We start from the raw sequence: 72,089 nt of genomic DNA on the forward strand, positions 1-72,089 counted from the left end.
TATTGACTATATTCTCTACATTGTAATTACATCTCTGTGACTATTCTGTAACTACCAATTTGTATTTCTTAATCATCTTCATTTTTGAGCACATTTAATATTAATCCAGTCCCCCCAATCTCCCTCCCCTGTCAATGTTCAGTCTACCTCACACTTCACCCTACATTTTATATGCTTTCTCTACATCATCTGCTTTCTCTACATCATCAATGCAAAAGGAAGAAAGAAAGGAAGAAAGAAAAAGAAAGAAAGAAAGAGAAAAGACAGATTACATTATCTCTTCTTTCTGCTTCTTTATGTGCTTCCACTGTATCAGAGAAGAAGGCTCCACTCCCCATGGAGCAGAGGCAAGTCGGTCATGTTCTCAGAGAATGAACATCTTACAGAAAAATTCTTGAGACTTATCCTTGAGTTGCTGAACACTTGATTTGGAGTTTTTTTGTAAAATCTTGATGTAGCTCGTGGGACAATTTGAGGCTAGGCATTGTACATCTGCCTGTACCGCTGCTTGATTTTGGTTAACTGGTAGGTCTGGAATGGCTGAACTGACATCCCTAAAGAATCACGATACTAAATAAATGCTGGCTTTAAGATGCTAAACTGAGGTATGCCTGCCTCTGCTAGCTAAGGGTATGTCTTAATTTTGGGGGGGGGGTATCTTTTGTTTTAGAACAAATGCAGCAAAGCCAGTCTGTTTTTCCCTGGCTAAGGCTGGAATGTCTAGGGGAGATCTCTTAGAAGGGTCAGATGCAATACCTAATGGCTCACATTTGGTGAGAGTCATGAACCCACTTTCTGCATCCCCCCTTTAAGGTGAAGGGATAGTAGAGCAGAAATGGAGTTCCTTTCATAGGTTTAAAAAAAAAGGAAAAGAAGGAGGTTTCTGCCATTGAAAGGATGAAAGCCAAGGCTCTGCAAAGACAGAGGGCCGAGGAACATCGGGGTCAGTCGGAGTCAGGGATGGTACAGCTGGATGATGACAGCCTGGTGCAAGCCTTTCCACAAACAGGCCTCAAGATGCAGATCACGGTTTAGAATAGGTAAAATTTCAGTGACTCCTTTATTTGGTCAAATTAGTGGTTAGAAAATTTCCAGTAGTTTTTTGTGATAAATCCATAGGCATTAAGCTAGTCACAGGTATGCAAAGGTGTCAGTAGGATGAGGGCCCCGGTACCAAACATGTATATGTCTTTAGCACCTCTGTCAATAAAGTTTGAATTCAGAAACCTCTCTATCAGGTAGTGGATGAAGTTTGGGTGTAGTGGCTTGAATTTCCCTGCAGGGGCATCTGGTCCAAAATAGGTCTGTGGCACGTTCCCTCAGCGATAGGCACACCCAAAATAGCAGATTGCAGCATCAGATAGTCACGGGCGCTGGAAGGGATGAAGATATAGCGCACATCTGGTACTTGTGGCCCAGACAGGAAACCCTGGTCCCTGTACCTGGTGAGGAAGTTCCTCATAGAGTTCACCGTGAAGCCATAGAAGGAGGTCTTGGTGCCCACATCCTCCTCAAAGCCTTTGATCACAGCCCCGTTGAGCCATGAAAACATATAGTCGTGGGCGTCGATGCAGCAGCCTTGGCCCGAACCCTTCAAGATGCCCCTGTTGACCACCACGGCGCACCGAGTGCAAGGCGGCCAACAGCTTCCCGAGCGGTTCAGGAGGTTCAGGGTGGAGGCGATGACTTCCCCGGGGACGCTGTGCCAGCTGTAGGGCTCTGAGAGCTGGCTCAGGCCATCCCAGAGCTCCGGGGTGAGGAGGCCTCCCCCTAAGGGAACTGGGACCGAGAAGTTGAAGAGCAGCTGGAAGCGTGGGCGCCGCTGTAGGGCCAGAACCAGGAGGCGCGGGCAGGCCGGGTGTATCGCAGGCCCCAAGCTCCCAGTTCTGCCGTCTGGCCCAGCTCCCTCCCGAGAGCCAGCGCCAAAGAAGCCCTGTGCATATGGCATAGAGCAGGAGCAGCAGCCAGAGTCCCTGCGGCACTGTGCAGAGGCCGGTCCGCCGCTGCCTGGCAGTCCTCTGCCCTGCCGCACCTGCATCACAATGTCGTTTGTGTTTACCTTAGTCCTCAAGAGGAATACAGTAGGGAAGATTTTCCTGGTTTGACAACACAGAAAATAGAACCTCAGAGAGGTTACTGCTAATCCAATGTGCCAAGAGTTAGTTCTTCCATCGCCCCATGTCTCTCTCTGGTATCCATATTCATTCCCCTTCTTATGTACTTATGTACTCAGGGTGCAGAATAGCCCATTTACTGGGAAAGAGATGCCCAAGATTATTCTATTATAAAAATCAAAATTGTTCCTTTAGCCTTACCTAAATGTTAAAATCTATGTGAAAACCTTTGCAAATTTTGCTTATTCTCTCTCTGTGTGTACTGACTTTGCTAGTCCCTATTGTTTACAAAATGCAGATTTTTAAAAGATAAATGGAAATGTTTGGACCCCGTTGTATTTCTGATTAAATCTATTTTGTATAAAATAAGCAATTGATTTGTACCTTATTTAGAAAAAGTACATATATGGAAAGAGGTAACATGCGGCAGTCTCACATTTTAATAAATTATCCAGATTAACAATCCAAACTAATTTTTCATATCTGCCTTCAATAATACTCTAGATAATTTCTGTGAGGCTTTAAGAGACTTAAACATGAGGAATAATTTTAATTTACTTTATCTGTTGTTTAGTATATTGTTCACCTCTACTGTTGAGAAAACAAAAGAACAGTAGATGAATATCTCCATCTAGAGCCTGCTTAGGAAAAATGGAATTGCTAAAAAGAAGTCATTCTGTATTCTGATGGTGGACTGCAATGCAACAGCTCGTCAATGTATCAGGACAAAACATCAAGGATGTGACTAACCTGTTTGCAATAGACACTGTGTGACCAGGTTTCTACCCCCCAGGATGCTGGTTTAGTTTTTATTCATGTATCCTAAGATTGGTGGGCACAAAGCAATTCAGAGCTTTATGTTTCAAATGAACCAAATGGAACCCCAATGTCTCTACCTGATGCCATCCACATACACAGTAAATGAATAATTTGGAGTCTCTGTGGTCAACTTCATTATAAAATAAGCAAAAGATACATTCAAAAGAAAAGAAGTAGCGCTTAAGCCAGACTTGGCAGTTCAAGGAGAGTCACCTGAATATACTGTTATAGGAATTAAAACATAAAAAGGTATTTTTATTTTTAACAATAATTTTATTTGTCTTTCCGTGCATTTTTAATTCTTAGTTATAAATATTCACACACTCATTCCATGTCTTCCTACCTCTTTATCAATTATTCATTCCCTATCTCCTCTTTATGATATCTACTTTTTTTTCCATTTCTATTAGCATCCTCCACTTTGTTTATGATTCATTCTGAATTCTTCTTTGACTTATTTGATTTGTTCATCTTTTATGACATTGTTCATTACTCCCGCCTCCCAGAAACTCTTCCCATGACCTCCATGGCACTAAACTATAAAAGGTGCCATTAATGTTCCATCCACAACTCTTAAACACTTAACATTTCCATGCATGACAGCCCAGACTTATTACTACCAGCACCAGATTCTCTTTTGCCTAAGGGTTCTCTGACTACTGGAACCCACTCAATTAACATGTGACAGGCCAATAGTATCAGGGAATTAACAACCTTTAAGAATCACCCCTAATCAATGACTTCACAGTAATTGCTGTACAGATACTTCAGCCACTTCACCCCAAAGGCAAGACAATTTTACAACACGTATCTATCCTGGGTCTCAGAGTTCCACAGTAAAGTTAAACTTCAGTCACTCACAACTGTAATCTACTCCATAAATCAGCCTTTACTGGTCTTATCCTCTTCCCTGTCTCACTTCTTCTCTCATCTACTGATACTTCCTAGGATCATTCCAGATAAATTCCTTGCACTCAAATTTTGTCTTGGAGTTTTAACAAAGACAAAATTATGGAATTCAAACAAAGACAAAATTTTAATTCTATAATTACTTCTTTGAATTTTTCTTTTCAGTAGTTTTTTCTATCACTGTGACTCTTTAAATATTGGGGAGCTCTAGCCGTCTGGCTCAGTTAGTAGAGCATCTTCCCAATACACAGAAGTTGCCAGTCTGATCCCTGGTCAGGGCACATACAGGAACAAAATTATGCTTCTGTCTCTTCCTCTCTCTTCTTTCCTCTCTCTAAAATCGTTAAACTTTTAAAAATTAAGTATTAGAGATTCTCAGGTTTCATTCTTTGGTGGAGCTCATCTGCATTCCTGATTTTATTTACCATCTTTAGGTTGACTCATATCAATTTCTCTAGCTCTTGTGTAACTTTCAGAGACCTAACTTCACTAGGATGTTTCTCATACAAAATTGTAAATTCTTTGAAGACTTGCCTATAATTTTTTATACCTTTATTTTCAAACTTTGAAATAGTATCTGACATGCCAGATATATTGAGTAAATGATATTTGAATTAATTAGAAGATGAAAGTACAGAAGAAATGTCAATTTATTTCATACAGGCCAGTAGTAGAACCATTCTGTGCCTACACAGTAATAAAAGAAAATCTACTTGCTTAGTTCATAGAAAAATATATTCAAATCAATATAGAAGCAAAAAATGTCTACCTTTTTGGAGCATATTAGCCTAAATAACCAGCTGCCTGACTGAACTTTTCATGTTCTAACAGAATCTATTGACAAATTCAGTAATTTGAGTATTAAGGGCTGAAAATCAGTATTTAATGTCTGTAGCTTTTATCACCCTTTCACTTAGTCAGCTATTCAAAAACTACCTTGTCCAACTGAGTCCAGTTTGTCTAATTTTCAGGAGATCTGTTAACCATCAGGAACCACAGGAACTATATTTCTTATGTTTAAAATAAATGGGAGCACCAGAAAGACCTCCCCTTTCCATTTAGAAAATGGAAAACGGCCAGATAGGGTACCCAGATCCCTGCTGACAACAAGTTATTTGCTAATGCCAATAAAGTATTTCATGTATAAGAACTAAGGTTAGGTGTAAAAACTAGGCACATTTTTGCTCTGAATCCTTTCAAGAATCGTCCTCTAGAATAACAGAATATTCATGTAAAATTGCAATTTATTCCACAGGTGAAGGAGGTGATATCCATAGATAGGAAACAACTTTTTCTACACCACAGCAGAACTGATAAGCTGAGGCCCAGATATCACCCTCATGGTGTATATAAAATTTGCCACCACCTTCTTTGTATATTGCTTCAAAGCTGTAAAATCAAAGAACTATTTAATGGCTTTGCAACTGCTTGAATATATGTGGCAAAATTTGTTACAATTATAAAAATAATCAGACTTGGGAAAGAATCCAATGATTATTAAGTTCTCTTTTTCCTAATAAATATATCCACTCTGTAATATCTAAAAAGTAGGCTTTAATGACTTAGTTTCCAGTCTAACATACAAAAAGTTTGGGATCATGTTTGTTTGTTTGTTTGTTTTCCAAGAAAAAAAACTAAACAAACTGAAAATTTGTTAGAGAACTAAGATTGCAGGTCAAACCACTAACGTGAAAAGTGGAGAGACAGTGAATATGGATAATCACAGTTTACCAGGAGCAGAAACTGCTGCTGGAGCCTATTAGGAACACCTAAATGGTGATTAAATAATTGCTGGAGATGAAATATTGACTAGCTTGAGAGATCAAAGCTCCTCAGGGCCCAATCATAGGTTTTACCTTCAAAAGCTCCGTTGAGCTCTAACTCTAAGTATCACAGAAAACTCTATTCATGTTTCCGGCAGAGGAAGTGTTAAAGTAATCATTTTTAAGTAAGCTCAGAGTAATTTGTTCTTTTTAACAACTGCCTGGTCAGAATTCCAAGATGGTGATAGAGGAGGCAGACATTCCAACTATCACCTCCCAGGACCAAATTGGTTTACAAATTAATTTAAGAACAGTTATCTTGAAAAACAAACTTTGGACTAAACAAAGAGGAGTCTGTAACCAAGGATCATAGAAGAAGCCACACTGAGACTGGTAGGAAGGGTGGAGATGCAGAGACGGCTCCCTAACTCCAGGAGCAATCAGCGGCTAAGAATCCAGAGGGACTCTCACTGAGATGAAGGTGGCTCTCAGAGGTGTGGGTCCTCATCCCCAGGCCCAGAAACCCAATCTGGAACCCTGGAGCCTAGAAGAGACAACCACATAGCATTTGGCAGTGAAAAGAACAGGGTTTTTTTTCTGCAAGAAAGAGACTGGAGCTCTCGGAGACACAGGCTCCATCTTAAAGGGCCAGTGCAAAAAATCTTGTTCACAGCCACTTTCCCGGGGCTCCTTTGGAGGAAGAGCTGAGAGGACTAGAGTTGCGTGAAGATAGTATAAAGTTGGTGGCCCAGGGAGAGACATGCTGGGGGACAACCAACAGAAACCCTATACTGAGTCATTCTCCAATATGGCAGTCATCATCTTTCTTGGATGGAGCAGTCCCCTCTGAGTGGCATCAGCTTGGGGAAAAGCAACTGCCCCACCTTCAGAAGTCTCTCTTGACTCACCCATGCACACAAGGTTGTTCTGAGAAGCCAAGAAGCAGGGAGTGCATCAGTGACTCAGTTTTCTGGTTTTGAGGCTGGGGCTTTCCCCAGCACGCACCCCAGTTGGTGCTTCTGCCTCATAGGAAACTCAGTAAAAACTGTCATGACTGTGGGAAGACCACACCTCTGGGTCTCAGAGGCCACTCCCACTAGAATCCTGGAGCCATACCCAACTGAGATGTATGAAAAAGTCTAGACAGACTGACACCTGAGGAAGAGCCACACCTACTACCCTTCCTAATCCCTGAATTGCCTCAGGCTTTAGACTCTACCAGAAGTTTTTTTAGTGACTCATCCCAATAAGCACCCAGCAAACAGAGACCACAGAAGGCGAGACTCAGGAAACCTTGGTCTTTTGTGAACCTTCCCTCAGGCCCAGTGTGGGTACAAGCCAGCCTAAGCATATGGCTTGGTATTTCCATGTGCACCTGGGCCCAGCCGATGTAACCCCAAACACTGGATTGCTTGTAGATCTAAGAAGGTTGCTGAGGGCCAGTCACAGGCAGTGTCTCCTACTGGTCTGTGCCAAATCCCTTCCAGGGAGGCCCAGGGCTTACACATCCAGAGGTCAGCTACAAAGAGCATCATTTCAGGGCCTAACAAACCTTGCAAGTGTGGTATCCTAAGGAAGGTTTCCACATATTTGGCCCTGCTGAGGCAAGTTTGCTCTATGTGTTCAGCACCAGCAGAGTGGCTCGTGTGCATTGCACAGTGTAGAACTTCACAGCTAGCCAGCCTGGGTGCTGTATCTCCTGATCTGCTGGGCTGGATTTCACAGGGGGAAGGGAGAGAGTCTTGGAGCATGGACATATAAAATATAGGTCCCTGTGAGCTGATAATTGGGTCAAGTCAAGGGGCTTAACTAGTTCATGGAGGGGGGACACAGTCCACCTCAGGAGAAGACTTGCTAAGTCTTCACACCTGAAACCAGGGTTTCACCAGCTGTAAGAACTTCTGCAGAGGGGACTGTTGGCCTCAATCAATCTGAACCTGCTGCTCACCTTGCTGGGGAGAAATAAAATTTTTGTATCCAGTAGTTGCTAAGAGATTAGGCTCTGGATTAGACTAACTGCATTCAATACTCACATACAACAGGAGGAAAAATACTACCCTCAAGAACCATTCCTAGAACAAGGAAAATAGGTGGTCTGGAGGTCAGTACCACCAAGACATTCTTCCTCATAAAGATAGTACAAAACTTTCAAAGTCAGACAGTGCTACCTAATGCACAGAAAAAACAGGCAGACAAAGAAATGTGACCCAAATGAATCAACAAGAGAAATCCCAAGAAAAAGAACTAAATGAAATACAGTGTGTCCATAAAGTCATGGTGCACTTTTGACCTGTCACAGGAAAGCAACAAAAGATGATAAAAATGTGAAATCTGCACCAAATAAAAAGAAAACTCACCCAGTTTCGTGCCTATTCAGTGCAGTTTGATGTGGGCTCACACACAGATTTTTTAGGGCTCGTTAGGTAGCTATCTCGTATAGCCTCTACAGACTCATCACTGACTGATGTCCTACCAGTACGGGGTTTCTCCACCAAACTGCTGGTTTCCTTTAACTGCTTATCTCACCGAATAATGTTATTCCTATGTGGTGGTGCTTTGTTATAAACATGCCAATATTCACGTTGCACTTTGGTCACGGATTCAAATTTAGCGAGCCACAGAACACACTGAACTTTCCTCTGTACCATCCACATCTTGACTGGCATGGCCGTGGGCTGCTCTGCTGTATACATGGTGTTACATCATCATCTGCACATGCACATATGCTGCCACATCATCCTACAGAAACTGGGAAGGTTTTTCTTTCTTTGATGTAGATTTCACATTTCTATCATCTTTTGTTGCTTTCCTGTGACCAGTCAAAAGTGCACTCTGACTTTATGAACACATTGTAAAGTAACCACACTACCATATACTGAATTTAAAATAATTATTTTTAGAGTGCTCAAGAACCTTAGAGCTACAATGGATGGTCATAATAAGTACCAAAATAGGGAGATAGCAAGCATCAAAAAGGACATTGAAATCATAAAATAGAACCAGTCAGAAATGACAAATCTAATGGTACCTTGTGATATGAACAGACCAACATACAAATTTTTTAAGATATGAGCTGCAACTCGGTTCGTATTTTTGTTCGAGATTCGAGCAAAATTCTGAGATATGAGTTGTGATTCAGGAAGCTGCCACTAGGCACATTGGTGCACAGTTTCAGTATCGGCAGTTTGGTATATGAGTTGACTGACTTACGAGCTTGGTTACAGAATGAATTAAATTTGTATCTCAAGGTACCACTGTACAAATGCAGAAACCAAGATTGAACTAGAAGGAATCAACAGCAAGGTGGATGAAGCAGAGGATTGAATCAACTATTTAGAGATAAACAATAACATAGAAGCAGAGCAGCAAAATGAAGAGACTTAAAAAGTCTGAGGAAACTCTAAAAGAGCTCTGTAACAACATGAAGAGAAACAACATCCACATCATAAGGGTTCCTGAAAGAGAAGTAAATGAACAAGGGATAGATTTCATGTTTAAAGATGTCATAGCTAAAAATTTTCTTAAATTGATAAAGGATAAAGTCACACGAGTTCAAGAAGCACAGAGAGTCTCATTAAAGAGAAACCTAAGGAGGCCTACACAAAGACACATCATAATTAAAATGTTAAAGTTAAGAAACAAAGAATACTAAAAGCTGCAAGAGAAAAGCAGTTAATTACCTAGAGAGGATCCCCATAAGAAAGACATCTGACTTCTCAACAGAAACATTTGAGTACAGAAGAGATTGGCAATAAATAGTCAAAGTGATGCAAAAAACAAACAAAAAACTCTACAACAAAGACTACATTATTTATCATGGTTATTATTTCAAATTGAAGGAGAAATAAAAAGCATCCCAGATAAAGAAAGACTCGAGGAATTCATTACAACCAAACCAATACTGCAAAAAATGTTAAGGGGCCTGCTATAAAAAGGGCAAAGGGAAAATTTTTGAGAGAAAGAAGATTATAGATATAAAGAATAAAATGGCAATACACAAGTACATATCAATAACAACCTTAAATATAAATGGGTTAAGTTCTCCAATCAAAGGCATAGGACAATAGCATGGATAAAAAGACAAGACCTGTATATGCTGTCTACAAGAGACCCATCTCAGAACAAAAGATACACATAGACTGAAAGTGAAGGGCAGTATTTCATGCAATGGAAATGAAAAAAAACGTTGAGGTAACAATACTTATGTCTGAGAAAATAGCCTTTAAAACAAAGGCTGTCATAAGGAATAAAAAAAGTCACTACATAATGATAAAGGGAGCAATTCTACAGGAGGATATAACCATTGTAAATATTTATTTATCTAATATAGCAGTACTTAATCTATAAAACAGATTTCGATGGACATAAAGGGCAAGATCAACAGAAATAGTGTAATAGTAAGAATTTTAATAGCTCACTAACATCAATGGATAGATTCTCCAGACAGAAAAATTAACAAAGAAACAATATACTTAAATGACACACTAGATCAACTGAGCTTAATTGATATCTTCAGAATCTTTTACCCCAAAACAGCAAAATATATATTCTTTTCAAGTGCTTATGGTACATTCTCCTGAGCAGTCTTGAGAGGGAAGTTCATAGCACTACAGACATACCTTAAGAAGCCAGAAAGAGCTCACATAAATGACTTAATGTTGCACCTAAAATAACTAGAATAAAAAAAAAATAAAGCCCAGAGGAAGTAGAAGGAAGGAAATAATAAAGATCGGAGAGGAAATAAATGATATAGAGGCTAAATAAAACAGTAAAAATGATCAATGAAACCAATAACTGGTTCTTTGAAAAGGTAAACATATTGATGAACCTTTAACCAGACTCATCAAGAAAAAACTAGAGACGACTCAAATAAATAAATTAGAAATAAAAGTGGAGAAGTAACAATTGACACTGCCAAAATACAAATAATTGTAAAGAAAATACTATGAAGTTCTATATGTAAAAAATTTGGACAAACTAGGTGAAATGGATAAATTCCTAAAAACATAAAATCTTCCAAAACTCAATAAGAAAGAATCAAAAAAACCTAAATAGGCTGATTACAACAAATGAAATTAAAACAGTTATCAAAAAACTTCCAGCAAACAAAAGGCTTAGACCAGATGGCTTCATAGGCTAATTTTACCAAACACTTTAAAAAGAACTAACATCTATTCTTCTCAAGCTATTTCAAAAAATTTAGTGGAGAAAAATCTTCCAAGCTCCATTTATGAGGCAAGTTTGTCCTCATTCCAAAACTATGTAAAGACACTACAAAGAAAGAAAACTATAGAACAATATACCTCATGAATAGATGCTAAAATTCTCAAGAGAATATTAGCAAACCACATCCAGCAATACATCAAAAAGATCATACATCATGATCAAGTGAGATTTGTTCTGGAGAGACAGGCTGATACAATATTTGCAAATCAATAAATGTGATTCATCACATAAAAGGAAAGATAAAAATCACATGATTATATCAATAGATGCAAAAAATTATTTGATAAAAGCTAGCACTCATTTATGATCAAAACTCTCAGCAAAGTGGGAATACAGGGAACATACCTCAACATGATATAGTCCATCTAGGACAAACCCACACCCAACATCATACTCAATAAGCAAACATTAAAAGCAATCCCCTTAAGATCAGGAAAAAGGCAGGGGAACTCCTTTTCATCAGTCTTATTCAACATAGTTCTGGAAATCCTGGCCACAACAATCAGACAAGAAGACAAATTAAAGGCATCCAAATTGGAAAAGAAGAAGTAAAACCATTAACATTTGCTGATGATATGATACTGTACATAGAAAACCCAAAAGTATCAGTCAAAACATTACTAGACCTGATAAATAAATTAAGTAAAATGGCAGGATGTAAAACTAATGTTCAGAAATCAGTGGTGAAACTAAGAGGACACTTCAACCAAGGAACACTGAAGAAGCCACACCGAGACTGGTAGGAAAAGCAGAAACGTGGAGAGGGCTGCCCAGCTCCCCAGAGCAAATGGCAACCGGGAGACACTCGCGTGGCGGAAAGTGAGTTTAGCAGAGAGGGGGAGGTCCTGAGCCCCAGGAACAAAACCCCAGCCTGCAGCCCCAGAGCCTAGAAGAGGCATAAGGACAGTATTTAGCTGGAAACAAGTCAGGATACTGTTTGTGAGAAAGAGTCTGATTTCTCAGACCCAGGATTCTTCTTAAAGGGACCGTGCAGAACACTTCTCTCACAACCACTCACCCGGGGCTCCGGGGGACGGAGAGAGAAGAGAATACCAGAGTAGCAGGAAGAGAGTGTAATCTAGGAGGCACAGGGAGAAACATTTTGGGAGACAGCCATCCTAACCCATGGGTCGAGTCACTCCCCATATCTGAAGTGAATATTTTCCCCGGAAACAGCAATACCAGCAAAGGGAAACAGGAGAGCAGCCAAACAAGCTCTCCCATGGCAATGAGAGCAGAGTCGTTAAGAAGGAAGGAGCTTTTGGGGCTACAGTAGTGAGTCTTAGGGTTTGAGCTGCAGCACCTGCACCCCAAATGGCTGAGGGTGCGCTGGATCAGGTGGCTGCAGGACACAGAGAGGTGGTTCTGTTGGCAGGGGCAGAAGCCTGCTGGCCGCCACTGGGCTCACGTGTGAGCTCAGTCTTGCGTGGCTGGGGAGCAGTAGGCTGCAAAAGTGGTCAAGCCTAGCTGCCGGCAAACTGTAATCCATCCCGAGGGAGAAGGGTGGGAACCATAGAAGGGGTGGAGACCAGCCCTTGAGCAAGGGCACAGGAGCACAGCCTTGACCCACCCGTGGAACCAAGGCTTGTGGCCTGACTTGGGAACCAGCTCCTCCTGCGAGGGTGGAGCCAAAAGCCCAGATCAGGCGGAGTTCTGCTACTGAGCTGAGTGTGGGCATGCAGTCCTGCCCAGCCAGTAGAGCCAAGGCTATCAGCCATTCCATGAGCGGGCTCCTCCTGCAAGGGCGGGGTGAAAACCCGGAAACAGGTGGAGACCCGCAGCTGAGCAAAGGTGCTCGCCAGTGCCCTCAGGACTGAGCATAATGCCACCCATGGGGGCGGGGCAAAGGCCAAGGCCACCAAGGCTTGTGAGCCCGAGCACATGATCACAGCCACTCTATTGAAGGAGAGGTGGAAACCACAGCAACAGCCCCAGTGGGCAGGCACCGGCAATGCCCAAACCAAAAGCCCTAGGCAGCAACAGAAGAGGGGGTGGCGGGCCTGCAGACAGACCATACCTAGGGAACAGAGGCCATACCCAGTGGATGCCAGGGGCCAAAACCTTCATTTACACAGAGAAAATGCAGAGGCAGAGAAATGCAACACAAATGAACCAAGAGAAATCCCCAGAAAAGGACCTAAATAAATAGATATAACCAAATTACCAGATGCAGAGTTTAAAATAACAATTGTTAGGATGCTCAAAGATATTAGAACAACAATAGATGGTAATTACAAAAACTTAAATAAAAAGATAGCAAATATAAAAAAAGACATTGAAATAATAAAAAAGAATCAGTCAGAAATGACAAATACAATATCTGAAATAAAGAACACAATGGAAGGAATTAAAAGCAGGATGGATGAAGCAATGAATCGAATCAGCAAGTTAGAGGACATGATAAATAAAGGCATGGAAGCAGAGCAGAAAAAAAAAAGAGACTCAAAAAGTCTGAAGAAACTCTTAGAGAGCTCTGTGACAACATGAAGAGAAATAACATCTGCATCATAGGGGTTCCTGAAGAAGAAGAGAAAGAACAAGGGATAGAGACTTTGTTCAAGCATATCATAGCTGAAAACTTCCACATGTTTTTTTAAGGCAGGAAAACATCTCACATGTTCAGAAAGCACAGAGAACTCCATTAAGGAGAAACCCAAAGAAATAAAAACCAAGACACATCATAATTAAAATACCAAAGCTAAATGATAAAGAGAAAATATTAAAAGCTGCTAGAGAAAAAAGACTATCACCTACAAAGGAGCCCCCATAAGGATGACTTCTGACTTCTCAACAGAAACACTTGAGGCCAGAAGGGAATGGCAAGAAATATTCAAAGTAATGCAGAACAAGAACCTACAACCAAGATTACTTTAACCAGCAATGCTATCATTTAAAATTGAAGGAGAAATAAAAAACTTTACAGAACCCCCCCCCCCCCAACTCAAGGAATTCACTACAACCAAACCAATGCTGAAAGAAATGCTAAGGGACCTGTTGTAAACAGATGAAAGGAGAAAAAGAATATAGCAAAAGGAAGATTAAAGACTTGTACTCCCAAAATTATAAAACATTGATAAAATAAATCAGGGAAGATACAAACAAGTGGAGGCATATTTCTTGCTCATGGTTAGGAAGAATAAATATCATTAAAATGTCTATATTACCTAAAGAAATTTATAAATTCAATGCAATACCAATTAAAATACCAATGACATACTTCAAAGATATAGAACACATATTTCAAAAATTTATATGGAACCAAAAGAGAACATGAATAGCCTCAGCAATCTTGAAGAGGAAGAATAAAGTGGGAGATATCACACTTCCGGATATCAAGTTTTATTATAAGGCCATTGTACTCAAAACAGCCTGGTACTGGCATAAGAACAGGCATATAGATCAATGGAACAGAACTGAGAACCCAGAAATAAAACCACACTTTTATGGACAACTGATATTTGACAAAGGAGGTAAGAGCATACATTGGAGTAAAGACAGCCTCTTCAACAAATGGTGTTGAGAAAATTGGACATCTACCTGCAAAAAAATGAAACTAGACTACCAACTTACACCATTCACAAAAATAAACTCAAAATTGATAAAAGACTTAAATGTAAGCCGTGAAACCATAAGCATCTTAGAAGAAAACATAGGCAATAAGCTCTCTAACATCTCTTGCAGCAATATATTTGCTGATTTGTCTCCACAGGCAAGTGAAATAAAAGACAGGATAAACAAATGTGACTTTATCAAACTAAAAAGCTTCTGCAGAGCTAAAGACAATAAGAACAGAATAAAAAGACAAACTACACAATGGGAGAATATATTTGACAATATAGTATAAGGATGCTAATTCTGCTTTTCAGGCCACATCCTGAAAAAGGGGCCCCAAGCAAATTGGTGATTTGGCTCCTCTGATTTTTCCAATTGGATTTAAAAAAATAGGTCAGGAACGCCCTGAAATGTAACTAACAATATATGAGCATAAATTTAAAGGACTTTTAAATACTGGAGCTGATGTATCTGTTATTGCTAAGCTACATTGGCCTCCTTCCTGGCCCACTCATGCAGCAGCCACAGAATTACAAGGTATAGGTCAGAGTAAATCCCCTCAACAAAGTTCTAGTTTTCTACATTGGGAAGATTAAGAAGGTCATTCTGGATTTTTTTAAGCCTTATGTGCTCCCAGGATGGCCAGTTAATTTGTGGGGCAGAGATGTTTTGAAAAATGTGGAAACGTTGCTTGTCAGTCCTAATGGTTTAGTCAGTACTCAGATGCTTGATCGGGGATTTTTGCCCACCAAGGGACTAGGAAGAGAACAGCTAGGAATTCTCACCCCCATAGGAATGGCACCCAATACCAGAAGGTGTGGATTAGGATATCAAAATTTAGCATAGGGGCCTTGGTAGCTCCTGCTACCTCAATAATGCATTGTTCAGACACAATTATTTGGAAATCAGATAATCCTGTGTGGGTAGACCAATGGCCCCTTTCTCAGGAGAAATTTAGGGCAGCTGCTCAATTGGTACAAGAGCATCTACAGCTTGGGCACATTGAACCATCTAATAGCCCATGGAATACACTTCCATATTTTGATTTTGTTGCCTCCTGGATTATCAAGGGGCATAGGCAACCCTTACAGCTTATAGGTTTTGAGCCTCAAAATTATTGTTGTTCCTTTTTTCAAAGGATCAACAACAATGGCTCTGGGAAACTTCCACTAAATAGCAAATCACTCTTGCAAATCAATGGACAACTTTATACTGAAACTGTCAACTTAAAATCAGCTCAAAGTCTAGAATTATATGTCATGATCATGGCTTTTCAGCATTTGCTATATTCCCTCTTTAATCTATAAACAGACAGCAAATATTTACTTATGGTTGTTTCCACTATAAAGACTGCTGTCTTTGGGACAAATGCTGATGAACTATTTCAGCAGTTCCTCCTCCTTCAAAGACTTGCATGTCAACATAGAGCTCCATGTTTTATAGGACATACTCGAGCTCACTTCATACTCCCTGGAACTTTAGCACAAGGGAATGCCTTTTTTTTTTTATACCTTTCTAAAGTTGGAAATGGGGAGGCAGTCAGACAGATTCCCTGCATGCGCCCGACTGGGATCCACCCGGTACGCCTACCAGAGGGGGATGCTCTGCCCATCAAGGGTGTTGCTCTGTTGCAACCAGAGCCATTCTAGCACCTGAGGCAGAGGCCGCAGAGCCATCCTCAGCACTCGGACCACCTTTGCTCCAATGGAGCCTTGGCTGTGGGAGGGGAGGAGAGAGACAAAGGGGAGGAAGAGGGGGAGGGATGGAGAAGCAGATGGGTGCTTCTCCTGTGTGCCCTGGCCGGGAATCGAACCGGGACTCCTGCACACCAGGCCGATGCTCTACCACTGAGCAAACCGGCCAGGGCCTAGGAATGCCCTTATTGATCAAGCTACCCAAAAGAAAATTATTTGGAGCAACCATGACAGATTGAGCAATTCAGTCTCATACTATGCATCACCAGAACGCTGCAGCCCTATGTAAACAGTTTCAACTTTCTCAGGAAGCAGCATGGCAGATTGAGAAATCCTGTCCAAGGGGTTCTATACTACAAACTGCCCCTTCATTTGGAGTTAACCCTCAAGGACCCATACCAGGACAACTTTGGCAAATGGATGTTACTCATATACCTTCATTTGGCAAACAGTCCTATGTCCACGTTACAGTGGATACATATTCTGGATTTATAGTAACCTCTGTCAGAATAAGAGAGACTGCTAAGCATGTTATAGCTCATTATCTGTATGCACTGTTCTATTATTGAATTTTCTAAACTGGTTAAACTGACAACGCTCCTGCATATGGAGTAAAAGCATTTACTGTATTTTGTCATTCTTACAATCTTTAAAGTCAAGGTATTATTAAAGTATACCCAGAAAATATTTTAAGGTCAATTTAAAAAAAAATTAAAAGGGGGGAGTCATATCCTGGAACTCCTATGGGTCTACCATATCATGCTTTTTACTTAAAAAAATTTTAAATTTCTTTTGAATGCTGGTGAACAGGAGATGCCAAATCTTTTTCTCCTGCAAACTACTACCTTCTTTATTTGATCCAGCTAATAACACTGTTTTGTCTTTTTCCAAATAGCTCCAGATATATGGAAAAGATTTATATAGGCGGATGGGGATCCTCAAACCCTTCAGCAAGATCTTCTGAGCATGGCCTTTTAGATACCAAGAGGCAGAAAAAGTCCAATAGAGATCAGGGGAACTACCAGATTTTAGAATACACCCTTAAAGGTTCCAACACCCCAAAGGGGTCTCATAGGATGCCATCTGGGTCCTGCTTCAATAGTGGAAAGGAAGGTCATTGAGCTAAAGCCTGCCAGACTTACATGCCTCTGCTGTGAGGAAACAGGGACACTGGAAGGTAGGCTTCTCCCCTCGCTCCTCTAAGGGAGGGTTCAGTCTCTTCCAGCCCTGCTCCATCCACCTATGACCTAACCTTGCCCAGAATGCTGGTGTTTGCCACTGAAGGCTGAAGGTGCCCAGAGCCGTCGGCCCAATCTATGACACTGTGGACGAGCCTAGGGTATTTTTTCCAAGAAGCAGGTAAACTGATCTCATTTGCACAAGGGCCACTTAACTATGTCTAGCCTGAATAGTCAGGTTTTTTATTGTTTCCTCGAAGATATCTATTGTGGGTATTGATAGTCCTATTTTCTGCTGCTTTGTTTAATATATAGTGTTTCCTTTATTCCTCCTACATCAATGCCCCACTCATATTTCAGGCTGGGACCTACTTCTAATTTAGAGCTCTCTTTCCCTCTTTTGCCAACTTCTATTATGAATCTACCTTTCCTACCCAGCTTAGTGTATCCCAAGGTTCTCTTTACCAAGCCACAGTCGCAGAGCTCCAGGGAAAAGCACTCTGGTCTCATCTCTCCAGGCAGAGGACAGAGGCTCCATCTCCACACATGCTGCAGATGGCTTTTCCAGTCTACCTGAATCATTACCAGCTAGAAACAGCGGTCATTGGGACTTGGACGTGAGCTGCAAAGTATAGAATTGTGACAACAATTCCAGTGCCATGCAAACTTTTTCTGAATGTGGACTTTTCCTGGATTCCTGCTCCTTGTGGCAGCTTCTAACAGACTGAACTGGGGTTGGGTTGCATTTTTCAGGGATTTTGCATGGCGTTGGGGCCAACTTGGACTTGGTGAACATATTAAGGACACTACTCTTTTATGGATTCTTGCTGTATTAGCCAAGCGTTTGCTTAAAGGCTTTAATCACTGTAAAAAAATTAGAGAACTGGATAAAGAAGATGTGGCACATATACACCATGGTATACTATTCAGCCATAAGAAATGATGACATCGGATCACTTACAACAAAATGGTGGGATCTTGATAACATTATACGGAGTGAAATAAGTAAATCAGGAAAAAACAAGAACTGCAGGATTGCATACATTGGTGGGACATAAAAAACAAGACTAAGAGACAAGCACAAGAGTGTGGTGGTTACGGGGGGGTAAGGAGGGAGAGGAGGAGGGGTTAGGGGAGGGTCACAAAGAAAACTAGATAGAAGGTGATGGAGGACAATCTGACTTTGGGTGATGGGTATACAACGGAATTGAATGACAAGATAACCTCGATATGTTTTCTTTGAATATATGTACGCTGATTTATTTATGTCACCCCAGAAAAAAAATCTAAAAAAAAAAAAAAGAAAGAAATCAGTGGCATTTATATACAACAATAAGCTGCCTTGTAAAAAGAATTAGGGAAATAATCCCCTTTACTATTGCAACAACAACAAAGAAATAACATATGTAGAAATAAATTTAACCAAGGAGGTAAAAGATTTGTACTTGGAAAATTATAAGACATTGAAAAAAGAAATCAAGGAAGATACAAACAAGTAGAAGCACATACCATGTTCATAAATAGAAAGAATAAACATCATTAAAATGTCTATACTACCAAAGCAATCTATAAATTCAATGCAACTCTTATTAAAATACCAATGTCATACTTCAAAGATATAGAACACATATCCCCAAAATTTATATGGAACCAAAAAAGAACTTGAATAGCTTCAGCAATCTTGAAAATGGAAAAATAAAGTGGTAAGTATAACACTTCCTGATATCAAGATATACTACAAGGCCATTGCAATGAAAACAGCTTGATATTAGCATAAAAATGGGCATAAGGATCAATGGAACAGAACAGAGAACACAGAAATAAACCCACACCTTTATGGTCAATTAATATTTGACAAAGGAGGTAAGAGCATACAATAGAGTAAAGATAGTCTCTTTAGTAAATGGTATTGGGAAAATTGGATAGGCACAAGTAAAAAAATGGAACTAGATCACCAACTTACACCATTCACAAAAACAAACTCAAAATTAATAAAAGACTTAAATGTAAGTCACAAAACGATAAACATCTTGGAAGAAAACATAGGCAGTATACTCTCTGATATTTCTCATAGTAATATTTTTGCCAGTACATCTCCACTGGCAAGTGAAATAAGGGACAAATAAACTAATGGAAGTATATCAAACTAAAAAGCTTTTGCACAGCAAAAGACAACATGAACAAAATAAAACGACAACCCACACAGTGGGAGAACATATTCACCAACATATCTGATAAAGGGTTAATAACCAAAATTTATACAGAACTTGTAAAACTCAACACCAGGAAGTTAAACAGTCCAATTAAAAAATGAGCAGAGGAACTGAATAGACACTTCTCCAAAAAGGACATACAGATGGCCAATAAGCATATGAAAAAATGTTCAATGTCACTGAACATTAGAAAAATGAAAATTAAAACCCCAATGAAATATCACTTCACACCTGTCAGAATGACATTTATTAACAAATCAACACATAATAAGTGTTGGCAAGGGTGCAGAGAAAAGGAAACTCTCCTGGACTGCTGGTGGGAATATAGACTTGTCCAGCCACTGTGGAGAGAACAGTGTGGCATTTCCTCAAAAAATTAATAATGTAACTGCCTTTTGACCCAGCTATCCTACTTTTAGGAATATATCTAACAAACACCAAAACACAGATTTGAAAGAAGGTATGCACCCCTATGTTTATTGCAGCATTGTTTACAATAGCCAAGATCTGGAAACAGCCCAAGTGTCTGTCAGTGGATGAATGGATTAAAAAGCTGTGGTACATTTACATAATGTAATACTATACTACTGTGAAAAAGAAGAAATCTCATCTTCTGTGAGAGCATGGATAGACCTGGAGGATATTATGCTAAGTGAAATAAGCCAGCTAGAGAAAGAACAGTATCATATGATCTCACTTACATGTGAAATCTAATGAACAAGGTGAACTGAAGAATGGAATAGAGGCAGAGGCAGGAATAGAATGTCACAGAAAGCAGAGGGACAGCAGTCAAAGGGAAAGTGGATGAGATGATAGGATCAGAGAAGATGAAGGAATTTGTGAAATTATTTATATATAACACAGAGATACAAATCACAGGACAGTAAATTACAGAGAGAAGGGGAGGGAGCTAGAGGAAAGGGACAAAGTGAGTGTCATGAGGAGCATGTGGTTGGGGTTGAGGATGTGATATTGAATGAAACACTTGAATCCATGTTAACATAATAAAATCAATAATAATAAAAAAAGAAAAACTGCCTGTCTTCAAGGATAACTACCAGAACTTAAGCAACTAGGGTTTTCTAGAGCCTGGAGGAAAGGTATTACCCAACTCCAGACTCCTCTAGTATTCCTGTCTCACCTAAAAGAAAAGGGGTAAGCTGAGAAGCATTAATAAAAGTTACAGCCCAGGGACACAGGTTCATAAAAAGACTAAGACCTAATCATAGAATTATAGAATATTTCTCCTATGCCTTATCCTATCAGCACACCAATAGATCTCCTGTCTAACAGGAGACAACATTTGGAAGAATGTCAAGGTTAAGATTTTATTTAAGAAGGACCCTGAAACCCAGAACAATCAGGAAGACAAAAACAAAGAAATCAAAATCAAGTTTAGCCTCTGACAGCACAGCACAACTTCAGCAGACAGTAAACACAGCCTTGCTCCTAGCCAGATAAGCATTCTCAAACTAGAGGCCTATTTGCCTCAGTTTCATTTACCTAGTACATCATATCTGACTTTCAACAGAAACTTACAAGACATGCTAAGAAACAAAAATACAATCTGGAGGAGACCTGAAGATGGCAGCAAAGTAGGCAGATGCACGGACTCCCAGCTCACACCACCGAACCGGATTATAAACTAATTTATGAACAATCAGTGTGAAAAACCAAATCTGGAATACAAGAACAGCTTTCAAAAATCAAGGAGCAAAGAAGAAGCCACAACAAACCTGGTAAGCTGTGCCTGAATCTCCCCTGCTTACAGGAACAGGGTGGTGGGGGGAGTGAGGTTGGGCTCTCAATTCCAAGGAGGAGAGCCACTTACCTGGTGACCAGGGAATGAGGTGTGTTGAAAGGGCCCGCTTGTCTTCCAAAAAGAGGAGAAAGAGAGAGACGGATGGTGAGGGGGAGAGGAATATAGGTGATGACTTAAAAAGCTGACTCATTCAGTGCTGGAGGTGGCCATAACTGGGGGAGGGGCTGATCCTTCCACAAAGCAAAATACAAAAGTACTACCAGGTCACAGAGATACAGACATCTCTCTATCTCCAATCAGCACAACAAGACACAGCTGAAAACAAGAAGTGGGGAGGAGGTACAGTAACTCAGGTCTCCTTGGAGATCTGAGATACACCTCCCCCTACTGAAGCTGAGAAAGCAAACCGCCCCCAGAGAGATTAACTGGCAGAAAAGGATTTCAGAGCCTCAGGTCACACCCACCGCATTCCTGGATGCAGTTTCAAATAAGCCCACTGCTGAGATCAGCAAACAAGACAATCACCTGTTAAGAAAACAAACAAATCAAGACTTCAAAGTGGCCCAAATCCTAAAGTGGATTACAAATAATAGCTGATGCCAACCCAAGAAGACTTAGAAACAACACAAGTAAAAACTAGAGGCAGACAACACCAAGCCTAGACTCAACCAACTCTACAAATAAAACACCCTGGGTAGGCACAATGAGAAGACAAAAAAGTGCAATCTAAATGAAACTACAAGAGAGATCTTCAGGAGATAAACTGAGTGATATGGAAATAATCAAACTTCTGGATGCAGAGTTTAAATTAATGATTGTAAGGATGCTTAGGGATCTTAGAACAACAATGGATGGTCATCACAAACACCTAAATAAAGAAATAGCAAGTATAAAAAAGGATATTAAAATATTAAAAAAGAATCAGTCAGAGATGACAAATACAATATGAGAAATGAAGACCACATTGGAAAGAATTAAAAACAGGATGGATACAGCTGAGGATCGAATCAGCGAGTTGGAGGACAACTGGAATGAAGGCATGAAAGCAGAGACGAAAAAAGAAAAGAGACTCAAAAAGTCTGAGGAAACTCTTAGAGAGCTCTGTGGCAACATAAAGAGAAATAACATCCGCATCATAGGGGTTCCTGAAGAAGAAGAGAAAGAACAAGGGATAGAAAGAGGCTTTGTTCAATCATATCATAGCTGAAAACTTCCCTAAATTAATGCAAGAGAAACTCTCACAAATTCAAGAAGCACAGAGAACTCCACTAAAAAGAAACCTACACCAAGACACATCATAATTAAAATACCAAAGCTAAGCGATAAAGAGAAAATATTAAAAGCTTTAAAAAAAAAAAAGGCTCTCATCTACAAAGGAGCCCCCATAAAGATGACATCAGACTTCTCAACAGAAACACTTGAAGCCAGAGGGAATGGCAAGAAATATTCAAAGTAATGCAGAACAAGAACCTACAACCAAGACTGCTTTATCCGGCAAGGCTATCGTTTAAAATCGAAGGAGAAATAAAAAGCTTCCCAGACAAAAAACAACTCAAGGAATTCATTACAACCAAACCAATGCTGCAGGAAATGTTAAGGGGCATGGTGTAAACAGATCAAAGTGGGAAAAGAATATAGCAAAAGAGGAATACAGCTTTAAAGAATAAAATGGCAATAAACGACTACATGTCAATAATAAACCTAAATGTAAATGGATTAAATGATCCAATCAAAAGATATATGGTAGCTGCATGGATAAGAAAACAGGACCCGTACATATGCTGTCTACAAGAGACACACCTTAAAACAAAAGATGGACATAGGTTGAAGGTAAAAGGATGAAAAGAACATTTCATGCAAATGGAAATGAAAAAAAAGCTGGGGTAGCAATACTTATATCAGACAAAATGGACTTTAAAAAAAAGAATATAGTAAGAGATAAAGAAGGCCACTACATAATGATAAAGGGAGCAATCCAACAGGAAGATATAACTATTATAAATATATACGCACCTAATATAGGAGCACCTAAATATATAAAGCAGACTCTGATGGATATAAAGAGTGAGATCAACAGCAACACTATAATAGTAGGAGATTTAAATACCCCACTAACATCACTAGATAGATCCTCAAGGAAGAAAATTAACAAAGAAATAGCAGAATTAAAGGGCACACTAGATCAACTTGACTTAATAGATATCTACAGAACCTTTCACCCTAAAGCAGCAGAATATACATTCTTTTCAAGTGCTCATGGTACATTCTCTAGGATAGACCACGTTAGGGCACAAAAGTGTTCTCAACAAATTTAAGAAGATTGAAACCATATCAAACACTTTCTCTGATCACAATGGCATGAAAATAAAAATCAACCACAACAGAAAAGCTCAAAAATTCTCAAACACATGGAAACTAAATAGCAGGTTGTTAAATAACGAATGGATTAAGAATGAGATTAAAGAAGAAATAAAAAAATTCCTAGAAACCAATGATAACGAGCACACAACAACTCAAAATTTATGGGACACAACAAAAGCAGTACTGAGAGGGAAGTTTACAGCACTACAGGCACACTTTCAGAAGCTAGAAAAAGCTCAAATAAACAACTTAACCCTGCATCTGAAAGAACTAGAAAAAGAACAGCAAGTAAAACCTAAATGTAGTAGAAGGAAGGAAGTAATAAGGAACAGAGCAGAAATAAATGACATAGAGACTAAAGAAACAATACAGAGGATCAATGAAACTAGAAGCTGGTTTTTTGAAAAGGTAAACAAGATTGATGAACCTCTAACTAGACTCACCTAGAAAAAGAGAGAGAGGACTCAAATAACTAAAATTAGAAATGAGAGGGGAGAAATAACAACTGACACAACAGAAATACAAAATATTGTAAGAAAATACTATGAAGAACTGTATGCCAAAAAACTCGACAACCTAGATGAAATGGACAAATTCCTTGAAACATACAATCTTCCAAAAATAAGTATGGAAGAATCAGAAAACCTAAACAGACTGATTACACCAAATGAGATCAAAACAGTTATCAAAAAACTCCCAACAAAGAAAAGTCCTAGGCCAGATGGCTTCACAAGTGAATTCTACCAACTATTCAAAGAAGAACTAACTCCTACCCTTCTCAAGCTATTTCAAAAATTTCAAGAGGAAGGAAGACTTTCAAGCTCCTTTTATGAGGCGAGCATAATTCTGATTCCAAAACCAGGCAAAGACAACACAAAGAAAGAAAATTATAGGCCTATATTCCTGATGAATATAGATGCTAAAATCCTCAACAAAATATTAGCAAACCGGATCCAACAATATATGGAAAAAATCATACACCAAAGTCTCTATCCTTTGTTCTTTTTCTTCTTCTTCAGGAACCCCTTTAATGCAGATGTTATTTCTCTTCATGTTGTCACAGAGCTCTCTAAGAGTTTCCTCTGACTTTTTGAGTCTCTTTTCTCTTTTCTTCTCTGCTTTCATGCCTTCATTCCAGTTGTCCTCTAACTTGCTGATTCGATCCTCTGCTCTATCTATCCTGTTTTTAATTCCTTCCATTGTGGTCTTTATTTCTGATATTGTATTTGTCATCTCCGACTGATTCTTTTTTATACTTGCTATTTCTTTTTTTTTATTATAAAGATTTTATTTATTCATTATAGAGAGGGGAGAGAGAGAGAGAGAGAGAGAGAGAGAGAAGGGGGGAGGAGCAGAAAGCATCAACTCCCATATGTGCCTTGACCAGGCAAGCCCAGGGTTTTGAACCAGCAACCTCAGTGTTTCCAGGTTGACACTTTATCCACTGTGCCACCACAGGTCAGGCACTACTTGCTATTTCTTTATTTAGGTGTTCATAATGACCATCCATTGTTGTTCTAAGATCCCTAAGCCTCCTTACAATCATTATTTTGAACTCCGCATCTGGAAGTTTGATTATTTCCATATCACTCAGTTCATCTCTTGAAGGTGTCTCTTGTGGTTTCATTTGGATTGCACTTCTTTGTCTTCTCATCATCTGTTTTTGGGTGTTTTATTTGTAGAGTTGGTTGAGTCTAGGCTTGGTGTTGTCTGCCTCCAGTTTTCAGTTGTGTTATTTCTAGGTCTTCTTGGGTTGGTATCAGCTGTTATCTGTAATCCACTTTCAGATTTGGGCAGCTTTGAAGTCTTGATTTGTTTGTTTTCTTTTTTTTTTTTTTTTTGTATTTTTCTGAAGCTGGAAATGGGGAGAGACAGTCAGACAGACTCCCGCATGCGCCCGACCGGGATCCACCCAGTACGCCCACCAGGGGCGATGCTCTACCCACCAGGGGACAATGCTCTGCCCCTCCAGGGGGTCGCTCTGCCACAACCAGAGCCACTCTAGTGCCTGGGGCAGAGGCCAAGGAGCCATCCCCAGTGCCCGGGCCATGTTTGCTCCAATGGAGCCTTGGCTGTGGGAGGGGAAGAGAGAGACAGAGAGGAAGGAAGGGGGGGTGTGTGGAGAAGCAAATGGGCACTTCTCCTATGTGCCCTGGCCGGGAATTGAACCCGGGTCCCCCGCACGCCAGGCCGACACTCTACCGCTGAGTCAACCGGCCAGGGCTTGTTTGTTTTCTTAACAGGTGATAGTCTTGTTTACTGATCTCAGCAGGGGGCTTATTTGAAACTGTATCCAGGAATGCAATGGGTGTAACCTGAGACTCTGAAGGCCTCTTTAGCCAGCTAATCTCACTGGGGGCAGGGTAATACAATGGTAAGGAAATACAATGGAGTAAAGACAGCCTCTTTAACAAATGGTATTGGGAAAATTGGACAGCAACCTGCAGAAAAATGAAACTAGATCACCATCTTATACCACTCACAAAAATAAAATCAAGATGGATAAAAGACTTAAATGTAGGCCGTGAAACCATAAGCATCTTAGAAGAAAACATAGGCAGTAAGCTCTCAGACATCTCTCGGAGCAATATATTTGCTGATTTATCTCCATGAGGAAGTGAAATAAAAGACAGGATAAACAAATGGGACTATATCAAACTAAAAAGCTTTTGCACAGCTAAAGACAACAAGAACAGAATAAAAAGACAAACTACACAATGGGAGAACATATTTGACAATACGTCTGATAAGGGGTTAATAACTAAAATTTATAAAGAACTTGTAATTCTCAAGACCAGGAAAACAAACAATCCAATCCAAAAATGGGCAAAAGAGATGAATAGACACTTCTCCAAAGAGGACATACAGATGGCCAATAGGCGTATGAAAAAATGCTCAACATCACTAATCGTTAGAGAAATGCAAATTAAAACCACAATGAGATATCACCTCACACCAGTCAGAATGGCACTCATCAACAAAACAACATAGAATAAGTGCTGGCGAGGATGTGGAGAAAAGGGAACCCTCCTGCACTGCTGGTGGGAATGCAGACTGGTGCAGCCACTGTGGAAAACAGTATGGAGATTCCTCAAAAAACTGAAAATCGAACTGTCTTTTGACCCAGCCATCCCACTTTTAGGAATATACCCCAAGGACACCATAGAACGGCTCCAAAAGGAGAAATGCAACCCCATGTTTGTGGCAGCATTGTTCACAATAGCGAAGATCTGGAAACAGCCCAAGTGTCCGTCAGAGGACTAGTGGATTAAAAAGCTTTGGTACATATATACTATGGAATACTACTCAGCCATAAGAAATGATGACATCAGATCATTTACCATAACATGGATGGACCTTGATAACATTATACAGAGTGAAATAAGTAAATCAGAAAAAAAAAACTAAGAACTATATGAATCCATACATAGAAGGGACATAAAAATGAGACTCAGAGACATGAACAAGAATGTGATGGCAACAAGGGTGGGGGGTGAGGGGAGGAGGGATGGGGTGAAGAAGGAAAGATGGGTTGGGGGAGGGGAGGGGCACAAAGAAAACCAGATAGAAGGTGACAGAAGACAATTTAGCTTTGGGGGAGGGGTATGCAGCATAATCAAAGGTCAAAATAATCTGGAGATTTTTTTCTCGGAACACATGTACCCTGATTTATCAATGTCACTGCATTAAAATTAATAAAAATAAGATAAAAAATGCAATCTGAAGAACCAAAAGAAGCATAAATACTGGACTCCAATATGGAAGAAATATTGGAATTATCAGACCAAGGAATTTAAAATAACTGTGGTTAACAAAGAAAATGGCTCTTGTGGAAGAAGTCGACTGTATGCAATGACAGATAGATGAAGTAAACAGGAAGATGGAAACTCTAAGAAAGAATCAAAAGGAATTTCTGGAAAGCAAAAACACTGCAAAAGAAAGAATGCCTCTTATGGGCTCACCAGTAGACCGAAATGACCCAAGAAAGAACTCAGTAAGCTTCACTATATGTCAATAGAAAATTCCCAAAGTAAACAGAAAAAAAAAAAGGATAATAAAAATGGAACACAATAGCTTCAGTTATAATAGATGAAAATGTCCAAAAGTAATGACATATACCAAACCACAGATCCAGGAAGCTTAGAGATGAAGCAAAATAAACGCTACAGAATGTATAATGAGGCATACTAGGCATAGTCTATTGCAACCACGTTAAAGAAAACCTGGAAGGAAACTGGGGCCAAGGATTGGGGGAAGGGAAAGCAACCATGGAACAGAGATCAGATTCACAGTGGACTTTCTACCCAAAACCATGCCAGCAAGAAAAGTGTGAAGTGAAACATTTGAAGTATAGGAAGAAAGAAAAGAATAATAGCAACTTTAATTCTGTATCCAGTGAAATGATCCTTCAATGTGAAGGAAAAATAAGACTTTCTCAGACAAAATAAAAAAACTGAAAAATGAATCCCTGGCCAGATAGTTCAGTTGCTTGGAGCTCAATATTCCTGTCCGAAAGAGAGAGAGAGAAATTTTGCCAGTGAACTCTTAAACAAAATTGTTCAAAAATAAGAACAAGTATATAGCTTAAAAACTCTGATCTACCTAAGGAAAAGAAAAGCATTAGAAAAAATAAATGAGGGTAAATAAATTTATTTTTTTCTATTTTTAGTTGATCTAACAGATAACAGCTGAAAATAATAATAGCAACAAAATATAGCCCAATTATAACTTATGAATAAGTAAAACGAATACAGGAATGTAATTAGGAACAGGAGGGAAGAGTGGGAATTTTCTGTTAGAAGACATGTGCGCTACCCATGAAGTGTTTTGTTGTTATTTGCAAGTGGACTTAGATTAGGTGCAAATGTATATTATAAACTAAGGCAACCAGTAAGATAATTTTTAAAATAAGTATAATTGATATGCTAAGAGAAGAAAGAAAAAGGAATTATATAAAATGCTCACTTAAAAACAAAAATAAGAAAGAGTTGAATGATACAAAAAAAGTGAACAAGGATATTGAATAGAAAACTATTACAAACATGGTATAATCCAACTATATCAATAACCAATTTAAACGTAACTAGTTAAAAGATCGATTGTTCAAGTAAGTAGATAAAAACATAATACCTATCTATATGCTGCTTATAAGATATCCATTTTAAATCTAAAAAGATAGATAAATAAAAAGTAAAAGAATGGATAAAAATAAACCACTGGAGTAGCTATATTAATATCATACAAAGATTTCAGTGTTAGAAATATTATCAGGGATAAAAGGGCATACCATAATAATAAAAGAGTCAATTCACCAAGATTTAACAATCCGTAATGTTATCTTGCACCTAACAACAGAGTATCAAATACAGGAGGCAAAAACTGATAGACCTACCTACTAGGAAAAATACATGAATCCTCTATGGTAGTTGGAGACAGATCCAGCAGACAGAAAATCAATAAAGATGAAATTGAACAGACCAGTACTGTCAACTATAGGATATAACTCGAGATACTGCAGGTTTCATTCCAGACCACCTCAATAAAGCTAATATTGCAATAAAACAAATCACATGATTTTTGTGGTTTTCCAGTGTATATAAAAGTTTATGATTAGCCTTGGCTAGATACCTCAATTGGTTACAGCATTGTCCTGATTCACAAAGGTCGTTGGTTCAATTCCCAGTCAGAGCATATACAGGACAGATTAATGTTATTGTCTGTCTTTCTTCATCTCCATCTCTCTCTCTCTCTCTCTCTAAAGTCAAGAAATAAAATGTTTTAAAAAGTTATGTTTACACTATAGTGTAATCTATTAAGTACTTAATACCATTGTTTTTAAAAATATGTGTACCTTTATTTAAAAATACTTATGAAAAAATGCTAGCCATCATCTGAATCTGTTGAAAACATGGTGTCAATAGACTTGATTAAGGTATGGTTGCCACAAACATTCAATTTGTAAAAAATGCACTATCTGCGAAGTGCAATGAAGCAGAACAATAAAACAAGTTATGCCTGTAATTTGGTCTAAATGTCATTCATAACACAATTCATCTAACACATTCTTCTTAAGATTCTATGGATCACTCACCAAGGTAAACCACATTCTGGGCCATAAAGCAAATGTAAAAGACTTGAAATCATAAAACCATAATCCAATTAAGTGAGAAAATAATAATAGAATAATAGTTTGAAAAATTTGAAAATATTTAGACATTGATAACACAGTGGATCAAGAAGAAACCATGAAACATTTTTAATTATTTTAAACTGAAAAATAAATGAAAATACAACTTATCAAAATTTTTACGATATAGTGAAAGCAGAACTTACAGGAATATTTACAGCATATTGAATGGGTATATTCAAATAAAAGTAATAAATCAATACTTGAAGCTATTACTTTAGAAAACTAAAAGAAAGAAAGATAGTAAGAAAGAAAGAATGATAGAAAGAAAAAAAGAGAAAGAAGAGCATTTTGCATCCAAAATAATCAAAAGAAAAAATAGAAATTAGACTATTAGAGCAGAAATTGATGAAGTAGAAAACACTATCTTAAATATCCTTATAAGAGGGGGAAAAGGTGTTGCGAGAGATACTCCAAGGAGACACACAGAGGGGGAGGCATGAAGCAGAGAGCCGCATCCACAGCCACCAGAGGCTGAAAGGGGCAGAGAGCAGATTCAGCCCCAGAGGCTTCAGAGGAAATGTGTTCCTGTTGACACCCGGAGTTTGAACTTTGGGCCTCCAAGCTTTGGGAGAATGAATTTCTGTTGCTTTCATCTACCAACTTTGTGGTCACTTGTTACAGCAGCCACGGGGCACTAACACAATATTCAATTAGTTTCTTGAGCAAAATCCCCGAAGAAAATACCAGTTAGCCAATCACCAGCGAAAGGCATAAAGGCACAGGAAATTATCTGAATCGAATTGTCAGCCTCTGCGACAAACCCTGGCCTTGTCAGGATATCCCAGAAAATCTAAGTTTTCTTCTCATAATGAATTTTTTTTAATCAAGAAGCTTTGATAAATGTGTGTGCTTTAAAAAAGGGTTTTTTTAATGTTTATTTTATTGATTTTAGAGAGTGATGAAGGAAGATAGGGAGAGAGAAAGACAGGAACATCAATCTGCTCCTAAGTGTGCCCAGACTAGGGATCAAACTGGTATGTGTTTGTTTTAAAAAAAAAAAAAATGTATATTGATTATACTAAATTGGCTCTTGGCAATTCCATCTATTTGTGTAAATTCAGTCAGACTATACATACTGTTTATAATAGGCTTGAAGATGAATGAAAGGAGGGTGAATTCATGGTGGAGCCAATTGTAAAAATATTGTCAGCCAGCTCAGATAAACCTACATAGTCCTTTGTGTGCAGCTCTGCAATAGCGTATTTGTACCTGATGCCTATACGACATATTCCCTTGTGGTCACTCTCTTTGTCAAGGGAGAAAATCAGAAAACTCTGTTTTCCATCCCTTCTCCATCAGACCTAGTAGCATTTTCAAGTCTTATCATTTTGTTCTTACTGAAATTTTCTCGCACGTCAAGGTCTGGCTCAAAGTCACGGATATTCTGAAATTCACATCTCTTTCACTGTTTTAATTCATGTGGTTTTAGTTCACGTTAATGAGATCTCTTTTTAAAAGAGAGTCCATCTTGTCTTGAAGTATATTTATGTAGTGTATATCTCTTTATCTTTCTCATGTGGCTCATGATTTTGAACCTGCACGAGGGAGTGAGAGCCTATAGAATGACCTGGAAAACCTTGTTTGCAGCTCATCACTGTGTCTACTCCTCTTCTTGAAATTTTGATTCAGCAGGTGGCTGATGGGAATGACCTCCTCAGAAAACCCTGAAACTCCTTTTTTCCACTCCTTAACCTTCAACTTTTTTGCCTAGCATATAAAAATTTTGCCTGAATAAAGCAGTCATTCCATAAATACCTATAGTATTGAATTAACCCACAGTGATGGATTTTATACTGTACACTGATTTTTGTGTAACAGACACCAAGGAAAGAAAAGATAAAGCCTGTGACCTTTAAAAATTTAGATTTTAAATTTGTTGTTCTTATATTTTTCAGGTTATAGAGCCTTTTGGAAATTGTATCAAAGCTATAAGTTTATATTTTTAGATGAGCATATACACAAAGTTTGCATATATTGGGTTGACAAGAATGTATTTTTGGTTGTCACACATAAAATTTTAATTGTTTTGAAGGACTTCTGTTAGTGTTATGGTTTTTTTCTTTGGACATTTGATATCAGTCACATTTAGGTTACTTTAGAAGCAAGTTGTATATAATTTTGTTTGTAACTGTTAGTTTAGAGTCAATTTTAATGTGGAGTGAAGAAACAAACATTATTGATATATTTTACTTTTTTATTTTTGTAAAGAAAAGAAAGCTGCTGAGGCTCACAAAATAATATGTGAAGTTCAGGGTGTTGATTGCATAACAGAATGCACATGTCAGAATTGGTTTGAAAAATTCCATTCTGGAGATTTTTCACTCAAAGATGACCAACGTTCTGGTTGGCCTACTGAAGTTGATGACCAAATCAAAGCCATAATTGAAGAGAATCATCATATAATTATTTGAGAGATTGCAGAGAGGTTAAACATATCGCACAGAATTGAAAATCACTTAAAATGTCTTGGACTTGCTAAGAAGCTCGATATTTGGGTTCTGCATGAATTGAAAGAGATTCACTTAACACAACAAATTAATATTTGCAATATGCATCTCAAGTACAATGAAACCCACCCTTTTTTGAAAAGAATTATCACTGGTGATGAAAAATGAGTCATCTACAGTAACATCATTCGAAAACAATCATGATTCAAGAGTGATGAACCCACACAAACCGCATCTAAAGCTGAACTGCATCAGAAAAAAGTCATGCTGTCAATTTGGTGGGACTACAAAGGTATTGTGTATTTTGAGCTGCTTCCAAGAAACCAGATGATCAATTCAGATGTTTACTGTCAACAACTAAAGAAACTGGATGAAGCAATCAAAGAAAAACAGCCAGAACTGACAAAGCACCAAGGAATTGTGTTTCACCATGATAATGCAAAGCCTCACACATCTTTAATAACTCGAGGGAAATTACTGGAGCTTGGTTGGGAAGTGATGTTGTATCCCCCATAGAGCCGTGACCTGGCACCATCTGATTACCATTTATTTTGGAGTTTGCAAAATTCTTTTAATGGTAAAACTTTCACAAATGATGATGACCTTAAATCCACTTGGTCCAGTTTTTTGCTAATAAGAACCAAAATTTTTATGAGCATGGAATCATGAAGATGCAAGAAAAGATGTCAAAAGGTCATTGAACAAAATGGAAAATATATAATTGATTAAAGTTTATTTTTTGTATAAAAAAGAGTTTTATTTTACACTATAAAACCAAAATTACTTTCTTGCCAGCACAATAAATTGAAGGGATTCATAGTGTTTTGAAAATTATCCTTGAAACCTCTAGGGATCCAAGGGCCTCTACATGAGAGGCCTAGATAAAAGTGTAGCGTAGAAGATAGCATTACATGGAGGGCACAACAAATACCCACCTAATTGATTAATCCACAAAATAGTTTATGAATGCTATATAAAATATTCTAGCTATCCCTAGGTTTTGAGTTGGAACCAAAAAGGATACGTGTGTTTTCCTATAACCAGTTGTTTGGTACCTCTGCCTGTGACAAATTACAGAGTGGCTATATTTATAAAAACACCATAAAAGGAAAAAGAAAGATGACACAAGAAAAAGTCAGAACTAAAGAAGTTTTATTTCTTTGGGAAAAAATGAAACCAAAAATGGTCAGTCTTAATATCTTGAAAATGCAAATCCTCAGTTATCCTCCTGTTCCCAAAGAAAATAAGGACAGTCATCAAGGCAAAATTATTTTGTTTCTTTAAGAGACATTTCCATCAGACAATATTAGAATTTCTTTGTTAATTAAACAAGGCCCTATAGAGCTATCAAGACTTTGTCCCAAAAAAACAAAAGCCAGCTCTTTGACTTTGTCCAGACACATTTCCCCATGAGATCACACACACTTTTCAATCCTCTGACCTAAATTTAGCATCTTAATTCTAAAAACAATTGCAGAGCAAAGGATGGTGGAAGGAGGAAGTCTGACCAAAAAACCTGTACGTATAGAACTAAGCTACTTTTCATGCCTTCTTTCCTTAGGAGGGGCTATCATTTTCATTGGCTCTCTAAGCACTTTCTTCTAAGGTAAAACGCACCGTATAGATAAATTCCAAAAGGTTCCAAAGAGGAGCACCCCCTCCATGGTCTCAGCACCTTGACTTTCCCTTATATCACCTGACTGATTTCAGCACAGCAAAATGGGTGTGTGAGTATCCTTAAACTTGTTCTCAAGAGGGCAGACTAGTGAGGAACCTTGAACCTAATGATTGCCAAACATCTACCCAGTAAAACTGACCCACAAAGAACTGGAACTGAAATCCAGATATTTAGATAACCAGCCCAGTGCTATTTCTGTCCTCCGCAAACTTTAGTTTTAAACATATTTTCATAATAAGAGATGAAATACACCATCACTATAAGAATAATAACCATTCAGGGAGAAAACTTTATCTTCAACTAGATATTCCTTAGCACTGTCACTTCTCTGTACTGCACAGATCTTAGACATTCACACCTGAGTGGTACTTATTTAATCTTTTATTCTTTCACCAGTTAGAAGTAGACTGCTGCAGGGCAGCATGTACCTCTGATTCACCTCAGACTATTTAGGACTGTATCTTGCACTTAGTAAGAGTTGAGTAAAAAGATTTAAATTGAAGTAAGCACACAAGATTGGAAGACCTTAACCAAAGCAATATTTCCCATTATTTCATAAACCCAATCAATTGGTTTAACTGCTTTATTTTTAAGTGAGTTCTAGGGCAATGTATTTATAAATCTATTTTTTCTTTTTATTCAGTTTATTGGGGGTGACACTGGTTAACAAAATTATACAGGTTTCATGGGCACAATTCTACAACACATCATCTTCTGTACACTGAATATATGGTCAACCACCCTCACTCCCCCAGCAATCAGTACACTACTGCCTGTGTCTATGATTTTTTTATGTTTTCTTTTCCTTTTTGCTCAATCCCTCCATCACTCCCCAACCCCTGCTCTCAATCTATGAGTCTGTCTGTGTACTGCTTATTAGTTCACTTTGTTCATTAGATTCCACATATGAGGGAAATCATATGGTACTTGTCTCTCTCTGACTGGCTTATTTCACTTAGCATAATGTTCTATGACAATGTATTTATAAATCTAAGCCACATACAGGTTGAAAACTGCTTTCCAAAGCAGTTCAAACATGATAGATTTTATGCTGCTCAAATATTAAATATGTGACATCCAGATTTTAGAGTCAATTTTTCAATTTCCCTTAAGAGCATTTGGTGAAATACATATACTCTCAAGTTCAGTAGAAAAAAAGACAAAAAAAAAATCAACAAACAACAAAACCAGCCTCTATCCTGCAGAGAATAACTCAGCTAGAACACAGAGATTTCTCACAGCCTTTGAATGCCAGTCCACTTTTTAACACATGCGTGACCTTGGCAAAAAAATAAAAGCATACAAGGTGTACAAGATAGAAGTGAAATGTTTTCTTCATTCTCCGACACCATTCCCCAGAGGAAAACACACATAAAACTTTGATTGTAGCCTTTTCTGGTTCCCCTGTAGAGTTATTTATACCTAGTACACAATAAACAACCTGGGAGGTAATTCTGACATTTTTGCCCCAGCCTCAGTCAGAAGCAAGGATTCCCTGGAAGTATCCAATGCACTTTTCACCATAATTTCACAAGTAAACCTAGGATCAGCCACAGCCAGTCATTCTACCTTGAACACATCATGATTATGGATATTATAAATTAGTCGCTATACTGAGGAAAAGTCTGTCAATTGTTGTACAATTATCCATTGACTTCTCTATTCACTGAATGAAACTAGACTTTATATGTGCAAAAACTAAACAGGATAAAGTGACTCAAGAAAGGTTTTTGTTTCTGAGTGATCTGCATCCCAAGTACTACATCTGTGTGTAGGGAAGCCCCTCAACTCTCAAACTTGCTTGAACATTGATAAACATGATTTCTTGTCATTGGTGATAGCTGATACCTTTCAAATTCCTCTGCCTGGCGGAACAACTCTTATAAAGCAATTTGAATGTGCAAACTTTATGACTGATGCTCTTTCTTGTAAATGTAGTGGTTTGTTGAGAGGATGCATAGCTAAGAAGATTGTCAATTAGAGTAGTATTCTGAGTCTACCTCATTGAACATGACCCTTCATGCTCTCTTCCGATATAGGAGTAAATGAGTGTCTCACAGGTTTTCCAAGTCCTAAGTTTTCTACTTAGGAAGTATAAGCATTTGGAAGACATAAAGTGTGGCTTCCCTCTTGCTGGCCATAAGGGACAAACTGATAAGAATTACTTCAAATGGCTCATGAGGTATTTTCTTTGACAGGTGATTTTTTTCTTTTACTTCAACTTGTATCTGAAGGAGCTTGGTTTCTTCACTCAGACTTTACAGCCAACTCGAGCCTTGACAGATATACAATATTACAATTAGCAAGGTTGTAAATGATTCCTTGGCCTTTCTTTAATGGGTATAGCAACAAGGCAATGTGACATATTTGCTGAGTTACTTTACAAAAAAACATTTTTTTATACAGTGGCTAAATACGAGTACCCATTTGAATACCTCTTCAGTGCTCATAGGGTTGTCCTAGAAATCAGTGCTGCTAATCTCACATGGTCACTGAACCTGTGTGGCATCACCAAGGTAAATGTGTTGAATGAATGGAATGATGCACAACATTCTCTAGATTCAGACAACCTTTTAAATTTCTTTTTTTACTTTTCCTCTGCCCCAATTTAAAATTTAAGTGACTAGAAGTAAAATAAAATAAAAAATAAAATAAATATATTTTTTAAAAAGGTAGACATTTGTCACAAGATGCCACTTGCCACATTCCAGGAGCCCATCTATTCCATTAAATATTCTGATTTGCTACTTCATACAAATGATCCAAGAATAGCTATTATGTTGATCTGAGTTATCTCCAATGAGTTAAGCCAGTTTTCACAGGCAGCCATCCTGGGAATATATCAGTAATTGATATGTCATAGTCATTTTCCACACCTTCCAGGACCAACATGTGGACTTTTTCCCCAAGGCCATCAGACTAAGACCTATCTATTTAATTCCAAATCTCATTAGAAAGTGGCATTATTTTGGAGTCAGTGCAAAATGAGGGAAGGAGACAAGCAGACATCTGTACATTTTATGCTGGCCACAAGGAGTTGTGCTTCAGCAAGCTTTGCAGCCCAGGGAAAGACCACCACTATCAACAAACGGAATGAGAGGTACCAAAAAAAAAAAAAGAGCCTTCATTAGTTGCCTGATTTTATAGGGAGGAGATGAGAATTCACAGCTGTCTTCTCTAGTCACTTTGAGATCTGTTTCCCAACTCTTTCTACTGTCATTACATTCAAACCATACACAGCATTTTTCAGTTTTGTTAACACACTAATACCAAGATGTCTTGTGCCCAGGCCACAGGTGGGAACTCTATAAAAACTATTTTTGGACACGTGACTTTCTTAAATTCTTTCCTTTCAGGTCAGAAGAAGAAATCTGAAGCCTATGAACCAGTCCTTTAGTTACAACCAATTGTACTGAGTCATGTACCTCCCTGAGCCAGAGTGGTCAGATTTCTTTCTGTGGCTTTAGCAGAGGTGCGCATTTCTAGTGTGATGTCTAGCAGGAAGCTGGAAGGTGATGCAGAGCTTGGGTTGTGCAGACAGACTACCATTTGGGGGCAGCTTTATGAAGGCAAATGAATGTGCAGAATGATGCACTTTGGAGGGGAAAAAAAGGAGGCTGAAGCAAATTAGAGACAAGAGACTAAAATAAGAAAGAGGGCATAGGTGAAGGCTCAACGGTTGTCCATTTTACAGAAAGACTGCAATTCAGTTCCTTGATCCTTGGAATCCCACATTTTGAGAACACAATGATGCTGTTCCAACCCTTTATTTTTGCTGTCTTGAGTGGTTTCTGTTCTGTGTAGCCAAACTCTGCTTGCTATGCATTGGCTCTGCACACTGCCATTTATAACAGGCTTATATTAACTAAATGGAAGGCTTCAGCTTTCCCAAGCCTAGCATAAACTTATAATAATAATGTCATTTGTGTCACCTAAGCTTTAAGCTGTACTTTCATTTTTCTCTAGAGATCCTGTCCTTTCTTATAGGACTCAGAAAACTCTGTCTGGAAAGGGCCAGATAGTAAAAATTTTAATTAAGGCTTTGTGGCTCATTCTTTCTGTTTCAACTCAGTTCTGCTGTTGTAGTATGAAAGCATCTATAAATAATGTGTAAAAAAAATGGAATTGTTTGTGCATCTATAAATAATGTGTAAACAAATGGAACTGCTTGTGTTCCAATAAAACTTTATTTATAGACATTAAAATTTAATTTCATATAATGTTCATATATTCTAAAACATTACTCTTTATTTGTTTTCAACCACTTAAAAATGTAAAAAAAAATTTAGATCAGAGTTCTTACAGAAAGAAGTGACATTTTGGACTTGGATTATAGGCTATAGTTTGCCAACCTCTGTAATCTATAGAACATGCAATACCAGATTATTGTGATAAATCTTTACCTCCTTCTAATTACAACAGGATAGGTAATCCTTATGTATTTTTCTAAACATTTTGAAATAAATTTACAAAATATATAGGAGGCAACATAGTATTGTGGATAAGAGCATATGCTTAGAGTTAGGCTACTTGAGTTCAGAGGTTGATTCCATGTGATCTAGGGAAAAATACAGTGTGTCCGTAAAATTATGGTGCACTTTTGACTGGTCACAGGAAAGCAACAAAAGATGATAGAAATGTGAATTTTGTACCAAATGAAAGGAAAACTCTCCCAGCTTTATACCTATTCAGTGCAGTTCGATGTGGGCTCACATAGAGATTTTTTAGGGCTCCTTAGGTAGCTATACAGGATAACTACCTAAGCTCTACAGACTCGTCACTGACTGATGACCTACAAGAACAGGGTTCTCCACCAAACTGCTGGTTTCCTTCAACTGCTTATCCCACCGAGTAATGTTATTCCTATGTGGTGGTGCTTTGTTATAAATGCGCCGATATTCACGTTGCACTTTGGTCACAGATTTGAATTTAGCAAGCCACAGAACACACTGAACTTTTGTCTGTACTATCCACATCTCGACTGGCGTGGCCGTGGGCTGCTCCACTGTATACACGGTGTTATGTCATCATCTGTGCATGCACATATGCTGCCACATTGTCCTCCAGAAACTGGGAGAGTTTTCCTTTTATTTGGTGCAGATTTCACATTTCTATCATCTTTTGTTGCTTTCCTGTGACCGGTCAAAAGTGCACCATGTACTAAACTCATGGACCTGGGTTTTAAAGAACATTTTATGAACTTGACTCCAATGGCAAGAGAAGTGAAGGCAAAGATAAATGAATGGGACTACATCAGAATAAAAAGTTTTTGCTCAGCAAGAGAAACTGATATAAAAATAAACAGACAGCCAACTAAATGGGAAATGATATTTTCAAACAACAGCTCAGATAAGGGCCTAATTTCCAAAATTTACAAAGAACTCATAAAACTCAACAACAAACAAACAAACAATCCAATAAAAAAATGGGAAGAAGACATGAATAGACACTTCTCCCAGGAAGAGATACAAATGGCCAACAGATATATGAAAAGATGCTCAGCTTCATTAGTTATTAGGGAAATGCAAATCAAAACTACAATGAGATACCACCTCACCCCTGTTAGATTAGCTATTATCAACAAGACGGGTAATAGCAAATGTTGGAGAGGCTGTGGAGAAAAAGGAACCCTCATTCACTGTTGGTGGGACTGTAAAGTAGTACAACCATTATGGAGGAAAGTATGGTGGTTCCTCAAAAAACTGCAAATAGAACTACCTTATGACCCAGCAATCCCTCTACTGGGTATATACCCCAAAACCTCAGAAACATTGATACGTGAAGACACATGTAGCCCCATGTTCATTGCAGCACTGTTCACAGTGGCCAAGACATGGAAACAACCAAAAAGCCCTTCAATAGAAGACTGGATAAAGAAGATGTGGCACATATACACTATGGAATACTACTCAGCCATAAGAAATGATGACATCAGATCATTTACAGCAAAATGGTGGGATCTTGATAACATTATAAGGAGTGAAATAAGTAAATCAGAAAAAAACAAGAACTACATGATTCCATACATTGGTGGAACATAAAAATGAGACTAAGAGACATGGACAAGTGTGTGGTGGTTACCAGGGGTGGGGGGAGGGAGGACAGGGGGAGAGTTAGGGGGAGGGGGAGGGGCACAGAGAACTAGATAGAGGGTGGCGAAGGACAATCTGACTTTGGGCGAGGGGTATGCAACATAATTTAATGACAAGGTAACCTAGACATGTTTTCTTTGAATATATGTACCCTGATTTATTAATGTTATCCCATTACCATTAATAAAAATTTATTTAAAAAAAAAAAAAAAAAAAAGTGCACCATGACTTTATGAACACACTGTAGTTAGTTACCTTCTCTAATATCTTCAGATTCTTCATCAGTAAAGTGGAGATAATACTAGTGTCCATGTTATAAGATCATTGTGAAGTTTAATTGTAATAATGTATGTACAGTCTCTGAAATATTGCTCAAGTACATTTACATTTCTTTTTTTCAACTTTTTTCTTCAATACTTTTATTTTCTTCTTAATTCTAGTGCATCCTTCTCAGAAGCATGTGTTTCAGAGCATATGAATAGAAAGCAGAAAGTGCTTCATAGTCAAGTCAAATTGGAAACTTCTGGAGTAAGTAACATTACATCATACCTCTTTCCATGTTTTTGTTTTTTGGAGAAATATGCCGTAGTTTTTCAGTTATCTAAATGATGTTTATTTTAAACCAATAAAAGGAGGATATAATATTAAATGTTCTTAAACTTATCTGGACATGGAAGCCTAAACTTGAGTTTCTCAAAAGATACTTTGGGAAACACTGTCCCAATATTTCATGAAAACACTTACCACTTTAATAGTGGTATACTAATCTTACTGGCATACCTCTCCTTGGCATTTGATACAGTGTCTTGTTTCCTGAATATCTCTTCTCTTTCCCTGTTAAAACATGCCTTCCTGATTCTTCCAATGGCCAACATTGCTTCTCAAGTTACTTTGCTGAGTTTTCTACCTCTGTGTACCCTTCAGCATCTTGTCTTTGCCCATCTTCTCCTCAGTGATTTCATTCATTCTATTTTAAACTGTACTAAGATGTACACATCCATACCTCTAGACCAGACCGTTCTCCTGATCCTAAACCACATATCTAGCTGTCTGCTGAGAGATGTTTATGCATTCAAAGCTAAACTCAACATTTCCAACCAAGGCTTGATAGTCTATGTCTGATAATATTTCTACTAAAGCAGAACTTTATAGTAATCCTACACTATTTCTTCCAATGCAATCCATACATTTTAATAAATATATCATTCCTGCCTATTCTATGTCCTTAACTGTTTTCCATGTTCTCCTCCCCTTTCTCTTTTATCTCTGTATTTACTGTCTCTTTTACCTCTGTTTCTCACTTTCAGTTGTATAGCACTAAAATCCATTCATCATTCTATTGATTGGTTGATCTTTATAAATGCAAGTCTGATTTGTTACTTCTTCAGTAGCTCCAGATTTGCTACAAGATATAGCCCAAGCTACTTAACAATGTACACAGGGTTCTTAGTTGTCTCACTCTTAACTTACCACTACCCTCTTACCACTCAACACAACCCTCTATTTAACCCTATACAGTTTTTATAGTATACCATGAGTCTGTCCCACTTTCTAGATTGATCATTTCATGTGTTCCCAAAACAGATGCAGTTTGTGTTCTCTCAAAAGCAGACTCTCAGAATTCTTATTGTAGAGGGAGAAATAATAAGACTCTATGAAATGAAAAGTAGACAAAAAGACTATTGAATGCCCTATCTAACACATCCTCCCAGTTTTTCTTATTTTTTATTGTCTTTGACCTATTTTATAGCTTTGTAAGTTGTAGAAAACTGCTATCAATGCCAATGATTCTTTTCCATACACATATTGTGTCGAGTGGAATGTAATTGATTATTGTCTTGTAGATACTGACCAGTTCTTCCAGTTTTGCATCTACTTGTAAATTTATTTCACAACATTCCTTACTTGGCATCCATATATAGTAGTTTAAATTCTCCTGTGAGAATTTATTTATCAAATAAGACTAACAAGATGGCCAGTTATATTTGGATTTCAAGTAAATAGTTATATTTTAGCATATGTACGGTCCCATTCAATATTTGGGATATACTTACACTGAAAAATTGTAAGATGTTTACCTGAAACTCAAATTTAACCACGCATCCTATATTTGATCTGGCAATTCAACCTTTGATTCAGTTGTGACATCTTTCCAGTCCCTTTGTTTTTCTTATTAATTTGTAAATTAAATGAAATCATTCATATATATTTATTTCAAAACTGTATGAGAGTCTTGATTTTACATTTTAAAAATTATCTTACAACAACATATAGCAGGTATTTGGGAAGTTGGGAAATAAAGCAGTGAGACAGGTAGGGAAGTCCGCTTATAAGTATACATAATAAAGCCAGTTACTACTGTGGGTAACTGAAGTTTACTTTACTTGGGGACCTCCCAGTCAGTACACATTTCTCAGAGTTATTGTGGCCCTTGGTAAGGAAGGTGAGGGATTTATCCACCAACCACTGTACTTAATGCTCTATCACAGACTCTTCTTTTGATCATAGACAATCTATCTGTGATAGAGGGCTGCTTGTGATGGAGTGGTTAATTCTCAGAATTTCCAACCTGATCTGAATGTGGCCAAAGAGCAGCTCCATAACATTTGAGCCAGAATGCCCCAAAATTGTAAAGACAAAAAAGATATAGGCAGGCTACTTATAGTTTAAGTCATATTGGCCAAATATATACATTCTTTAAGGTAATCACAAAAGCTACCTTCCCCATAACATTTTTGTTAGGTCCCAAGGGTGGTTAATAGCTTTTGCTTTGTGAATTTCTTATGCTTCATAAAAATTTCTCTAATAGAAGCTTTGACAGATATAAAAATTCTTTTTTCTCAATATGTGAATCTATTCTAAGTAGATTATAAACTTTTAGTAGATTGAATTTAAGTTTTACTGGTATTTGTAGACCCAGTTCTTCGTAGATAATCTGGAAAGGTTTATTGACTAAATGAATGAATGAAAAAATGGATGAATGAATTAAATTGAATGAATTTATATCAATTTGAAAGAAAAGGAAAATTGGAGAAGGCTTTACCAAAGAATTCTATTTAGGCCCAACAGTGGATAGAGCACTGGCTGGCATGCAGACATCCCAGGTTCCGTCCTCAAACCCCAGTCAGGGCATACATGAGAAGTGATCACCCTCTTCTCTCCCCCTCCCTGTATCCCTTCTCTCTCTATACCCCTCTTGTAACCAGTGGCTTGATTTGTTCAAGCATTGGCCGGGGTGTTAAGAATAGGTTGGCTGATTCTAGCATCGGCCCCAGACAGGTGTTGCCAGGTAGATCTTTATCAGGGAACTTATGAGAGTCTGTTTCACTATCTCCCCTCCTCTCATTAAAAAAAAAAAAGTCATATCTGAGCAGAGTCTTGAAGGATAATAGTCTACCAAGATAGAGAAGTCACTTCAAGCAAAGAAATCATTATAAGCAAATGAATAAAGAGAGAGTTTATATTCAGGCAGATGTTTGCTTTTTTCATGAATGGTAGCAACCATTTATCTTTCCTTATATATGAGAGTGTTTTCCCATTCTTGCTCCTGAAGCATTTTAAAAGTCCAACCTTCAGGAAGGTCTTTGAAAAGAATGACAGCACTGCACTGTCATAGTCTTTACCACAGCTTCTCTCATAGTTGATACAACTAAAACCATGAATAAATGTTTCATCTGAAGCAATTCAGCACTTGGAAGCATTAACACAGCTGTCTTTTCCCTCCTAAAAAGTCATACTGCATTTTATCTCCTATGCAATTAAAATTGTCACAGCATCTTCAAGATTGGTAAACTCTCCCTTTTATCCTGGTTTGATATCAATTTCCAGCATATAAACTGGCTTGTTTTGTCACCCTAATAGCGAAGGTCTAAGAACCTCTGTCACTCATTCCTAGGGCCCACCAGTTTTTGTTTTAAAAGCTTGGAGATGAAAAATAGAGTTATGTAGCCAATTAGAAATACATACAGAAATCATGAATAATGAAGTAACATAACTAAGGTAACTAAGATTACTAAAAACAAATAATTTAGCATAAATCAAGAAATGTTAAGTGAGGAATTTAAGATTTAGGAAGTATTTTTAATTACTTAGAGTATAGAAAATTCAATGTCTACTTTATAAAGTAATAAAGGATGTGAAAGATATTCTGGGCTTTACCAGAAAGCATACCAGATCATTTGATAATCAGATTTTACCAGTGAGACAAGACAGAAAGCCAAGATTCTGTGCCTGAGGCTTAGGGACAAAAACACAATCAACAACAACAAATAATCTTTGATGGGTTACTCATCAATTTAACATACTTAACATAAGAATGTAGCAAACTCAATCTTGATTGGAATGTGCAATGAATAAGAATTGTGTGTTTGTTTATTGAACATTCATGTGTTTGTTGGTTGTGTTCAAGTTCTGATGAAAAACCATGTCATGGATGTCATAAATTCATTTATTTTATAGCAGGGCTCCAACCAATAGACATTTGTCCAACCCACATGTCCAAGATATAGGTATTGCAAGTGTTCATAGTAGGATCAGTTTAAGATGTGAGAAGATCCTTTTTTATTGGAGTCCAACTAATCTGGGGTATCTAATTCATCCCCTCCTTCTTATTCTCTATGAATTTCAGTTTGCTTGGAATTCAATTTCTGTGGGATTCTAATAGATTATAATACTTTATAGGTTTATTTGCGCCTTAAATCAATCCATGTATAGAAATCCCTTAGCTCAGTGTCTGAAAAATTGTAAGTGCTTGATAATTGTTTTTTTCTGCTTCTCTAAATCCCAGAAAATTGAGGCAGATAAAAAGTAATAATGATTCGGCCAAAAATGGTGAATTTTGGAACCTATGGCTGACTGGAATACTCTGTAAATTCATGCTATAATAGGACTCTAACCCTTAACAGCAGGACTAATTTTATACTTAATCCACATATAGAGGTTGAAAATACCTAATGCATTGCCTTCCCTGGTCAGAATTATATTAATAACTAAGGCTGATACTCCTGGACAAAGGAGATATCTCAGAAGGTCAAGGATACCTGAATTACTATTTTTTTTATATAATAAGTTAAACACATATGAGTATAAAGCAGTAAAATGTATCAAATGAGAAAAAAAGATTTTGTTATTTTACTCTTTCACTTGGTGAAAAAAGTTGGACTGAAATGAAAGTAAGCTATAATGATTTTTACTTTTAAAATAATATAATACTATTTTTAACAAAGCTAGGCAGACATTCTCTATAAAATAGTATTGTGCATTTTGGGATAAAATGTCTAGTTATTAGCAGTGGAGAATACCTTGTCAGGGAACTGAAAAGTGGTTCTGGCTTACTGTATATAAACCAGGTCAATGAAATCGTTGACATCATTAGCACTGAGACCACAAGGTCACCATTTCAGAAGACACTGTTCAGTCCAGATACTGTTTCTGTACTGTCCCTTTCCACAAGTTCCACTAAAGTGAGCCTTTTTGTTTATGGTTATTCATTGACTAAACAAATGTAATTTCCTGTGTGAGATGTGGTATGTTTTACATATAATTGCTGCTGTTCTGACAAGCTTGGCACCAATCAGAATCTTTAAAATACACCACCAAAAGTGCTTAAATTCTGTTTTTAACATTCATTTGCCTTACAGTATCCTTCTCTTTAATTCTGTAGTAAAAATACTTAGTTAAATTTGATCAATTGCATAATTCTGTTCTGTTTAAATTGTGCTCTTGGTTCATTCTGTAGTTGGATAAGAGCTATTTGAAAGAGAGTTTATACCTGGTTCTTGTGTATCTGTGATTAAATAATATTATAAAAAATTAGTAAACATCTAAATAAAGTAATATAGCATATTTTTTTCTTTTAAGACAGTTTCATGCACTACTGAAGTTTCAGAAATGTTTGTGCTCAATTGAAGACCAAAGGCTTTATTGTGGAGAAAGTCAGACACACTAGTTAGACATAATGTTTCAAACCTTGACCTTACCATTTACTGGTTCAATAATCTTAGATAAATTAACCTTTCCGAGAAATAGTTAACTCATCAATTACACATAAGTGATTATAATAACATCTACTTCACTATACTTCTGTGGAAAATAAAAACTTATTATATATAAAATGATTGCTCCAATGTAAGCACACAATAAAAATAAATGTTAGTCTTAGTTTTTATTTCTTTATTTTTATCAGGCAAGAATACAAATAAAAATAAAACTTATTCAAGAATTAAGGCTCCCATTCCAAAACAAACAAACAAACAAACAAAAACAGTCTTTCCTTCTTAAAAGAAATTTCCAGAAGAGCTGTTATTTAGTTAGTTATATCAGTTGAGAACTAATTAGCTCACACTAATTACCAAAATAATTAAAATGAACCAATGATGCAAAGAAAACTTTAATTAACAATAATAATAAAATTAAAAGCAGCTACTATTTTTGTGCACCTACTGTGAGCAGTCATTATATTAAAAATTTTATTATTTTTACCTCAGCAAAGTAAATATGTATTACTATTCTCAAATTAAAGAAGAGAAAGATTAGTAAATGATTTGTTATTCTTTTAAAAATTATGCAGTTAGATATCCAGTTTTAGCTACAATATGGAAAAGCTTAAAAATTGTCATTTCTTTACTTACAAGAATTTTCCAAAATTAATGACAGACACCAAACCACAAGTTGGAAAACTCAGAGAACATCAAACAAGATAAATATCAAAATACTTACACCAAGACATATCATTTCAAACTGCAAAAAATAAAAAAATAAAAAATGGTCCCTGGCCAGTTGGCTCAGTGCTAGAGCATTAGTCTTGTGTATGGATCTCCCTAGTTAGATTCCCAATCAGGGCACATAGGAGAGGCATCCATCTGCCATTCTACCCTTCCCTCCTTCACTGATCTCTTTGTCTTCCCCTCCTACAGCTAGGGCTCAATTGAAATGAATTGGCCCTGGGCACTGAGAATGGCTCCATGGCCTCTGCTTCAGGCACTGAGAGGAGCTCAGTTGCTGAGCAATGGAGCAATGCCTCACATGGGCAGAGCATCTCCCCCTAGTGTGCTTGCTGGGTGGATTCCGGTCAGGGTATATGCGGGAGTCTGTCTCCACCTCAATTCCTCTCACTGAATTAAAAAATAAATAAATATAAACAAAGATAAAATCTTAAAAAGAGGCAGAGATAGGTAAAATATTGTACCAGTAGAGTAATAAGAAATTGTCAGAAATCATCCAAACAAACAAACAAAAAAGATTGAATGAAATATTTAAGGTGTTGATAAAATAAAACTACCATTCTAAAATTATCTTTAAAGAATGAAGAAGTAATAAAAACTTTCTCAGAAAAACAAAAACTGAGGAAATTTACACAAGAAAGTGGGCCTTGCAAGTTGTGTTATAATAAGTTTTTCAGGCAGAAGGAAAATGGTATAGGTCAAGCACTCAGACCTACATTAAAGCAAGGAAGAATATCAGAGGAGGAATAAATGAAAATAAAGTAATTTAAATATTTTAATTGTTTTAAAAGATAACTATTTAAAGTAATAACAGTAATAATTTATTGGGTAGTTATAGCATACGTATATGTGAAATGAATGACAGCAATGTAATAAGAAACTGGATAGCCTGACCTCTGGTGGCACAGTGGATAAAGCGTCGACCTGGAAATGCTGAGGTCGCTGGTTCGAAACCCTGGGCTTGCCTGGTCAAGGCACATATGAAAGTTGATGCTTCCAGCTCCTCCCCCCTGTCTCTCTCTCCTTTCTCTCTCTCTCTCTCTCCTCTCCTCTCTAAAATGAATAAATAATAAAAAATAAAAAAAAGAAGAAGTTGGATAGAAGAATTGGGAATTTTCTGTTCTTAGTCACCTGCACTAACTTGATGTGGAGTGTTATTTGAAAGTGAATTTAGATTAATTTAAATATATATGGCGAACTGTAGGAAATCATAAAGTTAGGCTTTGAAAGCACTGCAACTGATATGCTAAAAGAGGAGATAAAATAGAATCATATAACATGCTTAATTAAAACTAGGAAGATAGAAAGAAGGGGGAGATCAAAGAATAAATGTAACTTTTAAAAAACAGTTACAAATATACTAAATGTTAATGCAACACATTAATAATCATTTTAAATATAAATGAGCTAAGTATAACAACTAAAATACAGAAAGTGTCAGAGTGAGTAAAATAATTTAATTACCTCAGGTAAATACAATCTTTTTTATTCAAAATGAGTAAATTGAAATGAAATATCAATTCATTCATATTTTTATTTTAAAAATACACTTTAGGTAGAAACATTATTTTCACAAACTTAGAGTATATTTATTTTATTTATAATGTGATACTAGAGGAGGTAAAAACATTTAAGGCAGAACGAATAGAATGTGTCAAGACTGGGGGTTAGAGCTAAGCTTGGCTTGTTGGAAAATCTGAAGGAAGTCCAGCAGATGAAACGGTTGAGTTTCTGGGGATGTGGAGTGAGAAGGAGAACTGGAGAAATAGGCAAAGATAATAGCTCTCACAGATAGGGCCTCGTCTTGTAAAAAAGCAACAACTTGAACTTCATACCAAATTGAATAGGAAACTACTGCCAAGTTAGTGGAGGGTGAGAAGTTAATCAGATTTGCATTTCAACAGCCACTTTAGCTCATCAGTAGGATGAATGAAATGGGCAACAGAAGTGAAGACATTCACAAGGAAACCCACTTGGTACAAGATAGCATATGGTGGTGGCTGGGACCAAGGTGGAGATATCAAAAGGTCTCACTTTGCGATTGGTGTGAATCAAGCCAATAGAACTGCCTGACTAGGCAGTGCTATAGTGGATAGAGTGTTGGCCTGGGATGCTGAGGACCCATGTTCAAAACCCTGAGGTTGCCAGTTTGAGGTGGGGTCAAATGGCTTGGATATAGGCTAAACAGCTTGAACATGGGATTATAAACATGACCCATGGTCATTGGCTTGAACCCAAAGGTCACTGGCTTGAAGCCCAAGGTTTGCTGGCTTGAGCCCAGGGTTCATGGCTTCAGCAAGAGATCACTGACTTAGCTGGCGCCCCCCAGTCAAGGCACATATAAGAAAGCAATCAATGAAAAACTAAGGTGCCTCAGCTATAAGTTGATGCTTCTCATCCTACTCCCTTCCTGTCTGTCTTCCTCTCGCTCTCTAAAAAACAAACAGTAAACAAGAAAGAATGGGAGAAGGAACATAGGAGATTATCAAGTTAAGAGTAATGTCACACATACTATTAATATTAAAAAATACTGTGTGTATAGGTAAATTTCTTTATATTCATTAATTACTACATAAATTATAGAGTTAGAAAACAATAGATGATTGATGCCTAGACATGGAAAGAGCATCCAAAGTCTCAAAATAGTAGATGTTCTTAATGTGTAGTAGAATAAAGCAATTTTGTAAACCTGAAATCTTCACGAGTATATGAATATGTTGGTTTCCTATGACCTACTCTTTTTAAAAGTGAAATATTTTTATTACATTTGCAATATGCACAAGTGATAAACCCTTTATAAGTGAAATAGTAACCAGTCATTGATATATCTCCTCTCTACTTCACTTTATAAAAATCTGTGTTGTTAAGTTTTAAGCATGACATGCAGCTTAAAAAACCCTCATGGATTTTAATCAGCTCTGTTATGAAATCATAACTACAGAGTATTTAATATTATAAAAATTCTAGCATTCTAAAATAAGAGAAAGTTGATTCAATAGGGAAGCAATTGAATTTTAGAAAAATGGCATTAATCACTGAAATTATAAAGTATATTAAGTCATATCCTGAACACATGGAACAGATGAACCCTTAAAAATAAAAATTAGTTAATAAAATTAAACTAAACAAAAGAGATTTTCTGGTGTTTAAGTATACTTTAAAAGACAAAATAGGCAGATGAGAAGATAACTGGCAAAGCCATCTCATTGGCTACCCATAGTTAATTAAAAAATAAACCCACTTATTCTGAACCATGTGAGATGACTAAAGCAATATTACACAAAACATATAGAAATTGTTATCACTGCAAATGTGACTGGGATTAATTAAAATGTGATTAATCTGTCAAATTTTATCTCATAATAGTTTTCAATTATCATTAGCCCTCATATTCTGGAATAGATGCAGCCCATTAAAATTGACTATCAAATGAATTCTGCTGATCCACTTTCTTCCAAAATTAGAGCTATATTTTAAGAGAAGGAGAAAAAAGAATGAGGAAAAAGGAGGAAGAGGAGAACAAGAAAAGAAAAGAAAAAAGGAGGAAGTGGAGGATTAAAAGAAAGAAAGAAATGTAACACGAGAAGAAAATGGAAAGGAGGAGAGGAAGGGAAAGAGAGAGGAAGGGAAAAAAGGAGAAAGAGATGAGGAAAGAAACAACAAAAAAAAGAAGGACAAGGACTCAGAGATTGGGTGGCTTGACTTCATGAGAATGGTTTACACTAAAGCTTTATGTCAGTGGTTCTCAAAGTGTGCACCAGGGTGCACTGGTGCGCCCTAGAAGATATCCAGGTGCGCCCTATGGTATTCCAGAGAAATATGTGCCTGTTTGGGACCAAAAAACCAACAGGATTTTTGGAGTTTAGATTTTTGGGGGACAGAGGTGTGGGGAATTGGCTGTAAGCTGACAGTCTGACCAAACCCCCACCTCACTTGCCTGATCAGGTTGCAAAAGGCTGTTAAACTGTGGTGCTTGATGGTTTACACTACCCCCCATGTTCCCCGAAAAGACTGGAGGCAAGTTTCTTCTATCTTTTGTTTGGTGTAAAGTTAACATGATATGTATGATGGGGGTTTTCTTTACTTGGTAAAATTCTTGGGTTCTCTTGGAAACATGAGCAAAGATCTTATTGATTTGCTAATGGCCCACTTTGCCCTATAAATAAAGCAAAATGAGTTTTGGGGCATGCTTTTTTCTTGCTAACAGCAATTACAAGACCCTCCCAACTTTGTATTTTCTTAATTCTGCACTGTTCCCACTCAGAACCTGGAACTAGCTGCACTGGTTCACAGCATGTGCCCAGATATAAAAATAAATATAGTTACTCTATTACATCATTTTATTATGGAAATACCGCTCTTTTTATTAACACATCATTATTATATTTATTATTAACACATCATTATATTATTTTTAGATAAATACACCCAAATAAAATGAATAGATTTCTCAAAAAGAAGCATGATATTGAAGAATCCAATTCTGGAAGTGAGCAAAGTTAAGTGTAAATAAAATAGGACTTGAAGGCTGATGGGCAGAATTTAATTTATGGCATTTTCCATCACTTAACACTGAACATTACGATTGGATTAGAAACCCATTCATGGAAACTTCAAGTGATTTTGGTTTAACATTAACAGAAGAATAATAACTGGCAGCTATATCCACTGATCGTGGATTGATGATTAAACATAAGGAATTGTCTCTTGAAGCCTTTTGGATTTCTATAAAAGAAGAATATGTGGCAATATCTAAAAAAGCTTTGAACCTTTTACTACAATTTTCAACATCTTATTTATGTGAATTAGGATTTCCTACCCTCAACACAATTACAAGTAAAAAGAGAGGAATTCTTCAATGTATTGATGAGGAAATGAGAGTTTGTCTTTCAAATATATGTCTAAACATTGAAGAAATCACTAGGACACATCAGGCTCATGTCTCTCACAAACATAAGAATGAAAAAACTTAACACATTTATGCCAGGACCTGCCAAATTTACTAAATCTTACTAAGAATGTATCTATATATATATAAAAAGATAATGTTTTTGTCATTTTTAATATTTAACCCCTCTTTTTTATGAATTCAAAAAGCATAACTCAAAAAATATAACATAAGGATGTTTTCTAATGTCAGAATAAATTTAATTTTGTTGTATTTATTTTGTTAAATTACCATAAAAGCACGCTTGTACTTTTTTTTTTAATATTTGACTTAATTATTATAACATGTTTCTCAGAAATTTGTATATAGTGTGCCTACAATTATTTGTAGGATTTTAAATACACCCTAATTTCAAAAAGTTTGAGAACCACTGCTTTATGTGGTTGTTGTGTCAATCAAGTTTTTCTATTAATTCAGAAAAATGTAGGTTTTGGTTCAGGGCTTCTTTAAATCAAAGCCCCTTTAAACTTAAATTCCCCTCACCCAACCTCCCACTGGGGCAACTTCTTCATTAAGCATCTTCCTCACCTAACCTCCCTCTTCTCTTAAGCAACTCCTTCCACCTTAGGAAGGTTCTGAGTATTTCCTTGGGATAAGGCCATCATTAGGAACCTGAAGGTTGGGAAAGAGAGACAGTCTTGTAACCAAGGCTACAAACCCCAGTATGCCTGCAGCAGCCCCCATATCCAATACTCTCTCTCTCTTTCTCTCTCACAGCTCTGCCGACAGACACACTTTGCTGGTCTCAGCCAGCTTGCACCCAGGTGCTTTTAAAATAAATTTTCCTTTTGGAACACATTAGCCTTGTGTTTGACTCATGGTTTCTGCCTTTCACTCTCTACAAGATATCCTTTCTAACATCCTTTGCCATTTAGAAACTTTTCTTGGTGTAGAAGCCATGAATTTACAGCATGTTCCAGCACTGTGCTTCCTTCTTTTTTTCTTTCTTTCTTTTTTTTTTTTTGGTAATTTTCTAAAGTGAGAATTAGAGAGGCAGAGAGATAGACTCCCACATGCGTAAGATTGGGATCCACCCAGCAAGCCCACAAAGGGGCAATGCTCTGCCCATCTGGGCATTGCTCCACTGCAACTAGAGCCATTCTAGCCCTGGAGGCAGAGGCCATAGAACCATCCTCAGTGCTTGGGCCAACTTTGCTCCAGTGGAGCCTTGGCTGCAGGAGGGGAAGAGAGAGACAGAGAGAAAGGAGAGAGGGAAGGGTGGAGAAGCAGATGGGCGCTTCTCCTGTGTGCCCTGGTTCTGGAATTGAATCAGAACTTCCATAAACCAGGCTGACATTCTATCACTGAGCCAGTTGGCCAGGTCTTTTCTTCTTTTTTTTCCTCTCCAGATTTACTTCTTATAGAACAATGCTTTAATGTGCATCCTGGCTAAAAGACTACAGCTGCCAGACACACATGAAGACCACCTATCTCCGTGTGTGTGTGTGTGTGTGTGTGTGTGTTTTGTGTGTGTGTGTGATTTGTTCAAAAATGTATTGGTAGTACTTACTTAGAGAAAAGAATGCAAAAGCATATCTGAGGTTAGAGAATTAGATATTTTTTAAAATAATTTTTCAGAATATTTTCCAAATGTGATTTTTATGTGAAACTAAGCTCAAATGTTATTAAATCTGAAAAGAAACTTGATTCCTCTCAGTTGTCTCTTTATTGCAGGAATGGACAATGAACTAACCATTTTCCTCTTTTGAGGAATCAAGCCCCACACAGACATGCAAGCACTTGCTCATTGCACATTACACACTTTTCTGTTCAAAGGCTGTCCTTGGCATTGGAACAAATACAAGGCCATTGCTGCCTTGGGGAAGCTTCAGTGCACAATGCCAGGGGGCGCATTTTCCCTACGAACCTATGTGTGTGACAGCCCTCGGGCTGTGCAGAGCACGCCTACTGCAGCTCTTAGCTTTAAAATTGTAAGACGATGTGGTAATGCCAGCATAGAGGTAGGATAAAACCCCTCAGGATGTAAAAGTAGCTTCACAAAGAGGATAACATTGGAGGGGACTCTTGAGGGACATACTAAACTCAGCCAAGGAGAGAAGAGGGACAGGTCAATGTAGCAGAAGAACAGGCGAGCCTGAGGATATGACAGGGTAATAGAGCATGAAGAGTTCTGGGATTTCACATAGAAGTCCACACTCCTGGCTGCTTGTGAAAAATGAGATCTGGCTACACTGAAGCTGCAGTGCAGTGTGATAGAGAGGTGTCAATATTCACAGCAGTGTAAGTACACACATGTGTGCTGGTCACACTCGGAGATGGGCGAGCCTCTAGGTGTTCCAGTGGCCAATACCGCCAGCTTTACTTGCTTGTCCCAGACACTTTCCTCATTTATAACACCCAGGTGGCACATGGGAATTTGACTGTCATTCTGGGTTTAAAATATGTTAAAAAAGGAAGGGGGCTTAAATACCAAACCTAGATTTAATATCTAATTTAATTGCATTTTCAATTTATCCCAGAAACATCTTAATCAAGCAGTCTGGAATTTTCTGGTGAAATAACGGTATGTTAATCTGTCACATGAGCCCTTTCCATCTGCCTAAGGAAGAACAGGCAGTCTGCATGATTAAACCCTGGCCATTTTCTTTCACCTAAAAGGGATTTCAGTCCACAAATACTATTTTATTTTTATTTTACTAATAAGTCTCCTGTCTCACCTCACCCTTCTTTCTATAAAAACCTTCCCTTTTGTACATCCCCTCAGAACATCCTTCTACTTGAGAGATGTCATGTGGCCTGATTTATGAATTACTTAATAAAACCAGATATTTCTTCAGATTTACTCAGTTGAGATTTGTTCTTTATCAGAGTAGTGGCAGTGTCAGGACAGAAGCAAACTTCTGACAGAATTCAGGGACAGTGAGCAACATAGACATGGTGCCCACGAATCCCATTTTGAGGTCACTGTCTTTTTCATTATTCCCCAGGACCATCGGTAAGTCCTTCTCGGTTTGAGCTGTACTCTCTCTTTGTGTTTGAGTTCCCAATCTAATTGGCTGTACACACTAAGAATTAGTGGGTCAGGTTGAAGCTAGCTGATGGTTCTGAAATCCAAAGTCCCTAGCCTTTGGTTCAGTTTGCAATTGCATGTTGGAATCCCTTCCCCAATTCCAGTTCATGGTCTTGACATACTGTGGTTTGCTGGCTGAGATCACATTGGCAATAGCTGGTGGTGCACATGGGGTCTATATTGGCCAATCTGCAGTAATATTGAAACCCCAGTTCTTGGTTTTGTCCCTGTTGGGAGCTGCTGACAGGGACAGTTTATGCTGTAGCTCTTCATTTATTTGAAATATTTCCCCTGATTCCATGTTGGAAACAGCTGGTAGCAGCTGCACTTCTCCTTCTGTTTAGAGTCAGTCCACAGTCCTCATTTTGGGAGTCTGCTCCTTCAATCCTGCCCTCCATCTCTAGTTCCCTGATTACTGCTGGTGTCCACAGTTGCATTTCTTTGGTTTCTGTTAATGTTCACACAAGGTAAAGGATATTGCTAACAGAAAATCTTGAAATCCAGAGAGTTTATATGTTAGTTTGGCTGTAAGAATCAAAGGCCTAGCTAAAGAAATGGAATCCTTTGTTCCCAGAGAGCTGAGTGCAGCATCTTCCAGCACACCTGCTTATTTTCTGTCTAAGAACTGGTCTCAGAAGCTGTAGATACTGAGTAAAATGGCCACGTTTTACAATAAATTGCCAAGAACTGCAATGGCCATTATGAAAAATGTTCCAATTCCACAGAGGCTTCTAAAATATTTTAAAATTGCAAAGTAGCTTTACTGAAAAGTTTTACTGCAAAAGGCTAATAAAAAATTAAAGAGACAGGATGTATCTAAAATAAAAGACAATAAGATATATATATATATTATATATATATATATAATATATATATAAGACTGACATAACTCCTGTTGCTCCTCTCGATCATCCTCTATTTGAGTATTCATTAAAGTAATTCTCTTTCTAAACTGCTTTTCCATTCTGAAGAGAATATTCAAAAGTTACCATTTAAAATAAAGCTGCCTGAGGTTGTACATGAACTTCCTTAAATGTTCTTTACGCCTTAGTCAAAGACTAAAATAGAGCTATTGTTAAAGAATTTTCTAAACCTTAAAAGAACCCCAAAAAGTTTTTAGGAAAAAAACTTGATCAGCTTGTACACATGTTGCTAAGACTGGGGGAACCCAGAAATGGATGCAGGAGGCAAGATGGCCAAACCTAAGGATGATGTTTGAGATCCTAGGTCAGAAAGGGCTCACAAAATAAAAGCTGATCTTTTCCAAGCTTGTCTAAACCCAGGACTACAACTGACAAATTTGAAAAGACTCTGGAGTGAGATCATAAACATAAGTCTACCAAGCTAATAGCTTTATTGCTGCAATGGCTTCAGGACTAGAGACCCCAAATAACATGTAGGGCTTCCCCATGATGCCCTCCTGAAAGAATATCATCAAAAACACTGGCCCAGAAATTGATGTTTCAATTGTAATCAACTGGGACACTGAAAAAAAGATTGTCCTCAAAGACCCTAAGCAAACTCTTCAACATCAACCTAAATGCTTTGTGTGGACCTGTCCCACAGTTGACAAAACTAGGAAGATTTTTTTAGCAAACTGCTACATTATTGTCATCAACAGTCAGGGGAAACTGGAATTAAAATTAGTGGGATTGTCCAATATTGCCTGAAATAAAATACTCTTTATTCCAGTTGAAACCTAATTAAGATATCTGAAAGGATTTAATAACCTTATGATCTGAAATTTAGCTAAATTGGAAGTTCATATTCATCACCTGATAAGAATTTTAAAAAATTTATTTTCTATTTATTGATTTTAGAGAGAAGAAGGGAAAGAGAGAGAGAGAACCATCAATTTGTTGTTCCACTTACTTAAGCATTCATTTGTTGATTCTGGTAGGGATCAGACCCACAACCTTGGCGTGTTAGGATGACACTCTAATCAACTTAGCAACTCGATCAGAGCTCTAATGAAAATTTTTCTAGGCCTTCTCCTTTAAGCCAAATGCACCCAGAGGGAAAGAAAGATTCCAGAATATGATGTTCACCTATAGGTGAGAGGATGTGTCTAGTTTTTTTCTTTCTAATCCCAAACCTCCCTAATTTTTTCAAAATACTTATATGTTTTTGAACATTAGAAACAGAATTGTCCTGCAAATATGTCCAAAAAAGTTCCATCTTGGAGAATACTTGAATACTTTTTCTGTAGAAAATGTAGATTTTCTACTCTCTAGGACCTAAGAGTCAATCTCTAAAATGTAAATATTTCTCTTTATAAAAGAAGAAGAGAAAGAGAAAAGAAAAAGAAGACACAGCATTTAGAAATTGGGCAAGTAAAAAATCTTAAGTGTCTTCACAAATATTTGTTTCTAAAAAATCTTTGTTTTCATTTGTCTGTGGGCATCTATATATGTATATTGTAAGTGTGTGATATTCTTCTACCTCAGGATGGTATTGCTAAAATTAATTTCAAAAGAGCTGTATTTGATTGTTTAAAAACAAACTAATTGATATATTTATTCACATGGTCTGAGGTAATCATTAATAAATAAAATCTAGTTTAAGTATATTAGCTTAATTAAAACAGACATATTTCTGAAGTTATGAACATTGAATATAATGCAGATAAACAATTCTTTTTCTACTTAAATTTACCAAGGGTCAAATAAGTTTATGTTACCTCTATTACAAAATTTGTCAACAGACAAAATAGCTTAAGATTATAACTGACTTCATCTAATGTCTCATGAAATTTTCCTAAGTAATCTATATAAATAAAAATGTAAATGTTTGTTTGTTCAAAATCTTAAATCTCTGAAAGCCCTTCATCAATTGCATTGAAATTTTGAAGCAATGTTACATTCAAATATATGCACTTTTTTGTATACCTAATATTGTATAAATATAGATGTCACATCTGTGACAGGTAAAAACATGCTTTTTTAAAGAAAACAGCACATCTGTTGAACGTAAAAGCAACACACAGTATACTAAATATTTTACAATTTCATTTCAATATTTCCAATTTACAATCTATTTACATGCAGCCAGACTTGAGGATGCACGTTTGCAAGCACGGTGATCGCATTCTGCAGCTTCAGATCTGCTTTGTTCACAACAGAGTGAATGCAACAGGCTGAGAGTAGTTGAAAGACATCAACAAGAAACAGCAGATCAGCATCAAACACAACTCCATGCTCAGCAATTATGCGATTACAATTGCCTTGCATTCCGGTATAACCCAGTTGATGATTATAATTTAAGCTGGCATGTTCTCATTGGCACTATGACTGAAGTGTGTCCTTATTGCAAGGCTCTGAAATTTAATGGAGAAACAAAAGGAATGTGTTGTGCCTCCAGAAAAATTAAACTGCCTCAACTTGGAGAACTGCCAAAGCCATTAAAAACTTTGCTTGCCAGATATAGTGCCAAATCAAAGTATTTCCTATCTAACATCAGAAAATAGAATTCATGCTTCCAAATGACATTGTTCATTCAGCACAGAAATGGTAACAGCTCAATTCATGCCAACTTTCAAAGTGAAAGGACAAATTTATCCTAAAGCCAGCTCCCTGCTTCCATTCCCAGATGGTCAACATAAATTCCTACAAATGTATTTCATTGGTGATGGTAATGATGAATTGAATGCATGCTGCAGAATTTCTACCAGCATAAAAAGGTCCATTGTTTCCCAACTGTAAGACCTTCTTCACGAAAAAAAAAAAAACAATTTAGTGCATTTGTTCAAAACAGCAATTAACATGATGCCATCTGATACACACAAGATTGTTATTCATGCTGACAAAATGGCTGCTGGAGAACATGTGCAAAGATTCAATGCTCCAACTATAGACGAAGTAGCAATTGTTATAGTTGGAGATCAGTTCCAACCTAGAATATTGTTCTTCATTGGAGAAACAATCAATTGACAAAAGTTGCAGAAACTCATCAATGCTACAATGCCCTGCAATATCCAATCATTTTTTGGGATGGTAACTATGGATATCACTTCAATGCTATGATGATAAGTTCAGTCAGTGGCAAAGAAATAAATATTAAATGCAGCACTATGAACTATTATTCATACCGATTAATGATTTGAGAGAATGAAGACAATCACATTTTGAAATGCTGTCAGTTGTTTCACCAATACATTGTAGATATGTATGCAAAATTTGAAACAGAACATTTGATATTTATCCATTTAAATCAGACCAAGCTTCACTCTGAATAATACATTCATTTGCAAGATGCAGTTGTAAATGACGGTAATATAACTAACGTTGGAAGACTAACAATTTTGCCATCATCATATACAGGCAGTCCATGTCATATGCATGAGTATGCTCAAGATGCAATTGCATATGTTTGTCACTAGGGGAGTCCAGACCTATTCATTACATTCACATGCAATCCAGCTTGGGACGATATACAACAGCTCTTACTTCCTGGCCAATCACCGGTGGATAGGCATGACATCACAGCACGTGTTTTCAGACAGAAGCTGAATTTGCTGATGGATTTCATGGTAAAACATGAAGTGTCTGGGTCTGTGCGCTGTAAAAAAAATAATGAGCAATGTAGTAGAAGCAACCATCTTGACAGGACCTTTCAAAGGTGAAGTTGTCCTCATTCCTCGCATTTCTATGATTCCAACAGATATGCCATTTCAATTTAAGAGATTGCAATTCCCAATTTTATTGGCATTTGCAATCACCATCAACAAAGCTCAGGGCCAATCTTTAGAACTGTGCACTTTAGATCTACACACGGATTGCTTCTCACATGACAATTATATGTTGCATGTTCTAGACTCGGCAAACCAGACAATCTTTATATCTGAACAGACAATGAAACAAAAAAAATATTGTATACCCACAAGCATTGTGAAATTAAACATTAGAAACATGTCCTTTCTCTTTTCTTTCTTTTCCTTTTAACCAGACTGAGCCACAGCAATGCGTGGTCAGGTACAGCTAGTCTAAATATAATTGTTAAGAGCAAGTAAGTTAATAGATGTCCAATAACTTAAGATTTCATTAAGTTAAATTATGAAAATGTATTAAAAATCTAAGTCATTTCCAAATAAAAAAAGACATAGAAACATAATTACTGAACATAGGTTTATCTGCTTTTGTTTTATTCTTGCAAAAAAAACTGAACATAAATTTAGGTCTATTACTATACATGTTTTATGCCACACTCAGAAAGTTTCTATGAAAAAACATGCTTCTATAACTTATAAAAAGTATTTATAACACATAGATACAGATAATAGGACAGCAAATCTCAGAGGGAAGGGGTGAGGGAGTTTGGGGGAAGAGGGCAAAGGGTGGGGTAGTGGGGACAAGAGGATGGATGAGGGAGTTATATTGAGTGGGACACTTGAATCCATGTTAACACAATAAATTAAAATTAATAAAAAATTTTTAAAAAATTTTATAAAATTTTTAAGACACAAAATGCTAATGTAAAAGATGTTCAAAATTGTTTACTCCTAAGTTTTTACTAGAAATAAAGGTTACAGAAAGATTGATAAAAATCTAATAAATATAATTGAAGCTATTAGAAATAACAATGGGGTAACTTTATGCAAAAAGTAGGGTGTGCTTTTGGCTAAGAGAAGTGATAATAAAAGAAGATGCATTTTTGTTAAAGGAATGAGAGTCATTTTGCCTAAACTAGAACTTCTGATAATGAAGGACAAACTAAATATATACAAAAAGTTGAAAACAGAGAGTATGTTTGAGAAAGACTTTTGCCTTATGTAATTAAAAGCTGAAAATTCAATTATTGTTATAAGGGTTTCTTTTTAATTTAAGCTTTAATTTCAAAGGTGTACTTATGTAAAACCAGAATTTTGGTTTTTTCTACTAAATGGAAAAATGTTTTTTTGGACCACTGCTCTTATCTTTATAACAAATTGTAAAAGGTTTTTCTTTCCAAGCAATCTTCCAATACTTCCAATAAAACAAATATTCTGTATTTATTTATTTTTTTATTTAGTGAGAGGAGGGGAGTCAGAGAGACAGACTCTCGTTTATTACCCAATCTGGATCCACCCAGCAAGACCCCTTCTGGGAAATGCTCTGCCTATCTGAGGCCTTTTCACTGCTGCTCAGCAACTGGGCCATTTTTTAGCACCTGAGGTGGAAGCCATGGAGACATCTTCAGCACCAGGACCAAATTGCTCAAACCAGTCAAGCCATGGCTGCAGGAGAAGAAGAGAGAGAAAGACAGAAAGGGGGAGGCAAGGTGGAGAAACAGATGGTCATTTTTCCTGTGTGCCCTGACCAGGTATCAAACCCAGGACATCCACACTTTGGGCGATGCTCTACTACTGAGCCAACTGGCCAGGGCCAATAGTCTGTGTTTTATCAAATAATTTTCTGTGTTTTATGTTGCCTTTGATTACTTTTAAAAAATTGAATCTTTTTTTTTTTTTTTTTTTTTTCATTTTTCCGAAGCTGGAAACGGGGAGGCAGTCAGACAGACTCCTGCATGCACCCGACCGGGATCCACCCAGCATGCCCACCGGAGGGCGATGTTTTGCCCCTCTGGGGCGTCGCTCTGTTGCATCCAGAGCCATTCTAGCGCCTAAGGCAGAGGCCACAGAGCCATCCCCAGCGCCTGGGCCAACTTTGCTCCAATGGAGCCTCGGCTGCGGGAGGGGAAGAGAGAGACAGAGAGGAAGGAGAGGGGGAGGGATGGAGAAGCAGATGGGTGCTTCTCCTGTGTGCCCTGGCCAGGAATCGAACCAGGGACCCCCACACGCCAGGCCGACGCTCTACCGCTGAGCCAACCGGCCAGGGCCAAAACTGAATCTTTTTAATAGTAAGTGCTAACCCTCTGTGTTTGTATTTATAATCTTTAATGTCATTTTAGTCAAATAAATAATTAAGTATTGTTTCATAATAATGTGTGACCATATTTAGTCAAGTGCTTTAAAATCTTTTCATATTTTTGACACACTTCCCAAGAATCAAATTCTACATAAAGTCTGACCACAGACTAACTTCGAGGTTTGTAAGAGAGTCTCTAGAACATTTCAAAAGATTTGTTCTCTTTACTTATAAAACGGAAGATATTAAACTGATTATTTATTTTTGGTATGTTAAATTATGTAAGAAGCATTATTAAATAAGTGATGATAAAACATCTTAGGTTACTTTTCATGTGTTAATATGTTATTCTAGAGAAACTATATAAAATTCCTAAAAATATGACAAGGTCTGGTATAATGTTATCACTTATAATAATTCTAGTTATTATCTTAAACTATTCAGTGTTACAGAAATAACCAAATATTCTTGTCAATTTCATTTTTATGAATTCTCAATTAGATTTCTAATAATGGACAACAAGGAAATGACCTTCTTACTGCTATTCCATTACTTTCTTAAATTGCTATCAATGAAACTGAGGTTCATACTGAAAGTACTGAACCTGAGCATTAGCCAGGGAAATGCCCAAGTAGCTGACTTTAATGCAAAGGCAGCAACAATAGAATTTATAAGGATTATGGCACATATGAGTGAATTCCATTCTGCTGCTGCAAAATAAATAGACCCTTCCAAAATCTTTCTATTCTAAAATCCATGTAACATGGCAACAGTCTTCTGAATCAGAGAAATGTAAATGAGTAAAAGATGTCTATAAACTAAATGAACAGCAAGGACTATGGGAAACTCAAGAGAATCATTTTTTTTTCAAGCTTCCTTGCAAACTTTATTTTTAGTTTATGCTTTTCTTTACTTACCTTAATGCATTTAAGAAGAACTATTTTGTCTTCAGGAGCCTCAGACCTCCTCCCTCCAACCCCTTTGAGCACCTACAACTGGACTTCATTCAAATACCACTTAGTATGAGTATTCAACATGCTCTTAGTGTTATATGATGTTCTCCAAATAGGTTGAAACCTTTCCCTGCCTCGAGGCTGATGTCCTCACCGTTAGAAAATGTGTTTTGGTCCCAGGCTGAGTAGCTAAGTTGGTTAGAGTATCTTCACAATACTCCAAGGATGTGGGTTTGATCCTTGGTCAGGGCACAGATAAAAATCAACCAATGAATGCATAAAGAAGTGGAACAACACAGTGATGTCTCCCCCCTCTCTCTATTCTTCTTTTCTCTCTAAGATCAATAAATAAAAGATATTTTTTAAAAAGACAATGTGTTTTGACTTAACATGAGATAGTCACTTGTAGACCAGTGTTTATTGGTATATAACCTTCTACTGGTCCCTTGTTATCATGTGCTAGTGTAATCAGCTACTGTAAGTCTTTACTGTCTTACACTTAAAACTATCATTAAGAACTCAAGGGAGATTTTCCAGGCTTCAATTCAAATTATCCTTTTGGTCACAACCTGTAGTCTGCTGACTGGGTATGCTGGAAGCATCATCAGAAGATGACAACCTCTGAATTCTGCTGAAATGGACCTTACCAAGTGCTCCTGACCACTGACACTGCTGCAAATCTAGAAGGCATTGAGGCTGGGGCACACATCTCACAGTTAAAGAAGACTTCACATGATACCTAATTTTGTACAAATGTTGAAGACCTGCAAATCAAATTGACTAGAAAGAGAAGTAGCGACATTGATATAGACTGCTTCTGCCTAAGACACTGGATCAAGTCTTCTTAGGTTAGCTGAACACAAAACCATTTCTTGTTTTCTTTCTTCCTTTACTCTGGCATTATCCTGGAAAGATAATGCTATTATTTATATCTTCAAGGCCATTGCTGAGAGGGTAACCTTTGGAATTTTGAATAACTTATGATTTCAGACTTACAGAAAACTTAACTGACCCTGGTTTGAATAGGCAATTGTGTCCTGGAAGGATTTCTTCATCTGTGGTGGTTATTATTGCTCTTTGACCTATGAATGCCTAGATTGATGGCACGGGGCAGGGCAATGCCTCTTAAATTAAAGAACTTCACAGTGTTTTCTAAGTTTATGCTCCAATGTGGCAGATATTATTTCCCTCATACTTTTGGTACTGAGTTGCATTGCTAAATCCCATGTAAGTGGGAGAGAAAAGTATACTCCCCACAGGGCAGGAGCAGCAAAGATTTTTAACATAAGAAGGTCCATCCATTACACAGTGTTTATTTTTTTTAATATCCAACCAAGATCTTTCAAGCAGGGAGCATTTTAATTTACCAAATCATCATGTCTTAGACATTTAACAAGTACATTAAAAATGCAATTATTACTATTTTAATTTTTATTCTATGTTGTAATGGACACACTTAATCTTCAGATTTACTCCCCTACAAATTTTTTATTAAAAAAATTTTGGCCTGACCAGGTGGTGGCACAGTGGATAGAGCGTCGGACTGGGATGCAGAAGGACCCAGGTTGAGACCCTGTGCTTGAGCACAGGTTTATCTGGCTTGAGCAAAAGCTCACCAGCTTGAACCCAAGGTAGCTGGCTCAAGCAAGAGGTTACTTGGTCTGCTGAAGGCCCGCGGACAAGGCACATATGAGAAAGCAATCAATGAACAACTAAGGTGTTGCAATGAAAAACTGATGACTGATGCTTCTCATCTCTCTCCGTTCCTGTCTAACTGTCCCTATCTATCCCTCTCTCTCTCTCTCTGTCTTTGTAAAAAAAAAAATTCTAAACAACTTGTTCCTTCTTCTGAAACATGAAAAGTCAATTTCTTCTTCTTCTAGCTATAGATATAATGAATTTAGAGAATTAATCATTTTGCTTTTAAGTAGTGGTAGATACCCCATTCTGAATCCATTCTTTGATTACTGAACTCCACTGATGTTGATTCAAGATACAAGAAGGCTGAGAAAACTAAAAACCTCATTTGTCTTTGTAAAAGTAATTTTAATCATGAGTCTTAAAGTGAACAGTTTACAATTTATGCCTGTTTACTGTGCAACACAATAAAGATTATGTATTCTATAAAAAGTCAGATAAACTGTGTGGTTAGTTTTATTTTATCACAGCAGTAAACTCTGTTCATATATTTTCTTACTGCTCATGAATCATGACTCATCTGCTTCCAACCTAGAATAACAGTGGAGATAATACATAGCAATGGTTACCTTGAACAAACCACAAACCACTAACTATCATAAACCTCTACCATTATGTTCAATTGAATAAAGGTTACAGTATTTTTTCTGCAAACACAGATTATATTTTGCATACTAAATTATTTAATTTATAAAGTCAATAGAACATATATAGAAGCAAAATAAATACATTTCAAAACTCAAGCTTAAATTGTTTAATTTATAAAGTCAATAGAACATATATAGAAGCAAAATAAATACATTTCAAAACTCAAGCTGGTGGTTTTTCATACAGACCCTTATTTGGTGTGAATCAAAAGGACATTTGCCTGTTGCATATTAGATATTATTTAGGACTCTGTGCTGCTCAGTTCCAGAGATACCATTGACCTTTCATTTTTTATGACTGCCACATCTAGATGATGCATGCAATACAACACAAGTGATGCCTCATGTAGTATATTGATAGTACTGAGCCTACCCTCTCACCTAATAGATGTGGAAGCTCAGACCCAGGGAGAGCAAGTCCTCTGCCCTGACAGATTCCTAAGACTTGCTTTGACATAGACAAAGTAATTCCATGACTAATTCATGCTGACAAGTCTTCCATGCCATTGTTACTAAATGGTTAGAAATAAAAGATAGTCCAAAAGCAAAAAATAAATAAAATAAAAGAGGAAAGGTTAACTAGATATTTTGAGGTCTAAAACAATCACCCAAGTCTTACTCACTCAATAACAATTATAGAAATTTTTCTGCTGTGGGTAATAAATAAATAAAGGAAGAAGTCATGATTGATACCCAGGTTTTATCCTTGCTTGACTAATTGAACGGTGGTGGTGTTATTCATGCAATTTGTTACAAGATAAACAACCATTATTCAGGTTTCAGTGCATAAACTCTCTTAGCTTCTTTAGCCCTAGTCTGTAATAACTTCTCTAACCCAGCAGAATATGATATCTTGTTTTTAATCTGAATATAGTATTAATAAATCACTTACACCTGGCCTGTGGTGCTGCAGTAAATAAAGCATCAACTTGGAATGCTGAGGTCACCAGTTCAAACCTTGTGCTTGCCCAGTAAAGGTACATATGGGAGTTGATGTTTCCTGCTCCTCCTCCTTCTCTCTCTCTCTCTCTCTCTCTCTCTTTCTCCCCTCTCTAAAATGAATAATAAATAAAGTCTTTAAAAAATATCGCTCACATTATTTTTATTAAATGTCATCTTGTATTGCTATATACCTCTTATCTATCTAAATCCACTATAATCTAAAACATTTCATATCTTTATATCTCACAAAATATAAAACAAACATTAAGTAAAAGTTAAATATATACATCAATAAATAAAACTATATGGAATGAGTGAAAATATTTGTAATATTAAGAAATTTCTATACCTCAAGAGAAAAATATAAATAAAATGATTTAAAAATGGCTAGGATACACGGTTAGAAATTTTCCAAAGAAGACATACAAATAACCAACAAGAACAGGAAAAAATGCTCAGTGTCACTAAGTTAACACCATAATGAGATGCTATCTCACAGCTGGTAAAATGGTTGTTAACAAAAGAGAGAGAGTGTGTGAAAAAAGATACAAGCATTAGCAAGGATGTAGGGAAAGAAAACTCTTGTGTATTATTTGTGGGAATGTAAATTAGTATAGTCACTATGCAAAGCAGTATGAAGTTCTTTACAAAATTAAAACTACAGTGTGTCCGTAAAGTCATGGTGCACTTTTCACTGGTCACAGGAAATCAACAAAAGACGATAGAAATGTGAAATCTAAACCTAAATTAAATAAAAACCCTCCCAGTTTCTGTAGGATGATGTGGCAGCATGTGCGCATGCGCAGATGATGATGTAACACCGTGTATACAGTGGAGCAGCCCATGGCCATGCCAGTCGAGATGTGGATGATACAGAGGAAAGTTCAGTGTGTTCTGTGGCTCACTAAATTCAAATCTGTGACCAAAGTGCAACGTGAATATCGGCACATTTATAATGAAGCACCACCACATAGGAATAACATTACTCGATGGGATAAGCAGTTGAAGGAAACCAGCAGTTTGGTGGAGAAACCCCGTTCTGGTAGGCCAACAGTCAGTGACGAGTCTGTAGAGGCTATATGGGATAGCTACCTAAGGAGCCCTAAAAAAATCTGTGTGTGAGCCCGCATCGAACTGCACTGAATAGGTATGAAACTGGGAGAGTTTTCCTTTTATTTAGTGCAGATTTCACATTTCTATCATCTTTTGTTGCTTTTCTGTGACCGGTCAAAAGTGCACCATGACTTTACGGACACACTGTAGATCTATCACATGATCTAGCAATTGTACTTCTGGGTATATATCAAAAGGAAATGAAATTACTATCTCAGAGAGATATGTTCATCCTTATGTTCTTTGCAATATTATTTACAATAGCTAAGACATGGAAACTACCTAAGTGTTCACTAATAGATGAATGGATAAAGAAAATGTAAAGGAAGCTCAGGGAATACCAAGGTAAATACATGCTGAAAAACTGCACCTAAGCATTTCATTCTCAAACTATAGAATATCAAAGATAAACAAAAAAATCCTGAAGAAAAATGTCGGATGAAAGATACCTTTCCTATAGAGAATCTAAGGTAAGAGTTACATCTGACTTCTCAGAAACCACACAAGTAAGAAGAGAGTGAAATATTTAAAATGAGAGGAATAAAGAACTAGAATTCTGTCTCCTATGACATTATTCTTTTAAAATGAATGAGAAATAAAAGTTTTCTCAGACAGACAAAAATTTAGATAATGTGTTGCCAAATAGATCTGTCTTGCAAAAAACATGTTAAAATACATTTTTTAAAAAGAAAATGATATGTCAGAAGCTTGAATGTTTTATAACTTCTTTACTAACCATACTGAATATTTTAGATAATGAAATTAAAAAAGAAAAAGAATTAAAAAGTATATATGTATATACTATATAAGCAACTGTATTTGATAAAGAATAAAAGCAATACAACAAAGCAAAGATTGCCTTTCCCACAGATGGTGCCAGAACAACTGAATATCCATGTGCACAAAAATATTTTGAAAACAGAAATTACACCTTCGTGAAAATTAAATCAAAATACATTATATACATAAAGGTTAAATACAAAGTTATCAAACTCCTAGATGATAACTTAGAAGAAAACCTAAGATGACTTTGGGTATGACAATGATTTGTTACATAAAACACAAAAGGTACAATCCATGAAAGAAATAATGATAATCTGGACTTAATTAAAATATCTGCTCTGCAAAGACAATTTCAAGAAAATGAGAAAATAAGCAACAGACTGGAAAAAAATTTCAAATAACATATCTGATAAGAAGATATATCAAAACATATTTGTTCCTATATTAGCAGATAAACTGAAAAAGGGCTGTTATTCAAAGTATGTTAAGAACTCTTAAAATCAACAATAAGAAAACAGACAACCTGATTAAAAATATATCAAAAACCTTAATAGAAGCTTCACCAAAGAAGATATATAGATAATAAATAAGCATATAAAAATATATTCCATGTCATAGGTCATTAGTGAAGTTCAAGTGGAAACAACAATGAGATACCACTACATACCTATTAGAATGGACACAATTCAGAAAACTAACAGTATCAAGTCATGGTGAGTATGTGGAGCAACAGGAATGTTCAGTCATTGCTGATGGTAATACAAAATGGTACAGTCACCTTGGAAGACAGCTTGGAGGTTGTAAAAAAAAAACTAAGCATACTTCATCATATGATCCACCCATCCCACTACTTGGTTTTTACTCAAAGGAGTTGAAAACACAACACAAAAATCTGCACATAGTTGATTAGAACAGCTTTATTCATAATTGTCAAAATTTGGATACAACCAAGCTGTCCTTCAGTAGGTGAATGGATAAATTTTACATCCAAGCAGTGGAATATTATTCAGCACTAGAAAGAAATGAACTGTAAAGCCATGAAAAAACACAGAAGAAAGTTAAATGCCAGTTATTAAGTGAAAGAAGCCAATCTGAAAAGGCTACTTAATGTGTGATTATAACTATATGACATTCTGAAGAAAGCAAAACTATGAAGAAAAATAAATGTTTGCAGTAAGTGGTTGGGGAACAATATAATTGAATAGATTGAATACAAAGAAAATACTCCTCATAATATTATAATGATGGATACTTTTCATTATACATTACACTATCCAAACCTATAGAATGTATAACACCCTGAATGAATCCTAATATAAACTAATGAGTTTGGGTGATGATGTGTCCATGTGTCCATACAGGTTTATCCATTGTTATAAATAACCACTCTGATGGTGGATGTTGATAATGAGGGAGCTCTCTGTATGTGGAACCAGGACGTATATTAATATATTAGAAATCTCTTGGCCCTGGCCTATTGGCTCAGTGGTAGAGTGTCAGCCTGGTGTGTGCCTGTCCCAGGTTCAGTTCCCAGTCAGGGCACACAGAGGAAGTGACCATCTGCTTCTCCACCTCACCCCCTCTCCCTTTTCTCTCCCTATCTCTCTCTTCTCCTGCTGTAGCCATGGCTCGGTTGGAGCAAGTTGGCCATGGATGCTGAGGATGGCTCCCTGGCCTTGCCTCACATGCTAAAATACCTTGGTTGCCAAGCAATGGAGCAATGGCCCCAGCTGGGCAGAACATCGCCCCATAGGGGGCATACTGGGTGGATCCTGGTCGGGGTGCATGCGGGAGTTTCTTTCTCTGCCTCTCCACTTTTCACTTAAGAAAAAAAAAAAAGAAATCTTAATTTTGCTGTGAACCTAAAACTGCTCTAAGTAAAATAAAACGTTTTAGAAAATAAAGTAATAAATTAGCTGTGATGGGTGAAGAGTGAAAAAGTTTCAAAACCATCTTTCAGTTTCTGATTTGTTCCTTGTCAGATTATGGTATCATTTACTGAGAAAGGACATTTTAAGTAGAAGGTTATCAGTTTTGAGCAGGTAGACTTGAATATGCTTTTGAGATTTGCATGTGGAGATATAAAATGAGTAAATGGATGTATTGATCTGAGTGCCGAAAACAAAGCTGGACTGGAGTAGGAATATTGGAGTCACTAGTCAGCATGCAATCAGGAACTGAAGACATGAGCCTAAAAGATAGGCTTGCAACTGTCTTGACAATACTTTCCTGTGTCTCTCAAGCTATTTCACCTGCATGCCTTCCCTTAAACACTGCAGTCTGAATGACCTCCATTTCCCAAAAGTATCTTGTACCATTCATTGCCTCGTGTTCTGTCAATATCAATAAAATCTTGCCAGATGGGTATCCTTGAAAGAATGCTTTCTTACATAGCCTGACTCACCAAATCTCACCAATAGAAAAAAGAGACATTCTTTTCCCCTTATGATCTGGTAATTTTTGTTTTTTTTTTAATCTCACTTTTATTTTCTCATGAAGAGTAAGAAGAGGCTATAATGAAAAGCCTTCCACTGATTTGAATGAGAAAAAAATCTTTTTTTAATGACTCAGTATAGTCCTATTTGGGAATATTTTATTAAAGATCAGAGTATTTTGGCCTTTTGATGGACCAACCATAACAGAGCAAGAGAGGAAGTCCATAGAGAAAGGATGGACCTGCTTAACGAGTCACTGTGCATACCTTAAGACCACGTTTCTAATCTTTTTTATTATGTTTTATTTTAACTATGTTGCCTGTGGCTTTGGGCCAAGCGAGCAATAGGAGATCATCCCTCTAGATTCAAACAGCTAGTATATTCAGTCAGAGAAAGTCATTTCAGGGAAGCAATTAGTTCAACTAACTGCTTGACTGCTCTGGCAAAATTGGCCAGTTGTCTGACCTTCTTCAGAAGCTGGGAAGAAATTTTCTTCCCCCCATGACTCCCACAGAGACTGTTTCTCCTTTCTCCGGATCAAAGGGAAACATCAAACTCCTGGTGCCCTAGTAACAACATTTTGTTGCAATAACAGATACACGGAAAATTATATATTATATACACTTGTGGCCTATGTGGAAAGAATCTCCTATTTCAAGATTCAGTAAAAATCCAATTGTTGAACTTTGAGAGTGCCTTTTGAACTTTAATATAGCACATTTTGAAGTTGGTCTTCTAACCATATATAGAAAAATTAGTAAGTATATTTCGCTGTCAAGGAACCATTGACTGTTCCTGAAAGTTTATTGTTCTATTGTTAGTGGTTTTCAAGCTGGAGATTCGTTGAGTTTTGACCAGATTTCAAGGTCACCACAGGAAAGAAAATGATGTTAATGAGGCTAGACTTAGATTTGCATAGCACTTTACTTTTCATAAAGCACTTTTTATCATCTCAGTTGATTATTAAAATAATCCTGTGATGAAGGCAAGAATTAATATCTCCATTTTTAAAAATGAAGAAATATTCAGAGATATTTAACAATATTTCCACCCTTATATCTAATTTAAGATGAATCTAAGCCTGTAAAGCTAGTCCTATTTCCTTGCTTCTAAATCCAATTGAAAGAAAACTCAGAAGTCACATATATACACTTTTTATCTCTGTGTCATTCACTGCAATGTGTGTGTGTATGTGTGAATGTATTTAAAAGACTCTTTGAAATACAGTGTGTCCGTAAAATCATGGTGCACTTTTGACCGGTCACAGGAAAGCAACAAAAGATGATAGAAATGTGAAATCTGCAACAAATAAAATGAAAATCCTTCCAGTTTCTGTAGGATGGTGTGGCAACATGTGCACATGCGCAGATGATGACGTAACACCGTGTATACAGCGGAGCAGCCCACAGCCATGCCAGTCGAGATGTGGATGGTACAGAGGAAAGTTCAGTGTGTTCTGTGGCTTGCTAAATTCGAATCCATGACCAAAGTGCAACGTGAATATTGGCATGTTTATAACAAAGTGCTACCACATAGGAATAACATTACTCGGTGGGATAAGCAGTTGAAGGAAACCAGCAGTTTGGTGGAGAAACCCCGTTCTGATAGGCCATCAGTCAGTGACGAGTCTGTAGAGGCTATACAGGATAGCTACCTAAAGCGCCCTAAAAAAATCTGTGTGTTAACCCACATCGAACTGCACTGAATAGGTATGAAACTGGGAGAGTTTTCCTTTTATTTGGTGCAGATTTCGCATATCTATCGTCTTTTGTTGCTTTCCTGTGACCGGTCAAAAGTGCACCATGACTTTACGGACACACTGTATGTAATGTATTCTAAATAATTTAGAACACATACATATTGGAATATACAAATTAGTTAAATCTACTAATATCTTTATTTTCAAACATTCTAAAAAACTGGTAATGCTTGCATTATTAGATTAGGAGATAATCAAATGTATTTGAAAAATCCAGA

The 72,089-nt window shown here is 37.2% G+C and overlaps 1 pseudogene; it reads right to left on the reverse strand.

The window, feature by feature from the left end:
* Positions 1–954: 954 nt before the first annotated feature.
* LOC136398435 (alpha-N-acetylgalactosaminide alpha-2,6-sialyltransferase 2 pseudogene) lies at positions 955–57,929 on the reverse strand (annotated as a pseudogene).
* Between the last annotated feature and the right edge of the window lie 14,160 nt (positions 57,930–72,089).

The sequence above is a fragment of the Saccopteryx leptura genome, chromosome 3 (assembly GCF_036850995.1).
Source record: "Saccopteryx leptura isolate mSacLep1 chromosome 3, mSacLep1_pri_phased_curated, whole genome shotgun sequence".
Taxonomy (NCBI): domain Eukaryota; kingdom Metazoa; phylum Chordata; class Mammalia; order Chiroptera; family Emballonuridae; genus Saccopteryx; species Saccopteryx leptura.